This window comes from Saccoglossus kowalevskii, chromosome 10 (assembly GCF_978046115.1).
Source record: "Saccoglossus kowalevskii chromosome 10, keSacKowa6.1, whole genome shotgun sequence".
Classification (NCBI taxonomy): Eukaryota; Metazoa; Hemichordata; class Enteropneusta; family Harrimaniidae; genus Saccoglossus; species Saccoglossus kowalevskii.
Genome location: NC_140650.1, coordinates 27,509,422 through 27,581,510, shown reverse-complemented (window position 1 = coordinate 27,581,510; position 72,089 = coordinate 27,509,422). Strand labels below are relative to the sequence as shown.

General features: G+C 36.9%; 3 protein-coding genes and 1 long non-coding RNA gene across 4 annotated transcripts; 1 reads left to right on the top strand and 3 right to left on the bottom strand.

The window, feature by feature from the left end:
- Window positions 1-5,447: 5,447 nt before the first annotated feature.
- Window positions 5,448-6,503, bottom strand: LOC100373443 (somatostatin receptor type 1-like). Its single transcript, XM_002739988.3, has one exon. The coding sequence runs from the start codon at window positions 6,501-6,503 to the stop codon at window positions 5,448-5,450; it is 1,056 nt and encodes a 351-aa protein (XP_002740034.1).
- A 26,530-nt stretch (window positions 6,504-33,033) lies between these two features.
- On the bottom strand, window positions 33,034-34,242 carry LOC100373591 (somatostatin receptor type 2-like). Its single transcript, XM_002739989.2, has one exon. The coding sequence runs from the start codon at window positions 34,240-34,242 to the stop codon at window positions 33,034-33,036; it is 1,209 nt and encodes a 402-aa protein (XP_002740035.2).
- A 12,152-nt stretch (window positions 34,243-46,394) lies between these two features.
- Window positions 46,395-47,979, top strand: LOC144362318 (uncharacterized). The gene is made up of 3 exons (XR_013422561.1): window positions 46,395-46,506; window positions 46,965-47,068; window positions 47,732-47,979. It is a non-coding gene; the product is annotated as an uncharacterized LOC144362318 (long non-coding RNA).
- Window positions 47,980-50,118: 2,139 nt separating this feature from the next.
- On the bottom strand, window positions 50,119-71,861 carry LOC102800492 (uncharacterized). The gene is made up of 2 exons (XM_006823117.3): window positions 71,373-71,861; window positions 50,119-51,763 (listed from the first exon to the last, which is right to left on the bottom strand). Exons 1-2 carry the CDS (start codon window positions 71,519-71,521, stop codon window positions 51,478-51,480), a joined length of 435 nt encoding a protein of 144 aa, XP_006823180.1. The 5' UTR covers window positions 71,522-71,861; the 3' UTR covers window positions 50,119-51,477.
- Window positions 71,862-72,089: the final 228 nt, after the last annotated feature.

Below are 72,089 nucleotides of genomic sequence, written 5' to 3'. Positions count from 1 at the left end.
ATATACTGACGGACGGGCCCGGTGGTATATGTTATGTATTTACAATCACATTTCACTTGACATTTACTCACAACCTAAAAGTTCAGCGCTACACACGTCTTGTCCAAATGACTACTAGTAATTATAAGAGCTGCGTCACATTATCGTCAGTACAAATATTACGTAGCCAACCTAAAAAAGATCCATCGCTAAACATAATGTTGATTCCAATCCCTGTTCGATTCCGATAATAAGCGATGATGCTACGAAAAAATATATAACGTGATCCAAATTAACATGATTGTTGTGATTTTCACAGATAACTTAAAATTACCATAAAAGAATTTTCCCAAAATATTACATCCAAATACATGGTTCTAATATTTACAATTCTATGAGTAACGTTTGTTTAGCGCAGAAGCGTTGTCGTTCTTGTTGTATCTAAACCAATCTGATTAAAATAAGATCTTAGTTTGCGTTTTTCTTTAAATGTTTAAAGAATATTAATTAGTATTATTTTTCATATATTTAATTTTATATTTTTTTTTATTTTATTATTTTCTGTTTTTTATTTTCCAGATTTTGGTAATCGCGAAAGCCCACCGTGGGCCAGAATATAAAAACAAAAATAAATGAAATAAAGTATTTATTTGAAAAAAAACATTGGGCCAACGAGTTACAATACTCGTCGACACTTATACGTTACGGTCCGCGTGTGAATGAGGTCATTGCACTGAATACTCGATTGCATGAGTAATATGATCATAAAGAAATGAGACATTGTGTGCATGACTCGAAGTTGCCTTTTGACCCATAATGCATTCAAAGGGTCAATGAAACCCACTTAGTGACAGCTCCATTGTATGTATTGCATAACATGTGTCAACTCGAACCGCAATTCAAGAACATCACATTCATCATGTCACACTTCCAACGTAGTTCTTATTCAAAGCCGGGCGGTATACTTAACATACACGGGATCAAAAAAGCTAGTTGATCTTTAATTATCCAAGTGGATAACGAAAGCGATTAGTTCATGACAAATTACAAAAATGACGTAGCTGACACGCAGATAACGCGAAACGTGCAACGCAGCATGGGAAATACAGTTCCATGTTATTTATTCATATGTAGGGCAATGGAAGGAAGTATGGCCATGGTGGGACATTGCTCACAGCATGATACACAATAATACCATACAGTACGTAGAATAGCGACTTACATTTGCATGGCAATTTGTAATTTGCAAGCCATGTGAACGGGTGATTGTCACTCAAATGCTATCAAATAACTTCCATTCTTTCAGACTGTCAATTATTATATTGCAAACAAGATTCAGAACAATGCTCTGAAAACCGCGCTGATATTCCTGATCTTGAATGCAAGGTGTTCTCATTCATTATTTTTTTTTTATCTAGATTGTATTTGTGTCACAAAATGGAGTTCGCACATATTGTAGGATTAAAAATGAAAGGATTTTGTTGATGATGTATGTGGGCATAACAGGTCATAGTACGGCTGCGACGTGCCTTGGACACATGGCTATCAAATTCGATAGTGTCAACACTGGTATCATGGTTTTGAGCAAGTACTAACATCGGTCGTAGAACAATCTTGGGTTTATTGGCCTGCTATTTGCGATCTTATTCAGCCTCGTCCCTATAGCTTATTCAACAATTATTCACCATAATCCTCACCGGCTACATACTGTAAAAAACGTGTCGTGAGCGAAACAGCCACAGTGATCACAAATAGTTCAATACAATGTTGAAGAAATTCTCTTACTTTACCATTATGTGGATGTGAGCCCATTGTTACGAATCGGAAATGTGGAATATTACGTTTCAAAAAAAAATGTTTGTAATCAGGTTCCAGTGTATTTAATTATTAATTATCTTGGTCGAAGCAAGAAGTGTGCTCTCGCTGTGACAATATTGAAGTTCAGCATCTTTATTGGGTATTTTGGGATGAAAAATGTCCCCAAAACAAGGCCGTTGGTTTGAGTTTGGGCGACATATTCTTGTCATCTTTACTTGATTGATTAACTCCGGGTAAAATTATACATTTCAATCATATAATCCAGATGAGCTTGGGTTTATTCTGGCGCGAGGCAAGTCCCCACAATGTGAATGTACACCCGATTGGTACTGACAAATTGAACCGTTCCCTGTTATATATATAATATTTGCTCAGTTATCAGCACTAATCGATTAATAAAGACGAGCAGCGCTGACTACCGTACGGGGACGTCAACTGAGTCAACAATTGTCCTTGCAATGACAGTTTACGCTGTATTCGATAAGTTTGCCGAAATACTGAAATCGTGATTTGAATTCACACTCATATAATTATAGTACTTCATCATTGGCATCCGATTATCGTTGACGTCACCACAATGGCTGCACTGAGCGAACGTCACGTACGCACATTGAAGGAAAGCAGAGGTGTGACTTTTACTACTCAGTGCAGGGAGTTTGGAATCGTTGATGCAGAATGAATTCTGACGATAAAAACAACTTGTATGTGCTACGGAAGGACCTATATATCGGATATAAAACGGGGTGTGGAGTAGACAACAAACAATCTCCTTGCATGACATAATTTTGTCTCTAGAGGGCTAGTCGATGACGTCACCAGTGAACAGTGATATCAGAACCTATTAATTCTAGATCTAGTACGTCAATCCCATAGAAGTGCTAACATAAGTCCTTGTTACTGGCAATTTCAAAGTTAAAACATGGTGATGTGTTGTGCGGATGCCATAACGATTCACGTAATACCCCGGTTGATATTAAGTTTTTTGAAATCCCAAATGAAAAATCACGTTCAAAGTTGTGAAAATTCGGCAGAGGAACTAACCTGGTAGTGACGACGGACACGTCGTAAAACGTACGAGCTATTAGTAAACAGTGAGTAAATAAATATTGCAACGTATGAGTTAACTAAATTAGAAATACGCCAACAGTACTCATTTCGTCCATCTTCCCGTTTTTAATCGACCGCCGAATGCTTAATTTCCGACCGCGCAATCTTTTCCGTCGGAAATCACCACATTTTTATCGTTTTGTTCCGCCCCTTGCTTATTAAAAATACCAACCGCTCGCCTAAACACTGAACACTGGCACATGAGTGGTCGAAATGGTTTAATTGCAAAGTTATTATTAATTGTAGTATAATTGTATTATTATTATTACATTCTGAACGACACTTCAAATCGATGAAACTTTGTATCCTTCGCGAACGCAACTTGAACTGTGACCTCTTGTTACGTGATTTGAGTGCTTGTTCTGATTTAGCGAATTAAATATTTTATTTTATTTTTGATTTTATTTAAATGGGATGGAAATGTGACTGTGAGAGTTTCATGGTAAAATTTAGCATACATGTGTAATGTAAATTTACCATGTTCCACAACATGCTGATTGGGCGGAACTACGTTTCGTCTGTATCTAGGACCGCTCGCTCTTTCAATAATGATTATCGAGACAGAAACACGACGTATTACCATTTGTCAAGCGTTTGCTAGCCATGTAATACTGGGCCAAAATGACGTACTACTATGTGTTGGCGATTACGTCACATTATATTAATATGATAATGATTATATTATGTAAGCGCAACTAAAGAAATCGCGAAATCGCTACAAAATCACAGTTTTCTCACCAATAAGATACGGCAGTCAAATAGTGAACGCAAACCTGGCAAACTAAATATTTCATATTGACGAGTATCATTATTTGCGTAAATAGGATAAATTTGGGAGAAAGGTACCCGGATGGAGGTAGACATACGAATATGCCATCAGGTCGACACAGGATTATGTCTACCTGTAATGCGCGAATCTGATTAGCTGTCACGATCATAATATAATAATAGCGAATCTCTTTTTCCTACCATGAAAACTAGATGAACACATCATAGAAATGTACATACTTCTATATGTGTATATATGTGTAATGCATGTACTGCTAGGTAACAGAAATGCGCTCAAGCAAACCTATTTCAATGACATTCACATTTTGAAACGGAAAGATATATTCGTTGAATAGACATTTGGAGACGAACCATTAGTTCTGCGGTGCATGAATTAGATTGGAATTGAATAACACACATAGTCGAAACAATTTTAACTGTCTAGAGAAATTCTTTTCTGCCATCGCAATTGGATTTGTCAATTCGAAAACATCACATCTCTTCATTCGTCGGTGTTATTTACGTTTTTTACTGAAAAGTAATGATTTTTTAGAAAATCTGTCAGCTTTCTGTTTACCCTCTTTATTTTATATATACATTGCTGCAATGTCGCTTCACAGTGAGAGTGAGAAGTTAACGAATGGTCATTGATGGACATTCACAACAATCCAGTTTTCTCACATGATCATATTGCAATAAAAAACATTACACCCTGATTGAAATACGTAAACAAAAAATAGATCACATATGCATGGTCATTAACATAGAATGGAAATGAACAAATTACAATAAATCATAGAGAGTGGGTTCGCCCACCACACAATGCTATAAATACTTTTTCTTCAAATATATAACTAAATTATTATTTCTTTTACTTTGGCAACAACATGCATTTTGACTTGTGTGTAACGCCTTGTATACAACTAATACGTTCCAATTAGGATACGGCGATTTTTAGCTTTACATTGTTCTGGTATTCCATTACATGAAAAAAAAAATATCTTCTGTATCTTCATCATTCTAATTCTTTCCAAAAACAGTGACGTATTACATTTCCATAATAAATGTTTAAGTGTCAAGATTTCTTCTTGTATTTGTTGCTGACATAAGTTAGAAAATCATATACATGATTGAGACAACAAATTCTGATTCGATATATATTTTCATGAACTAAGTGTGGACTAGTATCCAACATAAAAATCGAGGAGTCCTGATTCAATCTTGTGCTAGGATTTAAGCCTGCCTAGGTTGCTAGAATATAAGAATGCATGACAGAATATTTAGATACGTAATCGACGACGCGTGAATTACCAGAAACATGGTTTAGTAATTGCATAAACTGTAATCGTCTTGCCACGACACATTCAGTAAAACCCAATTTATGTTGAAATGAAACAATAAGTAGCAATTTCCAAAAGCTATTCTAGATACCGTCACGCCTCCCGGTGTTTTGAAATAACGATATTACTTTCACTTATTACCCGTGCTTCATCTCGCAGTGCGAATTACTGATATATTTTGGTTCGCGTCAAATAGCTCCATCTATGGCAGCAATGCGATATATGAGTACAAGATATCTTTCAGATTAGACAACGTAATTACAAATGATTTGCCATTTTGTTGACGATAATTTGCTGATTACGATCAGAAATCTGTGATTTGAGAGATTGTGAGCGGTCAACAAGCGAAATATGAGTCGATGAGTATCGAACACGACAGAGAAGATCCAAATGGTGTTCTGTTATATTAATCCTAAATACCTGTTCGGAAAGTCATTATACTGCGATTTCATCAGAGGTCTTCAGGATTATGGACTTCTTAACGTTATTATTTTTTGCGGTGCCATTTTTTTCGTTGGATTTACTCACACTTGCGTTTTTGCTATAGACAATTTTGTACTGTTTCCTTCTTGACTGTTGTATATTGCGACGGAACGCCCCCGTAGAAAGTGTATAAATATAAGGATTGATGGCGCTGTTTGCGTAACTCAAACATATGCTGGTTAGATAGAGAACAAAGAAGCTTTGCGATGGTGGTTTTGATTGGTCAACATGGAACATGTAAGTGAATTGGATAACGTAAAACGGTAGCCAACACACAATGAAAATCGTCACGTAAAGTATAACCATCTTAATCACCTTCTGTGAGGATTTTTTTGCGTTAGTTTTAATAGCAGGCCCTCGGCTCCGCCTCAGCTCTAATGATATCAACAAATAACACGTGATTATGATCAACAACGGCAAAACAAAGGCCAAAATGAAAGTGTAGATGAGAAAGGCGGTTCTATTAAAGTACTGAGGGAATACTACTGTGCACGCGTAAGTCGATTTCGATGACTCCGCCAACTTCGAGTAAAGCAAGAGCGGAAAAATAACAATCGATGAGAATATCCAGACACATAACGCTACTAGCTTAGCCTTCGTCGCCGTCCGGAAAGCCATTGTCTTCATTGGGTGGACAAATACTATGTATCGATCCACGCTCATCACAGTGAGAAGGTAGATCCCCGTAAACTGGTTAAGTCCATCGATGGAAAGCACGATTTTGCACACGGCGGTTCCAAGATTCCATGAGGGCGATGCGAGCGCGTAGGCTAGGAACGGCAATCCGACCATGAACAGAATGTCAGCGATAGCGAGATTAAAAATAAAAATGTTTGAAACCGATTTCAGTTTTGTATATTTCACAAGCAGATATAACAAGAGTGAATTCCCGATGAGACCCACGATGAAAACGATGCTGTACACTACCGGGATGTAGATGGCAATCCCGCTACCGTGTAAATGGTCATCGCCGACAGGTGATGTTATATTCGATTGCGAGATATTCATTGTTGCACCGCCGACGAAGTGTCGTGTAGTCGTAGTTTACGCACACAGTACTAAGATGAGTCAGCCTGAATTCAAAGCGTAGTTAAGAACCAATCAGTTAATCTACTATCGCTTCTAGTACCCATACTTACAATAAAGTGAATAGAAAGAAACTATGTCATCTGCGTCATATCGCTGATTAATATATAAACATCCTCACTTGTAATTACCACCCAAGAAGGCTTGTCTGCTGATGGTCCACAAAACATGAATAAACATTGTTACTTTTATACAGAGTGGTGTTGCCATAGTCACAGAGCATGACTGATAACATAATTGATAGACCATATGATAAAAATATGAATACATTGCATGCAATTATACATCCAATTACATTTATCAGTACTTCTATTGCCAAGGTATTTTCAAAAAGGCCCTCAGATACCAGCTGTAGTTGAATGCTGGTATGGACTGTATCCGTGTTAAGGGCAAACGGATCACGTGCTCTTCTGTCTTTTACCTCCATGGTACTCGCTACGTTAAACTACGACATGACTGTGATACACTATAATACAGAATTCTATTATATTGCTCACAAATTTCACACACAAAATTATTATTAGAAGTATGATAGCTACGACAAAAAAAAAACTGCAGACATGCTATCGCCAACGGATTGTCAGTCGGTAGTTTGTGTGTAGTTATTTGGCCATATATTGTGAAGAAACAAAGATAACGAATAACGTCCGGTGAAATTCACGGGTGGTTTACGTGACTATATTAAATATTAATAATAAAGATGTTTTCAATAGTCGATACAAACGGAGTTAGTACCTTCCATGGATAGTCAAATAAGCAGAAGGGCAAAATAAGTAGACAGGTAATCCCTAAACAAACATTGGTATGCATTAAACATTACCGTTTTCACCTGTTTCTGCGTTAAATGAATTACTTCAACTGATTTAGAGCTGTTAATTCAATTATTATATTTGAACACCAACAGCAAAAAGCAAATTGCAAATAGCTGCCGAAATGACAGGAGCAATGTGAAGTTAATAAATTTTTGGGAGGTGCCTTGCTATCACTATGCCACGTTGCTTACTGTACATATCAAGGACCTTGTTCAACGTTAGAACCATTCCTCAGATATAACAGTGAGTATATCAAAGGCAACTTTGTCATATAAAAATCGTCACACGAGTTCTCTGCACTGAGATATATGAACAGCCAAACGTTATATTGAGAGGTAATGGCTGTAACATATGAATAAGTGAAGTATCTCTATGTCAATGGATGGTGACAGTGCCCATAATAGTCAGATCCTGTGTGAGTATGGCAATATATTTCTGAGTAAGACAACAGTTGATGACCGCCACCATGAGAAATAACCAACCACCCAAATAAAATTTGCCTCTGCTGTTTGAAGACATGATATTTCTCAACTGAACAATTTAATAACTAACCAAATGTTCTTTCTTTGGGATAGAGATTAACTGGTAAATGAAAATTGGAAATATATAACTATAAAGCTCGTACGTATTCTAGTAAGTGGGGGGGGGTTCTATTTTATCCACAAGGGTATACAGTGTATGAGATATACTTATATATGAGAAATATTTATATAGAAATCCTATGTTAAACGGTCGTTTATTTTGAGATATAGCAAAATAATAGTTATTTAGGAAACTTAAATAAACGAAGATTCCGTTACAGTATACAATAGGGAATATAAGCATTCATATTTGAGGTGTGTGTTCATTTATTTATTTGGTAACTCTGATCCCACAGAAGCAGGTGCCTGCGAGGATATTATTATCAACTGACTAACGATAACGCACTATTATCGTATCTCGTATCTATATATATTACGTAACCAATCATTACTAAAAATAGTTTGTGACAAAAGTCATTTTAATTTAGCAGCGAAATACATTTGCATCTGATTATGTTATATGTTGGTGGATTGTTATATATTCCAAAACATAAATATATAAATCATACTTACTATGTGACACGTTCATTTTGTCATTAACAATGTTGAACTCATGTCACGCCCAATAGAAAACTACATAACGCAAAATAAAAAGCAACATAAATTTCAAAACGCTACATGTACTCAAGGTTTTACATCACAATTAGAAGCGAGTTCATATCTAACAGTATATACTGTCTTTATAAATATTACGCATACAACTGGGAGCTATCCTCCCTAAATTCGATATAAACGACATAATAATCTTGTAATATGCCTTTTTTAAGGCATCATTAAACTCGCATTCAATTAATATGTAGTTAGTATTTCGTTTCCATAGCTACCATCATTTCTTGCAGGGGTGACATTATAGGTTGATGACCGATAAAGAGTATTTAATAAAATACCAAGGTTAGTTTAGATGGTGTGATAACGAGGTATATAACAGTAACCCGTACGTATTGAGGGTCCTTACATAACCAACATGTAGACGTAGACCTTTGTTACACATGCCACAAACCCCGAATAGACCTAGCTCGAGCCATTCCATTAGAGCTCGTCCGTTCCATTACAGAGCGTTCCTTAGAGAGCGGTCACGTAACGTGTGATCACCTGACAAGTGCTGGATACACGCTCTAACGGAAAATACCGTTAGGTTTAGCGAATTTACGAACCGTTACGAAAGAGTTTGCTCGTTCGAAGACCGTTTTTGTAAAAGCGACAGCCTTGGTCGATACACTGTTCATTTACACAATCTTTTCTGGCACCATACGCACTCACACTGTTAGCGGCGGAGTGAAACGCGCCCATGTCATGCCATTAACCGATTACTGACGTCTATGTATTTCATGTCTTTGGCATGAAAGCTATAAAATATATAAAATACAATGCCTTGCTATCGTTTGAACATTTCAAATATTCAATTAGTCTAGCGTTTTTTTTTCATTCCATTGGAGACGAGTCGCTCTTCATTTCATTACATCCAAACCACTCTCTAACGTCGCTCTATTTACTTGAATTGATATGGGAGCTATTAAATATATGTAATACAATATATTCAAACAGTTTTGAACATTTCAGTTATTTAATTGCCCAAGCGATCGTGTCATTCCATTACAGACGAGTCGCTCTTCATTCCATTACAGGACGGTATGACCCAAACCACCCTCTAACGTCGCTCTATTTACTTGAATTGATATGGGAGCTATTAAATATATTCAATACAATATATTCAAACAGTTTTGAACATTTCAATTATTTAATTGGCCAAGCGATCGTGTCATTCCATTACAGACGAGTCGCTCTTCATTCCATTACAGGACGGTATGACCCAAACCACCCTCTAACGTCGCTCTATTTACTTGAATTGATATGGGAGCTATTAAATATATTTAACACAATATATTCAAACAGTTTTGAACATTTTGATTATTTAATTGGCCAAGCGATATTGTCATTCCATTACAGACGAGTCGCTCTTCGTTCCATTACAGGACGGTATGACCCAAACCACCCTTTAACCTCGCTCTATTTACTTGAATTGATATGGGAGTGATTAAATATATTTAATACAATATATTCAAACAGTTTTGAACATTTCAATTATTTAATTGGCCAAGCGATCGTGTCATTCCATCATAGACAAGTCTCTCCTCATTATTTAGAGGCCACTATGGCAGAAACCACTCTCTACGTCACTGTATTTATTTTATTTTACATAGGAGATGAAGAATATATGTAGTAAATTTCAATTATTTATTCGCCAAACGATTTGTATTGTTTGAAGTACGCACAAAGGCTATTGCTGATTCAGTTGCTATTCAGTTGCTAACTGAATGAATGATGTCTGAACATCATATACATAAAACTATTTCCTGATTATAGCGACGTTAAATCCATCTCATTAGGCATTGAATTACGTCACCTTCGGTGGTCGTCTAATTTATTCAATGACATATATCGCCCGGCAGGCAAAGGTTTTTTTGAGCTGGACCTGTATTTGGAGTCAATACAAAATATTTTGATGCATTTTGTTTCCTGGGACGATAGACTTGATGAATCGGTATGGTGGCATGACATCATCCTTGGGTATTTTTTTCTAATTTTGCATAAATCCGTAATGGTCATCACGATACCATAACACGGCATATCAACACCTCCAATTAATATTTGTTTGTGATTTAAAAAGCGACATTCTTGTTAAAAGGTACTAGAATGTCTCTTGAGCGAATCATGTGATCATTTTAACATTCCTTATTTGCATAACTCCAAGATAACCGTCTTAGTATTATACTATTGATTTCTCCATTAGAATTGTGTTTAGTTCAAAAATTAGTCTAGTATTTGTCAGATACGGGAAGAATCTGTATCATTGGTATGTTTAATTCCTGCGTGATTTTTATATATTTGAATGGCTATAATATACGCCTATAATGCGTATTGTGAAATGCCTGCTATTTATTGGCCAAAATCTTTTATTATCAATATCAGTATTTTTTACGGTATTAGGTATAAAATAAATTTTCAAAGTGAAAAAATGGGTTTCAAATGTAGGTTTAAAATGTTATTTTAATGTATTTTAAAACGAGGCTCTTCATTAACTCCTCATTTGCATACTAGTACTCAAATATCCTTTGTGACATATGAAGGATAACTTGCTGGTCAGCGTACATTGCCGTTAATGTATGTAAGACGCATTTCTTATTCAATTTTCTTGTCTTTGACTGAATTGCTACTCAGGTATTTGTTTCTCGAGGATGAGTGGACCATATAGACCACATATTATCGTTATAAGTTTATCGTACAGGGTTGAGTTAGATACAAAATATATCCTTTCTGACGCGCCTGGTCGCCGCGATCAACCGTGTAATGTACAATCACAGTCAATTGCATTGTGGTCGATGAAGTCGGTTGAAGTGCCGACTACTATTGCCGTAGAACTCTCAACGATCGCTACGTATATGTCGACTCGAGTTATCGCGATTTTCATAATTACGACATCACATCAAAGAATACGTGGACGTAAAATATTGACAGTCCACTTATTACGCAGTGTGTGTGAATGCTGCGTGATTTACTGTAGACGCATCGGTTTTCGCGTCACGTCATTGCTACATCTTACATAACACGAACTATATTAGTCTGGAAGCTACTTCTCAAAAGCCTTCTAAAAACGGTTTTAGCTGCACCCCACGTCAAACATTGTGGAAACAGACTTTTCTTACGCAAAATTATGTGACATTTTCAAAAATGCCTGTTTCAAGGGCGGAAAATGCCCTAAAAGTGGTGAAAATTGACATGTTGTTATGGCAACCTGAAAATATTATGAAATCATTAAAAGATCTATATTTTCAATACATATGAAGATATAGAAGTAAAGTTGGTACCAAAATGTAGATCGTGGATTGGCCAAATTATTTATGACATCATATATGCTAATTAGCTAATTTGCATATTCCGAAATTACCAACAAACCTGTTTTTTCAACGAAAATTGTATATATTGCGTGTTTTGTTTTTTCAGAACATATAGTCTTCACAACACTATTTGTGCTCAATATTATTCTGAAGGTTATCATTTTATTTTCTATAATTATAACATGTTATAAATAAGACAATACAACTATAAACATGGCAATCAGATTTGAAAAAAATAAAATCTTTGTTCTGGAAACTAGCATTTTTGAAAAAGTCAGAACATCTTGCATAAGAAAAGTCTGTTTCCACAATGTTTGACGTGGGGTGCAGTTAAACTCCAAATTCTTGGCCTTAGCTTCCAGACTATATGGTCTCTTCAAAATGTTATCCAGAATCCCAAAACATTTGTCCAAGTTGTTCTTTTATAAATGGGGGCAATTGTTTCGCGTGGGGGTCTATGGTATGACGAGAATATAAAGAGAATGTCCATCCCAACTTTTTCTCATTGATTTTAGGGTTTTCGTATACTGACGTTACAACTTCGGATCGTTTGAAAACGCGTAAATTCTCACACCATTACGCCAAAAATATAACGTTTAAAAAAAACGCAGACCGAAAAATATATATCGTTAATATTATTATTAAATGACGCAGTATTATAAAAGTATAGTACAAGAGCATGGCTTCCTCTCATATTTTGGCGTTTGATGGAGCACTTTTAATTCGGCTGGAGTCGGAAAGCCGAAAACAGTCGACTGTTTCAGGATCGGTGGGCATGGCTACAGCAAGAGAAATATCTCAAATTTTCTCGGATACGAATAATCATTTTCAACCAAAAAATCAATAATTGTCTATTTCAGTGGAACACAAACACAAAACGGTAAATGTGTGGTTTGGCATTTCACAGTCACAGGCATGTTTTTTGTAGAAATCATGACTATTAGCATAAATATATAATAAGCAATCAATAACATATTATAATAACAAAATATACTGGTTCAAACAATAAAAACTAAATACATGCTAGTGCACAGCTAGCTGATCTTGTTGTAACAATCTTCTATGTGACATTCACATATAATACATGGTAGTCATTTTACTTTATACAATCATGCATTTTTGGTACAGGATACTCTCACATGAATAGCTATATGAAATGAAATACTGTATTGGAACACGCACCGCTCATCAAGTATTAGTAAGACTTAGTAATTTCATCACACATTCAACAGTGAAGTATAATATGTAGTGCCGGTGTACCATACTTAAATACATGTTTCATCACAAGAGCTTGCAAGTGAAAACGTTCTCTTTTCAGTTGTGGTGGTAGTAGCGTTTTGTGTTGACATGCTATGTTTGCGAACTTTAACTTAACCTAACCTAAAGGACCATATATGGGCATCAGTTTTTGTGAATTAAAGATAGGTAATTTATACATATTCCGCAGTAGATTCATCGAAAATTCTTCCAATATTATACACATAACCACAATTTTTTTTATTATTGGATGTAGGTACACCCATGAAGAGATAAGTCATGAAGGAGAAGTGATCCAGCATCAGCATATCTCAACTTCTCATGTAAAGAAATATTAAATCATTACGCTACAAGCAGTGATGAATGTAAAGCTAAATAGATGTACATGTATAATGTATCGGCAGTTGATACTTATCATCTGTACTATGTATATATCCATCTCATACTATTGAGAGCCACATCTTAATAAATAAACTGTAATTAACACCGGAAATACACAACATAGCACAATACCTAAGTGTTGTCCATGTATGCTCTTTGACATATTTGGCTGTTATTTTATAATTAAAGAAAGTTCGTCATAAAACACATTTAAGAATGCTATTCAATGTCATAACATAGCAATGTCCATGTGCTCGAACCTATCATAGCAACACACTAGGCTACAAAATCTTATGAACAGAAATATTACCTGCAACAGAATTGCAAGATCGTGTATGGGAACATGAAACACCAACACTAGTTTATGTTATGCAATAGCTATTTCTTTGTTGCAAATACTATACTCGATAGTGTTACCCTTTCTCCAAGTATTCAATGCGATCCTGTATGAACGAGTCATGAAAATACAAAACTACCGTGTGTTATTATTTGGATGCCACACAAGTCGCCTGTAAAAATGATATGACAGCAATATGAGATATATGATGCAGAGAACTATACTTGATATGTAAATTACAGTGCATGTATCTTCTGATTATTAGAGATGTATCAGTAACATGAACATGTACAGGTATGATAGTAAAACAATATATAGGTTTCATCAATTTATTTGTATTACATGCATTATTAGGAAGAGCATTCAATATCTTATATAATGCTGACCATTATTATAATTTAGTAACTACTGGTGCCACACAGGCACTGTAACTTCGAGTTACGGGTGACATAAATTTTTTATTTTGTTTAATGTGTTATGTTTTCCGTAACTGGAAGTTCTGTTAACAGTTAATTCGAAATTTATTAGGTGGTTGTCAAAGAAATTTTGGTCAATAAATGCCATGTGGAACTAATTAATTATTAATGTAAGTCAGTAATTTAATTACGTATATTAATAAGCAATTAGTAGTTGCTCCATATGTATTTCAAGAACCACTTAACAAGCATGAGTAAAAGTTGAAACTCTGGAACTATATATGTATGGTACAACAATTTTCCTTACTCTGTTGTATCGTATCTTTGGTAGAATTATTAACTTCATTACTGTTGATCACATTTCGAATTGTGCATCTCTGACAGTTTAGAACGGTTTAACACAAGATTGAAAACGCATGGGTTTTGGGACTCATAGTTACGCGTAGTGAAAAGATGAACGTGTAATTATATTTTATCTGGGAGTTATACACAGAGTGGTTTTCGTTTATGACAGTTGAAGTTGCTGTCATGATTTATATTTACATGTATTTAGTTACATGTATTTAGTTTATATGAGTATATAGCTTTATTACCATCAACTTTTAATAATTTAGGAAAAAACGATATATAATTCATTCCACCACATCAACACCAATGTATGCGGTCAAACATGGGGAAATATATTTTGCTTGAATAAGTTCCTGTAGGAAGATGTAGTTAAAGATGCATTCACACATTAAATCCAATAGCAAGCTAAATACACAAATAATTTGAATGTTATATATTAAAAGAAAAGTCTGACAACATAAAAACATACAATTTACAATTTTTTCATATCACTGTTCATTCTCTAGATATTTAACTTTTTAATAATTTATGTAGTACACCATCTTGATTCTTCAGCAAAGTATTATGGGTAAAGTATGACATCATATTCTCTGTTGTCAGAAATTGACAAATGATTTCATCTATAACTTCGAACTTCAAATTGGCTGAAAGTGTAGAACGTGGTAGCATGCATGTACCGGCGCCAAACAAGCATATAAAAATAGTTGTCAGGACGGAAATGTAAATACTAGTATTCATTTGTGTGTTTTTCTACCAAATGCTCAAATGTCCTTATATTGTATACAATTTATCAATGTGAATAGGTTATACGGGTGATATATAACCTGTTGGCAACAAAAAGGAACAAAACAATGTCATTCTACTTTTAATGATTAAAATAATGATTGTTTTCACGTTTTTGGCAATATCTTCATTTTATGTTTATTTGTAACATTCTAATTTCCATTACTACAATTATACACGCGAGTAATATGCACACTGACAATTTGAACAAATTCGCTTCAGTATTTTTCACGTTATAAATTATTACAATTTCTCAATTTTTTTACAACAGTGGATATGATGTCACACTTTACCCACAGTTTTTTGCTGGAGAATCAATATGACGGACTACATAATAGTGATGAAAAGTTGAATATATAGAGAATGAAAAGTGATATAAAAAACTGTAACTTGCTTGCTACAGTTGAAGAGGTCTTTCTTTAGGGAGCATTATATTGTTTGGCTTGACTTCAAAGTACATATTATGCACAAATCATTTCTACTATATAACTGGCCCTCTAAGTAAATAAAGCCAACTAAGAGTAATGTAAGAGTGCTGCGTTAAGTCACATTTGAAGTAAATGTCTCGCTATCTAACCACTATATAATAACATGCTACATAGTTATCTACTAAATGTATATAAAGAGCCGCCATCTTATAACATTCCAACATTGTAAACTAATCTAACAAAAAAACAAAAAAAAACCTATTCTAACATGCATTTTTCGTCAATATTTGGGCCCTTTCTTAGAAAAAGTCGGTGACCCTATATTTTTATTTCAGAATCTTTAACATTACAGTAACCCAATCCCTCTAGCTGGATTTCTGAGTATTTTTAGTGGTAGCAAACTACCCTAAGTAGGCATTCACTTTTTACACCCTCCGGAAATCAGTTAGCTAGCGTGTTTAGAGTGTGTTATGATCCTCGCTTTGGACTCAATTCCCGCGCGTGCGCAGGTGACGACCCCCGCTTTAACTAACTTTGAATTAAAGGAAATATCACTATGACGTTGTGTGTTTCATGACTTCATTAAATAACATGTTTTTTATCTGATAAATAGGCATGTTTACTTCAAGCATTAACAATGTGTTTACCATATTCTGTTTATACTTATCAATTTAAATCGATGGTTTGTGGAATAATATAGGTAACGGGATGAGCACATAATACGTGAATATGGCTAATCAAATTATTGAAATGTTGGAAACTGTTTGAATACATTATATTAAATATATATTATAGCTCACATTTCAAATCAATAGGATGACGTTATGGGTGGTTTGGGTAATAATTGAAATGTTCAAAACTGTTTGAATATATTTTAATAATTATATTTAATAGCTCCCATATCAATTCAAGTAAATAGAGCGACGTTAGAGGGTGGTTTTGGTCATACCGTCCTGTAATGGAATGAAGAGCGACTCGTCTGTAATGGAATGACACGATCGCTTGGCAAATTAAATAATTGAAATGTTCAAAACTGTTTGAATATATTGTATTAAATATATTTAATTGCTCCCATATCAAATCGAGTAAATAGAGCGAGGTTAAAGGGTGGTTTGGGTCAAACCGTCCTGTAATGGAATGAAGAGCGACTCGTCTGTAATGGAATGACAATATCGCTTGGCCAATTAAATAATTGAAACATTCAAAACTGTTTGAATATATTGTATTAAATATATTTAATCGCTCCCATATCAATTCAAGTAAATAGAGCGAGGTTAGAGGGTGGTTTGGGTCATACCGTCCTGTAATGGAACGAAGAGCGACTCGTCTGTAATGGAATGACACGATCGCTTGGCCAATTAAATAATTGAAATGTTCAAAACTGTTTGAATATATTTTATTAATTATATTTAATAGCTCCCATATCAATGCAAGTAAATAGAGCGAGGTTAAAGGGTGGTTTGGGTCATACCGTCCTGTAATGGAATGAAGAGCGACTTGTCTCTAATGGAATGACAAGATAGCTTGGCCAATTAAATAATTGAAATGTTCAAAACTGTTTGAATATATTGTATTAAATATATTTAATAGCTCCCATGTCAATTCAAGTAAATAGAGCGAGGTTAAAGGGTAGCTTGGGTCAAACCGTCCTGTAATGGAATGAAGAGCGACTCGTCTGTAATGGAATGACACGATCGCTTGGCCAATTAAATAATTGAAATGTTCAAAACTGTTTGAATATATTTTAATAATTATATTTAATAGCTCCAATGTCAATTCAAGTAAATAGAGCGACATTAGAGGGTGGTTTTGGTCATACCGTCCTGTAATGGAACGAAGAGCGACTCTACTGTAATGGAATGACACGATCGCTTGGCCAATTAAATAATTGAAATGTTCAAAACTGTTTGAATATATTGTATTAAATATATTTAATAGCTCCCATGTCAATTCAAGTAAATAGAGCGAGGTTAAAGGGTAGTTTGGGTCAAACCGTCCTGTAATGGAATGAAGAGCGACTCGTCTGTAATGGAATGACACGATCGCTTGGCCAATTAAATAATTGAAATGTTCAAAACTGTTTGAATATATTTTAATAATTATATTTAATAGCTCCCATGTCAATTCATGTAAATAGAGCGACGTTAGATGGTGGTTTGGGTCAAACCGTCCTGTAATGTAATGAAGAGCGACTCGTCTGTAATGGAATGACACGATCGCTTGGCCAATTAAATAATTGAAATGTTCAAAACTGTTTGAATATATTTAATAATTATATTTAATAGCTCCCATGTCAATTCAAGTAAATAGAGCGACGTTAGAGGGTGGTTTTGGTCATACCGTCCTGTAATGGAATGAAGAGCGACTCGTCTGTAATTGAATGACAATATCGCTTGGCCAATTAAATAATTGAAACATTCAAAACTGTTTGAATATATTGTATTAAATATATTTAATCGCTCCCATATCAATTCAAGTAAATAGAGCGAGGTTAGAGGGTGGTTTGGGTCATACCGTCCTGTAATGGAACGAAGAGCGACTCGTCTGTAATGGAATGACACGATCGCTTGGCCAATTAAATAATTGAAATGTTCAAAACTGTTTGAATATATTTTATTAATTATATTTAATAGCTCCCATATCAATGCAAGTAAATAGAGCGAGGTTAAAGGGTGGTTTGGGTCATACCGTCCTGTAATGGAATGAAGAGCGACTTGTCTCTAATGGAATGACAAGATAGCTTGGCCAATTAAATAATTGAAATGTTCAAAACTGTTTGAATATATTGTATTAAATATATTTAATAGCTCCCATATCAATTCAAGTAAATAGAGCGAGATTAAAGGGTGGTTTGGGTCAAACCGTCCTGTAATGGAATGAAGAGCGACTCGTCTGTAATGGAATGACAATATCGCTTGGCCAATTAAATAATTGAAACATTCAAAACTGTTAGAATATATTGTATTAAATATATTTAATAGTTCCCATATCAATTCAAGTAAATAAAGCGACGTTAGAGAGTGGTTTGGGTCATACCGTCCTGTAATGGAACGAAGAGCGACTCGTCTGTAATGGAATGACACGATCGCTTGGCCAATTAAATAATTGAAATGTTCAAAACTGTTTGAATATATTGTATTACATATATTTAATAGCTCCCATATCAATTCAAGTAAATAGAGCGACGTTAGAGAGTGGTTTGGATGTAATGAAATGAAGAGCGACTCGTCTCCAATGGAATGAAAAAAAAACGCTAGACTAATTGAATATTTGAAATGTTCAAACGATAGCAAGGCATTGTATTTTATATATTTTATAGCTTTCATGCCAAAGACATGAAATACATAGACGTCAGTAATCGGTTAATGGCATGACATGGGCGCGTTTCACTCCGCCGCTAACAGTGTGAGTGCGTATGGTGCCAGGAAAGATTGTGTAAATGAACAGTGTATCGACCAAGGTTGTCGCTTTTACAAAAACGGTCTTCGAACGAGCAAACTCTTTCGTAACGGTTCGTAAATTCGCTAAACCTAACGGTATTTTCCGTTAGAGCGTGTATCCAGCACTTGTCAGGTGATCACACGTTACGTGACCGCTCTCTAATGGAACGCTCTGTAATGGAACGGACGCGCTCTAATGGAATGGCTCGAGCTAGGTCTCTCTCACAAACCCTGTTGTTTAAGGGGATTTTTTTTTTATGACGACCCATTTCAATTTTGAGACTATGGTCACTAAGACGAAATTTGGTAAGCATGCTACACAGTTCAGAGTTTTTTTAGCTTGACAAAATATGGCTCAGGGTCAGATTTGATTAGCCGATATGTTCTCAGTTTGTTTTTCTCATTTGCGGTTATCATTATGAATCTCACCTTTCCATCTTGTTAAGAATAAATCCTTGATGCCCAAATCAATTTGTTTCATTTGTGCCGAGGTTAATTTATCACAGTTGTTAACTGAATGGTATTGTTGAATATTGTTTAATAACAATGTTACTTCTAGATACCATTTACTTTTAATATTTCGGTTAACCACAAAAGCTTCCTTGAGTAACACATCTTTAGAATTCATGGCCCGACTGTAATATTTGATTTTTTTATATACATCTAGGGGGTATCTGCCTAACTCGCTCACATGACCATAATTGGTGTGTGTTGTGACACCACTAGCAGATATCGATAACTTAATTGAACATCCTCGATATGTGATTTAGTAGAGAACTCATCGCCCCCAAACATCGCAACCATAAACGAGGATGCGTCTGATAAGTTTTTCAAAAAGGGAAATTGATACTGTTATACTTACTAGTATGTTTTGAATTGAGCCAAGCTTTGCTTTCATTGAAAACAGAGCTTTTTGAGCCTTACGCTTAAAGCGCGGTAGTCGTCGCGCTGCGCATGTTCGACATTTGTGTTGATAAACATTGATTTTCCCACAATCCCATGCGCTCTTCAAATGGAAATCACAAGTATGAGGTTTAACCTGGGCGCGACTTGCACTGATTACCGCCGGTGACTCCTTCGATACCTTCCAATCACACAAAAATTACCTGATTAAAGCTTGGAAACGTGTCAGTTCGTACTCGTTGATCTGCGCAACAGTCAAAGTCGCCATCTTTGTGTATGTGAGACCCATATATCTCGCACATGCGCAGCGCGACGACTACCGCGCTTTAAGGTTATTTAGGCAATCCTTAAATATACCATTGGCAATAATGACTAGTCCCAAGTATCAAGTTCGTTACCCCCAAGAAAAAATGTATCATTATTCAAACGTCTGTTTGATTTATTGACAATTAAAATTTTGGTTTTGTCAGTGTTGACAGAGAACTTTCATGTTTTAGCATACAACATACAAACTATCAAGACATGTTTGTAATCTCTGTTTAGTTTTAGAAAGTATAACAATGTCATCGGCATAGAGTATAATACTACTACTACAGGCAGGCCCGTAGTTTGGGGGGGGGGGGTTCGGGGGGGGGGGGTCGAACCCCCTAAATTTTGGAAGTGAACAGATTTATGATCGTAGATTAGAAAATAATAAAACAAAGAGTATTAATTAAAATAATTATCATCGTTTAAATCACTTGACTCGGTTGAAATTGCATAGTAATGAGCATTTAGGTGGCAACAAGCTTTAAATGTCAATCGTGAAGTTACGTCGTGTCAGTTCAACAGCAGCCAATCAAAACAGGTTGTTATAAATGGGCAAGCTTTTATTCGGTGATTCCGCGATGGTGTAATGAAGATCGCGTTCAAGCAGCTGATTAAAGCAACATTGAAACAATAATGTAATGGTGGTCACTCTCTGAAGGATGTGGTGGTCCTGAATAGGTCCGTTCGTCTTGTGCTAGTGTTCGCTTAGTTAGTAAAGTGTGGGGTTCGAACGGGATTGAGACGGCAACACCACACTGTACTTTCATATTGGTTCATTAGTTTTGTATTCTTCAAGTTAATGATGGCATATATACTGTTTTGTTCTAAGTGTATCAGCCAAATGTAGTCAACTTATTGTATTAGTACGTGTAGCCTGTGTCATTGTACATAGTGTACAGCTAAGGGTTGAAAACATCATTAAAAAAAGGACGAAGATTTATCATCACGAGTTGTATAGGTCGAAGAGCTTCTTGCAGCCAAAAAATTATCCCACAGTGTTGCTTTAGCACTGAAACTAAGCGATAAATTATATTTTTCAAACATATTTTTTACACGTTTTTTTTTGATGTCTTAGAAAATTTTTAGTGGGTTCATAAAAAGGAGATGTAGTCATTGAAGTTTATTGAGACCGCTGCTAAACTGCTACTACCGGTATATGCATATTATTTTACCGCCCTCTAAAAACAGATTTACAGTGAACCAACAAATTTACGTACTGCAAGAAACTTGGTAGTATGCCATTGGTTAGTGCATTTAATTTGTTTGATGCAATCATTGTGCCAGTTATTTCTTATGGTAGCGATATGGGGGTACCAAAATTCGGAAATCGAGAGGGTACAGACAACATTTTGCATATATATCTACTTAGCATTAATAGTTGTACAAACAATGTAGCGATGTTGGACGAATGTGGAAGGTTGCCATTATGCTGTGGTTATTTCAAGTGTTGTCTCTTATATTGGTTAAAATTAAATAATAAATAGCTGGAACCCCAAACCATGTTATATCATGCTTAAACGATTAGACAAGACCCACAGACTTACTTGGGAAACCCACATAAAAGTTGCCTGTTCAAATATGATTTCGGCATTGTCTGGTTTGAAAAACAAGTTGCAGATACTGCAAATTTCTTAGGGAAGAATTTCAAAGAATAAAAAAATTGTTGTCAGCAAGAATGGCATGCCCCAATTTCACATTCATCCAGGCTGTGTACTTTCGGAAAAATCAAAGTAGTATTATAACCTGGAAGATTTATTGGCAAGCAATTATAGATTAAAATATATATATAACTGTAACATAATGTTGAATTAGGCAGACACACAACAATACAGTTAGATCAATACATTTTTAGTTTTTGCAGTGATACTTTTGAATTTAGCATGGTAGACAATTGAAATTCACTTTGTTTTTATATGTCCATTTTATAATGATCTAAGGGCTGATCTTTTGTCAATAATTTTATGCAATTATGCAAATACTGACAGTCTGGGCTTACTTCGTCGCTACACAAACTGCCACACCATATATCATATAGCTCTGTATCTGTAACTTTTCAAGCGACGAGATAAATATGAATTCAGCTTAACTTAGTACCATATGTTTACATGGATATTGTATTGTTTTTAAAACGTGATATGCACTTTTCTACCCATTTCATTTTGTACGATGTGGTGAGGCCCTGTACAGAAATAAAATTACATAATTAACTAATACTAAAATGAATAATTGTAGACAGATTTCGACATGAAATTGTGTCACTTTTATGTGCGCTAACATCTGTGAAGAGCAAAAAAGCTCGTGAGTAGCATTCTACCTTAAAATTCTTGGACAATAATGCTAAGATACGTACAGTCTTGTCTTTTTTGTGTACATTTTGCCGTAATGGATCAAGGGTGTGGGTGTGTTTGTCTGTTGGTGGGGAATGGCCTAGGACTCCTTCTCTAAAATGGTAAAATAGTTCAAAAATGTTATGTGGAATAACTTACCAACGTAACACAAAGTAAACCAATTGAATTTAAAACCGAGAATATAACAAGCAGCATATCGGCTGCGATAGCTTTGCTGTTATCAATGCACATTTCAATTAAAGAACTGAAGACATCATTAGAAAATGAACAATATGTATAGTATCAAAGCAATCGGACTTACAGTTTTTAACAAGAAGTCGAAAATATCACTTTCTACCAAAAATGATAAAAATATTCACCAAAATTAGAGAATTGAAGATATCATCACGAAATGAACAAATCTGAGAAAGGTCTACATGTAGTATCTATATATGTAATATCAAAGCAATTGAACTTTTAGTTTTTAACAAGAAGTTGAAAATATCACTTTTTACCAAAAATTACAAAAATATTCACCAAAATTAGAGAATTAAAGATATCATTACAAAAAGAACAAATCTGAGAGAGGTCCACATGTAGTACCTATATATGTAATATCAAAGCAATTGCACTTGCGGTTTTTAACAAGAAGTCGAAAATATCACTTTTTACCAAAAATGACAAAATTTTTCACCAAAATCAGAGAATTGAAGATATCAACATGAAATGAACAAACCTAAGAGAGGTCTACCCAAGGTACATATACACCAAGTATTAAAGCATTCAGACTTGTAGTTTTCAAGAAGAAGTCGAAAAAGTAAAACATTGACACGGACGACGGACAATCACTCATATGATAAGCTCCGCTCGACAAAGTCGACAGCGGAGCTAAAAATGTATGTAACAGAGCTCAAACAAACTTTTTGAATATTATAAAATTCACACGTTTCACATCAAATATATCATTTATTGTTGTTTTCGAACCCCCTATTCAAAAGTGCTGGCTACGGGCCTGACAGGTGTGTACACGTGTTTTTGCGGAGCTCCTGGTTTTTGGTGGTGGTGAGCTAATTCTGGCCTTTGTAGGCGCTTTATTTTGTAAATTATTTGATATATCGGTTTGTAAATATTCAGTGTCATTCATTGTAAATAATTTAGTTGATTCTGCCCGCGTGTTGCGGGTTTTTTGGTGTTGTTCTGGTCCTTGGTGAGTGGTGTCGAGCGCAGGGGCAAGATGGCCGCTGCACAAACAAAGCAATTCCATACACCATCTGGCAGACTCACTCGCAATCACGCGATTAGATGTGAGAATATTGAAGGCGTGCCTGTCAACACATATGTGGAAGCCGTGGCTGAAATGATCGAGGGAAACAATATTGTAGCAGCATCTCGCATGAACAGGTCTGTCATTGTTTTCTTGTCTGATATCACCTCCATTGAATTCTTGTCGGCATGTGGTCTTGACATTGGCGATTAACACATTGCTGTTGAACCGCTAGTACGTCCTTCAACAAAATTGATACTCTCCAATGTCCCTCCGTTTTTACCAAATGAAGCCATTACACACGCACTGGCACCTTATGGCCGTGTTATTAGCTCTGTTCGAGCGATCCCGCTTGGTTGTAGGAAACCAGAACTAAAGCACGTAAAATCTTTTAGGCGGCAAGTGTACGTGCACTTGAAAGAGGTTGATATAAACGGTTTATTGCCAATAATCTATGAAGGAATAAAATACAACGTTTATGTTTCAACCGATGAATTGGTGTGTTTTGGTTGCCATGAAAAGGGTCACACGCGACGAAACTGTCCTGGCACGCGCCCCATTGTTATGCGAAAACCGTCAAACAATGAAAGCAATCATGATAAAATTACTGAATTGAATGAGACACATAGCAACACGTGCGAGCAAAACGAACAACAGCAAACAGGTGAACAAAGCAGTGTAAATAATGCTGATGTTGAACTGACAAACGATGATGGTATACCAGGTGAGAATCTAGAGGATATGAATTTAACTCAACAAAATATCCCTAAAAAGCGTAGTAGATCAAAATCACCGGATAACAGAAATAACACTGGTAAATCTAAAAAAGTGCAAACTGAAAATGATGTAAATAATGGTTCTAAAATAATTGAATTAACTGATAAACATGTTGATATTATACCAATAGATGAAGAGAGGGTACTATCCCCTCCTTCACATACTTTACTGCCGGAAGATAAAAACATACCGGCAGTAGAGCCCCTTTCTTCATCAGAGGACATTCAAGTTTTTCCGCCCCATATTTATGCTAATGTGAATATAACTAAGGAGCCCATCATTGCCCCTGACGCCGTAGATAATGTGTCTTCGTCGCCAGGTAAGGTGTTGTGGACGGATAAAGTCCAGCACAGGTCCTTTCCCTTATTAACACACAGCAAGACAATTTCAGTATGCGAAGTCAGTCAAAATGAAGGACTACTCCGTTTATTTAAGAAACTGGATGAACGTTGTGTACAAGACAAAACTAACAAGACTAACAAGTGAAACGTGCTTTTGTCGGACGCGTGTTTTTGCGTGTATAGCGCGTGATCGTTGAGATTACTTCTCCTACGTTCGCAATGGGTCCGACTTTTAAAATGGTCAATCTGGTAAGATTGTGTTTTGTGCTTATAACTCAGCGACTAAAGGCCGGATCGTAATCAGAGAAACATGTATAAGTAACTATAAACACGAACTAGAACATAAAAACATTTGTATAAACATCGATCAATAATTGCACAATAAATGGGAATTTTCGATCTCCGCGCGACATAAGGCTTGTTCTGAGACTGCTATGGATAGTAGTCCTCCTCTGACAACGTCTCCCTCTTTTTCACCCTTGTCGACTGTTTCGCTCTCATTATCAGGTCAGTCCAGATTTGATGATTCGTCACAAGACATGTTTGCTGTCCCTTTAACGCCAGTTGACGAAATACGAGCAAATGAAGACACCTGTGACAATGATGATACAACCTCTGTTGCATCCGAGATGTCAGATATGTCGGATGTCTCGGTCACCGCTGATTCTGAGACAGTATTTTCAAATGAGTCTATCAAGGAATTTCTAACATCAACTATGCACTCAAAAAAGTTTATTGAAAACTGTATCGATTTTCACCCTAATCTCAAAAGTTTGGCCAATAAACTCATGAATTATCGACCAACGCAGGCACTAAACACGTCGCAAAAAGCACGCATACAAAAACTTGTCAATAAAATAAAAGCATATATTAAAGCAACTGGTCGTACTGTAGTCAGTTTGTAAATGTTTTATTATTCATAATTTTACAATGGAGTCATCAATCACATGCAGTACATTGAATGTTAATGGTTGTCGAGATTCGTTTAAGAGATATAAAACGTTTGAATTTTTGAAACGTAATCATCCTTGTGATTTTTACCTGCTCCAAGAGACACATTCACTCCCCCAAGACGAGAATACTTGGAGGCTCATTTGGCGAGGTGATGGCGTTTTTTCTCATGGCACGTCTAACAGTGCAGGAGTTGCTATTCTTTTCAAACCTAAAACGAAAGTAGACATTATTGCTAAACATGATGTGCAACCAGGTCGTCTAATACATGTTCATGCTCGGGTTAATAATACACCTATCCATATCATTAATGTGTATGCGCCTACTAACGGTCCCGAGAGGCTTGATTCGTTCCAGATGTTAAAACGCCATCTAAACACATTAAGTGATGATCCTATTATTATTGGAGGTGACTTCAATTGTACCACTGCGTCCGACGTTGATCGCAATGGAGGTTCAGAGCCAGATGTGCGGACTTCAAACTTACTGAGCACTATCATGCGACGGTTTAAACTTGTTGACAGTTGGCGCCATTACCATGGTGATACAAAACAGTATTCCTGGGGCCGTGGTAATACACTGGTTCGCTTAGATAGATTTTATATCAATAAACATCTATGTAATAAAGTTAAAACCGTTGAAATTCATAATTCATCTCTTGCACTCTCTGACCATTCTTTGGTTTTTATTAATATATCACATAATAACTCTGATCGCCGCAATCCACTTTGGTGCTTGAATACCAGTGTTTTAGAAGACGAAGATTATGTTGGTTTAATTTCCGATTTTTGGTTGAGTTGGCAAAAGGAACGTGAGAGATTTGATAAAATCCAGATTTGGTGGGATGTTGGGAAACATAAAGTTAAACTTTTGACACAACAGTAATGTTATCATAAACATAACAACTACAAACTATGCACTAATGATCTGGAATCTGAAATACGATCACTCGAGAAAAAATTAAAACACAACACACCACTTCCTAGGCAGTATACTGAGAAAAAGGAATTACTTGCGCGCTTAGTAAATCACGCAGCCAAAGGTGCCGCAACTCGCGCGCGCCATAAGTTTCTTAATGAAACTGATATTTGTAATTCCTTCTTTTCAAGTTTAGAAAAACAAAATGGGAAACAGAAAGCCATTGTTCATCTTTCACGACACGATGGCACCATTACTGAAAACTCGAGTGAAATTCAAAGGCTTACTCGATCTTTTTACCAAAATCTGTAGTGCCCGGATCCAATTGACACCAATGCACAAAATATCATTCTTGCAGGGTTACCCCAAGTCGCTGCAGAAGACCGCGAGGACCTCGATAGTGAAATTACTTTCCATGAATTGAATAAAACACTTAAGCTGCTACCACGGGGTCGCACGCCGGGGTTGGATGGCCTGCCAAACGAATTCTATCAAACGTTTTGGCATGTTATAGGCAGAGATCTGCATGCGGTCATTATAACATCTATTGATGACGGCGTGTTACCACTCTCGTTCTCGCGTGCAGTCGTAACTCTCCTCCCCAAAAAGGGTGATAACACCAAGCTCAAAAATTGGCGCCCTGTTAGTCTGCTCGGTAGCGACTATAAACTATTCACTAAAACGCTTTCACTGCGTCTCCGCCCGGTTATGGGCACCATTGTTCATCCCGACCAAAGTTGTAGTATACCTAATCGACGTATTCACGATAACATAAATCTCCTACGGGATTCCATTGACTACGCTAATACATCTAATATCCCACTTGGCATCGTAGCTCTGGACCAGGAAAAGGCTTTCGATAGAGTACATCACTCGTACCTCTCGTGTGCTCTGTCAGCCTTTGGCTTTGGTTCACGGTTTATTTCGTATATCAAACGTATGTATGGTAATGCTCAGTCACTTGTTCGTGTAAATGGTGCGCTCACGTCTCCTGTTATGTTTTCCAGAGGGATTAGACAAGGCTGTTCATTGCCATCTCAACTTTATGTCTTAGCGATTGAACCCCTTCTAGACAAAATTCGAAATGATGATGGTATTCTTGGCCTTCAAATACCTGAAAGTAACGGCTACCGATGCAAATTAACCGCCTACGCTGATGATGTTGAATTCCTTATGACACGTGATCAAGATTTCAATAAGCTTGCATATTGGCTTCGTGTCTATGAACAAGCATCTAATGCAAGAATAAATTACGAAAAATCCAAAGGGCTTTGGGCTGGCGGGTGGCGCAATCGTAACGAGTCGCCACTAGGTATTAAATGGAATAATGTGGGACTAAAATTGCTTGGCGTATATCTGGGTAATACGAAATCATACGAGGACAAAAACTGGCCAGAACTAGTACAAAAAGTTGAAGGCAAAATCGCCTTCTGGTCTAAATTCACCGCAGGAATGTCCTATAGAGGGCGTGTTCTCGTCGTAAATCAACTTGTTTCATCACAACTTTTACACCGGCTCATCAGTCTTGCTCCTCCCTCTGAAACGATAAGTTATATCCAGTCAATATTTATTGAGTTCTTGTGGCAAGGTCGTCACTGGATAACTGCTGAAACGCTCTATCTGCCACTTGAGAACGGAGGACACAATTTGATTCACCTACAATCACGTATTAATGCTAATCGTGTTCAATATATTCAAAGATATTTGTATAGTGATTATGATCATCCCAGTTTCAAATTCACAGATTACTATTTCAGTAAAGTAGGCAATTTGATGCTCACCAAGCGTCTGCTTGCAACTAATATAACATTACCACTTCCAAACTTACCTGGAGTTTACGCTGGGCTGTTACACTGCTGGAATTCGCTTGCAAAAAGGCGTAAAATCAATGATACTAATCCGGTCAGTCTCCTCAATGAACCACTTTTTAATAATCCTTTACTTTGTCTTCCTACCTTTAATGAGACTTTTTGATGAAATTTCTCCCGGCGGCCAGGATCACCAAGATACATGACCTAGTCGATAAACAGAGTAAAGCATGGTCTTCGAGTACGGAGATATACAACAAACTTAATATCCGATCGGAACGCACACTACATCTCCATTTAAAATCATTACATCAAAGTATTCCTGAAAAATGGAAAGTAACAATCAACACTTACCTGAATAGTAACGAGATTAAATCACCCCAACCCTGGAATGACTACTACCAACTTCATCATTCTAATGAAATAAACTTGCCCCTATATAAACTAGAAAAAGGGACAGTGTATAAATACATGATTACATTGCTTCATATTAAACGGCATCCGGATAAATGTGACACAGTGTGGCGGGAAATCTTGAATCTCTCGGACGAAGATAAACCAAACTTCAAAGCTTGCTATGCTTCCCCGGTTACTAAGTTAGAAGGGGACTTACAGTGGCGCATTATACATGGAGCATACATTACTGGCAGATTTCTGGTTCATGCCAATTTTTCGCAGTCGAACACGTGCCCACTTTGCGGGGACAACGACTCCTTACGTCACATATTTCTTGATTGTCCTGTTATTGTTCCTCTGTACAACTGTATCAAAACAATAATAAAAAATCTTGTTGTATCCGATGCTGACATACCTGTGTGGTGGTTTATTTTATTGCCTCCTGGTAGATCTGGTTTATTCGTATCTCGTCAAGCACGTAACTTATTTAATTATATTGCCTGTACTGCTAAGATTTCGATCCACATCAGTAGGCGCAACAAACGCCAAGAAAATGGCGTGATCGAACCACTTGAAATCTTTAAGCAGCGCTTCATTTCAAGGTTAAAAGCCGAATTTGACTTTTTCAAAATAAGTAATAAATTACAGGTTTTTATCAATAAGTGGGTTATATGCGATGCGCTATGTACTGTGCACATTGACGAGCTTGCTGTTTGCTTAGACATACGCTTGTAGTCTGCTACAAGTTAATATCCCATTTTTATTCATATTCCTGGACCAGTCTGTTGTATTGGTATTGTTTTCACGGGTAAGGTCGTCACAGTTGAGAAGACCCATAGGTGCTGGTGTACCCGGTTTCAAGTCGGCTTCGTGGGGTGACATACTTTATGTATATCACGTTGATTTTCACTTCAAGTTTTGGTCGGTTTCTATAAACACCAAGCTTCCAGTTAGCTACGTTGGGTGGCCTGAGTACGCTCCGCCACGTCGTGTCACGGGTGACTGTCAAATCTCAAATAAAGTATTGTTTTTTCACACACTGAACCCGCCTACTGTCATTTTAAATCATGTCCACTTTTCATCACGAATAAATCAACTGGTAGTATTATCACGTAGTTTTTAAACTTTGTTGTGTGTTTTATTTCTGTTTTGGGACTGGTAGGGGGGATCGTAACCCCTTGTGGTGAGAAACAGTGAGACTGGCCTACTTGCAGGGTTCCAAAGCTTAACGTTGTACGTTTTATTGCTTTCATTTACGTTACTTGTCCTTGTCAAACTGCTTATTAAAAATCACTACTGAACCTCCGTTCAGAGCACAGTTCCTCCACATTCTCATCAATTGAAAACCCAAAGTGTTATACACGTACAGGCAAGGTGATATGTTCATGGATATGTAGCAGGCGAAAATATCAAATTAAATAGCGAGTTACTACAGAAATATAGCAAAATGTGAAATCCTTTGTGTTTATGCTTGTACTCGATCATGGCGTTAAGCTCAAATATATTATAAGTACTCATTTTGATAGTGACAGAAAACTGAAATTTAAATACACTCGAATTATAAAATTTTGCATTGATATACCTAATCAATGCGAATGAATAAATGTACATTTACATTATATGTGTTATAAACTTGTTACAGTAGAAGTTTATTTTAAATGGTCATTTTTAATTAGAGCTTGTGCATAGTTAACAAGAGAATACCCATGATGCTCTGCTTCATTTTATATTCTGCTATTTTTTTCTTTTATGAACGCTATAATGCGAATATTTTTTAATGTAAGAATATCTGTGAAATATTCTTCCACTACTGCATGTGTATAGAACGGTGTTGGTTGGTTCAATAACGGTGTTGGTTGGTTCAGTAGCGGTGTTGGTTGTGTCCAGCATGGAGCTCTATGCGTGTAGCTAGCTGACTTGGCAGTGAAATGGTGTCTTGTTTGTTTGCTCATGACATTTTTTTTTATTTATTGACACAACATTGAATTTATAAAGTACAGCAGTAAGGCCACTAAAAACTACAAGACAATAAAAAAAGTGTTCAACACTAAAAGATAAAAAGTGGAAACAAAATTACATTTACAAATTACAAGATTCACTGCCCATTAACATACGAAAATACATTACATTACATCTGTTATTATACTATAGGTGCTGTGGCCTTATTTTAATGCAATGTTCGGAAAAAAAATGTGGTTATGCTGAGTCGACAAGAGATGTTGCTGCCTTATGAATAATGCAATATACACTGCAATGTTTTTATTTCACATTTTCATTAAAAAATGTTAAAAAATCATTTATTTGCTTTCTGGCTTCCCCATATAATTTCGTTCTTAGATCGCTGTTATAAAATGGTATTCTTTGATTCTGTTTGTAATTTCGGTTTACTGTGCATCCCTGTTTTGATTTTAAGGTCGTGGTCACTTAAACGAAACCGAGAGATTGACTCTCGTAGATAAATATTTGTTAGCATTGTTAAAAAAATCCATTTCAAATATTTTCTTGAATTCTCTGTATGTCCTTAGTTTATTTTTGATATTACCTGAATTTATCTCTATGTTCCTAATTGCAACAAATGTGTAAGAAAAAATGGAATTCCAATGCTGTAGTTGATAAATGACAATGTTGTGTCTTTATTACATACTCCTTTTTTCAAAATAAATACAATACAATACAATACAAAGGTACTAATATTTCGATGGAATAATAACAAGAAACGGACACATCACAATGTTAAATATCACAATTTGTGTAGTTTTACTAAAGTGGTGATATAAATAGTAGATATAGAGATTTGATCAAATATCACTGTATTCCACGGGAATAAAACATTCATATAAAGTCATGCTTTCAATAACAGCCGCTACCCCTTATTTCAACGGAAAACCACCCGCGATTTTGTCGCCACATGTTGTCTGTTAACTGTCAATCAGTAAGTGATCACTTGGCCATAGTATTAGGTTATTGGAACGTGTTTTCTGAATGAATGAATGACCTTAAACTCGTCCCAATTTAAAGTTGTTATTTTATATAATAGTTCTAGCCCTTCACCGGAAATTATGTAGCGACCTTCAAGTTTGCGATCGCTATACGTTATAAAAAAGTAGTTATGTTACTCATGAGTTTTAGCATGGGCGTACGTTCTAACGCCTATAACGATGACAATAATTAAATAATTAAAATATTTAGCCTTTTTGCGTGAAAAACTGTAATTACATGTAAACAAAGACACATTACGATAATATGAAATGAACATGTTTGCTATTAAAAATCTTTTATTATTACTAAAAATTATTTCCATTTTTTTTAAACTTTTTATTTAAGATGGAACAGACTGTGGTACATATCATCGCCCAATATCACAGAAATTTGTGGGTGCGGATGTTTTATGAATTTCAAATTAAAAATATGATCCGTCCTTTCAACATACACTGGCTTATACAAATGTGTGTTGTTGTCATTGCCGTTACTGCTGCTGTTGTTGTTATTGTTTCATGATAGCCAGTGACCTTACTTTAATCTGAATATATAGGCGATGTTTTTCCATCCGTGTGTTTTGATCAAGCTGCGTGTTTGCACGTGACATTAATGACGTCATTGTCAAAGATGTTAGCTTATGGGGCTTCAGTTGGTCATTTAAATATAATTTAACTATATTTGTATGGCTGCTAGAAAATTAAAGCCATTGAAGGTGTCACACCACCAAACAAATTACGTTCGAGTAAAAATCTGTGTTGCTAAATGGGTGTTAAAGCGGCACATGCTGTAGGTTACCAGTCTTATAGGGATGTGTCGCATGTGCATAGAGTATCCTTATTTCTGTATTTGTTTTCACCGTGTCTGGCTCCTCGAGATGTGCCCAATGCAGACGAATAAGTGCCACGACCAGTGTAACCAGTCGCACACGGCTCTCTGACATCCCTCAACATTCGTTTGAAATGCGTTCTGAAAGACTCCCCTATTATGGTATGTATGAAGGGATTCATGGCGCAGTTAGCATAGCTAAGACAAACACTCAGAAAATGCAGTACTGCAAACGATTTGGGCGGTTGGTCTCTCTTTACCATGAAAAACCCGTTGACAAACTGGATGACGTAGAAAGGTAGCCAGCAGATGACAAACAGAGACACGTACAATATCACCATTTTGATGACTTTCTTAGAAGCGTTCTGCATGGTTGATAGGATGTTTTTGTTGCTAAGCGACAAATCAGACATTATTAATGCATACGAGATTACGATGACCGTTAACGGGACTACAAAACCCAAAATAAACGTATAGAATATGAAATGCTGTTTGTTAAAATTACCAGGAAGGATAACAGTGCACACGTTTTGGTTTTCACTAATCTCAACAACATCTGAGTAAATGAATAAGGGGAGGACGATTAATAGCGAGAAGAGCCACACCAATAACGTTATCCACTTTGCTTTGGTCGGGGTGCGAATATTAGTTGTAGTCATTGGGTGAACTATGGCGAGATATCGGTCAAGGGTCATGGTAGTCAGTATGTATATTCCTGTGAATTGGTTCAGTCCGTCTACGGAGAGAAGAATCTTACAAACAGCGCCCCCTAGTTGCCAGTTTGGTGATACTAGAGCATACGCCATCAACGGAATACCCATCATACTCAAAAGATCTGCCAAAGCGAGACTGAAAATGAAGACGTTTGGAACTGTTTTCAATTTGATGTACTTCATCATAACACATGCAACAAGCACGTTACCACATAATCCCACAGTAAATACAGTGCTATAAATAGGAATGACGGCGTGCGCCATAAGTCCATCATAATCGTATCCAGCGTTTGCATCGGTCGAACTGTTATAAGCCGTTGAAGACGTGGGCAATATTTGCGAATGATTCATTTTGGAAATTCCGTCTTCCGTCTGGCGATGCTGAACAACTGGGACAATTTTGTGTTCTCTGCTATATGTTGGTCCCTGGATCAATTGAACAGCTACTATATGAATTGCAGATGTCGGCATTTCTTTCCGGCATTCCCTAGAAGCGACATGGGTAATTCTAAAGATTCACCTTCAAAGTTGAATTATCTGAAGAATAAAATTTACAAAAGGGCGAATTAGAAGAGCACGCTTAATTAATAGACGGAATGTCCTTGGACAGAGGACGAACAAACTTGAGGGACCCCCTAGTTTAGTTCGCTCATAGCTCCTTAGCCGGGACTAGGAGGTCAAATACCTTGGCCCGTGCTAAGAAAACGTGTGCGAACGCTTAGCACGGGCTAAGAAGCGCCAAGTACGGGTAAAATCAAATCTTTAGCATGGGATAACAAAGTGTGCGCGAAGGCTGTGCTCGGGTTAAGCGCCCCCGAAACACCGTTGTTCGTTCGTTCGTTAGGATGATTTACTGTCACATTTAACTATTCATTTCGGTATGCCATTTCCGATATGACAACCAACGCGAGCACAACATAGAAAACAATGAACTGACGATGAGACTCTGAATTTGCTTTGTCATTGTTTTATAACCATAAAACTAACACATATACATTCCTGGTTACTGTACTGAGTACTCACAGTTAAAAAGGACTGAAGATTTGTATATTCCAAACACGTATGTGTGCTCCTTGGCCCGAGCTAACCACTGTTGCCTCCCGTGCCTGAACGCAATTGGGTCTATTCGATATGCAAACATGCGAGATTAGCTTAAATCTTAGCCCGTAATTGGTGTAATCTGAACACGACTTGAACAGGATTTGAGTTTTGGCAAAAAAACAGCGGATTGTCTTTAGAAACAACACTTTTCTGGATGTGCGCTTTCCAAAAACAAATGTTATATAACCGTCAGTTGCTGGAGAAAAAAATGCACCGAAAATAAAATAGCATTCCTGGAGAAAAAGAGTGACACTTTGTCAGCTAATGCATGGCTGCTACTATGGTGACCGTGACGACGAGCTGAACGTTTATGTTCTTGTAAACAGACCCTGGCAATGTTAGTCGATGGATTGTGGATTGTTATACAAATGGATAGTCAAACTTTCCATCAAAGCATAATAACCTTGAACGCTGTGCTACGAATGAAATTGAATGTATTGTGTGAGTTGAAAATAGTGGTCTAGTTTGGCAACAGCGCTGCAATGATTGCAAGGTCTGTGACATAAGACATCTATAGGTATAGATATATATATATACTTATATTCGCAAAATCAGATTTAACGCGCACAAGACAGATAATAAAGATACGTTGAAAAATAATAATCTCGTGGCACAGGCAAGCACAAAAACACTTTCAATCATGTATATTAAGCACATATTAAAAGTAGTTTACGCATTATGTCTAGATATATATTAAAACAAATGTACAACGAATGTCATAATGATAGTACTCATCTACACAAGACGGACTCGGAAACACTCAATAGGGAGTGGACTCCACAGAACCTGCACAGCATTACACACTAACAATTGAACCCAGGGATCCCCCTTTATGGACCTTGTGTTTTTTTTAAAGTAAGAATGTTAAATAACACGTGTATGTACGCCCTAGAGGAGTTTTCATTTTGTGTATCGTCCGTAAGTCACAGTCGTGTTCATCCCATTAATAAATGATTATGGGATTTTAACAAAGTAGCTTTGCAATTAGCTCAGCTGGTGGGTGTAATGTTACTACTCCTTGACACTGGACGAATTAATGTGGCTATATAATCTACTCTTGAAAATAAGATGCAACTCAAGGTTATGCCTCAAATTAGAACCCTTTTCCCGTCACACTATTTGAACCAACTTTGATTACCGACCTCATAAAAACTCACATTATCGCATGTTCTCATTCATTTGTCTACCGCGCTTAATTGGAGTGAAATAATTAGAAGCGTTCACGCACAACTCCTTGGAACGGGCTGAGAGGTCAAATACCTTAGCCCGTGCTAAGAAAACGTGCGTGAACGCTTAGCACGGGCCACTAAATGCTAAGTACGGATTAAATCTGGCCCGTTTTTAAGACGCGGTGCCAAGCCTTAGGCCACACCGACATAATTCTATGGATGACATCCGCGCGCGCATTAGTTTTCGCCTGTTCTCAAAAAAAAAAAAATCGCCGACGACGAGTCTCCACAGATCGGTTTTCTGTCCGGAACTTGCCCACTCATATTGTCGCAAAGCGCCGACTTGTCGTAAAACTCGTTTTGGACTACCTCAAAACCAATCTCCGCACAGTTAGATGCGCGTTACGTAAAGCGCAAAGACCTATGAGAAGGAGATTGTCTCAAAACATGCCAATTTTTCATAAATGATCCAACATGGCGACCACACCACCAAAATACGTGAGCATAAAAGTTCAGAGGTTAAACGGAGGGATTGTTGTAGACTGGTACGCAATTGACGTTAGCCTGGGAGATGTGACGTTTACACAGCTATACGATGAGAGAAATGGGAGAGGAATGGAGGAGTATGGTGGCCTAAAAGTCGGTCAGACGACAAGTCAGTTCGGTTGCTTTGTCCGCATTGAAGTCGACAAAACTGCAACGAAAGCCGCATAAGCTCCTCGCCGAAGTCCCCTTTCGGGGTGATTAAAAGTTTCTTCTTATTTTTTTTTCATTTTCTGATTCGGATAATTTGCTTGCACACACAGTCAGTAATATTTTGGTCATATGAAACATTTTCATCAAGATACATGTACATAATTTTCTGCATCCAAATTTTTGTTGACTCTCTGTTGGTGTTTTTTTTTTACAATATCGAGCCTCTTATAATTTGTTACATAGTTGAAGTAGTTCTAGAGCATTTGTGTCTACACTTAGTCTATCTGAAGTGTCACTTTAAAAGCTGTAGATTTGAATGTCAAAGAAGTTAATTTCCAGGTTGCTGTTGACAAACTTATTGATCATTTTTAATTAATTTTTTTCGATACAACACAGTAAGTTTTTCTTTATTATTGAGTTGATGTGTATGCCATTGGCAAAGCTAACATCTGCCTTATTCTCTTGCCTTTTCAAAATCAAAGGTGATGATACCTGTGACAGTAATACAGTACGAGATGTGTACACAACATGTGCCTCCTACAAATAAAGACATTTTTGTTGATACACTGTGGTTCAATTCGTAATACAGTTCCGTAGTCCTGTGGATTTTTTTTTTCGGCCTCATTAGTTTTGGGGTCTTCAGAGTATGTCATCCATTGAATTAAATCAGGGTGGCCTTAGGACGGGCTAACGAAGCGTGCGTGAACGCATAGCTTGGACTAATCGCTCAAAACGCCACTGTATTCAATGTTCATTTGAAGATTTACTATTATATTCATTTCGGCATGCCATTACCGACATGACAATCAACGCGAACGCACATAGAGAGTTTGTTCTCGAGCACCAATTAACTGACTCTGGGCTACTTTCTGTTATTCTGCAATCTGCACTTTCTGAATGTGTTTTGCGATTGTTTTGTAACCGTATAAATATTGTTAACCGCGTTTCGCAGTATAACGGTTAACTATTGTCTGTTCGGGATGGCAAACAGACGGGTATGGTATGTGGGGTCATGTGACAAGGGATATTTAAGTAGAGGATGGAAGGTTGAATGTCAATCTAGGCCAGTCTCGCTACAGTGCAGTTTTCAACTTGTTGTTTTGAAAGTTTGTTGTATAATACAGGGAGACACCCGCCACCTTCCCCTGGGCACGATCGACAGTGCGACGGGTACAGGTTTCCAGGTATTTTTTCCTCAAAGGGTTTTTTTATTCCTGGTTTTTCCTGGGCGGTTGGCGTGCCAGTAACGGGGGTTACTATTTTGTCGATGTTTTTGTCAGTTATTTTAAATGTTTCTTTAACCGAGTAATGTTAATGCCATTTGCCGAGCATTAATAGTCGATCATTTTGCAGTTCATGTAAGTTATTTTTTTCTCTCATTTAGTTTATTTCAATTTGTACACTACCTGAAATGTAATGGCAGCCGTTTTAGTCGGCTTTATTAGTATGTTTTGTTAAATGAATGGTTCGCCGGACCGACTGCACATACATGGCCGCATCTGGCATGAACCTTACCTTATGTAAGTGTGTGTTGTACATTGTCGGATGTGACGAGTCTAGTAAAGACCGAGCAATCTACTGACAGAACAATCACAGTTAAAGCGCGGTAGTCGTCGCGCTGCGCATGTGCGAGATATATGGGTCTCATATAAACAAAGATGGCGACTTTGACTGTTGCGCAGATCAACGAGTACGAACTGACACGTTTCCAAGCTGTAATTAGATAATTTTCATGTGATTAGAAGGTATCGAAGGAGTCACCGGCGGTAATCAGTGCAAGTTGCGCCCAGGTCAAACCTCATACTTGTGATTTCCATTTGAATAGCGCATTGGATTGTGGAAAAATCAATGTTTATCAACACAAATGTCGAACATGCGCAGCGCGACGACTACCGTGCTTTAAAATGACTGAAAATGTTGTATATTCTTAATAAGTTTGGGCGTTGCTTAGCCCGTGCCAACCACTGGGTCTATCCGGTATGCAAACATATGAGATGAGCTTAAATCTCAGCCCGGCTTACTTCGTGTAGCGTGAACTAGTATTATGTCCCCTCGTAAAGCGGAATTGTAAGCATCGCATTTTTTAAAGATGTAATATGCACGAAAGCAATTATTTTTAGTATTGCTGTTTGATACCCCATACTGTATGCTAAATCGGATTATGATTCATCATTAACCTAGCAAAAATACACGCAAATGTGAAATCAAGCATGCGCAGTGATTGTTACTTTACATGGCAAACACAACCAGTGCACATGCATATTTAAGAATGTCTTTGTTTCATTGAATACTCATATGTGCGCTACAAAAACAGTATTTTAAATTTGTGATAAATCATATTCCAATGTCAATACACGTTATCAAACAATACCATATTGCTTCTTTAAAGCGTAAGATGGTCATAGCACGTCATTGTTTACAAACAAGAGTCTACCCATGAGCCTTTGCGTTTTTAGCTTGTGTTGTTATCATCGCTTGGCATCATTCAATTCCCGTGCGTGCGCAGGTGACGACCCCCCCCCCCCGCTTTAAGAGAAATACAATGTGTTATAGTAAGCTGCTCCATGAAAGAATATTATATGTGACTACCGTATTTGCTAGATAACAATTTCCACTCAACCATTAACAGTTGGTGATTCATTTAGTTTGTGTCAGGATCATTAGGATATATATATTTGAAAGGAGGTCTATTTCTTGTTCTAAACAGTCCTTGGTATTATTCCCGACAGCATGTTTTCGTGTTACATGTTGTTTATTTTTATGAAGGACGGTGAAATTCGTTATATAACGTCATCCATTGACTCAGAGATGCACTCGGAAAGCGCAATTAGATATAATTAAAGCCAATCACAGTGCAACGTTCATGGAACTGATTTATGGTCTATCTACCACTAATCCTAAGCTCAGCAACATTTAAGGTAGCGAGACTATTATTTGTGTTGAAAATTACGATTTTCACATTTATTTATTAATTGATGAAATGCACCATAAACTTTCATATGATAAAGTCAATATAACATAGAATGTCATGTAAGTTGGTTAAAATATAGATTTTCTGAAGGGAAGCAAGGCAGCCTCAGTAGTGTTTTCCAAAATCAACAACACAGGTTTAATCTGTGTGCCTATAAGTTTCAAAGATAAACTCAAGACAAAGCAATGTTAGGATGTGTTATCAGTAGCTATCTGACACACAATGAGTGTTTCCAAACATTTGAGTGGTTTGTCTCCGCCCCTGTTTGTTTCACAGATTAGTCATTTGCATATGAATGTGTCAGACACGAGGTCACTCAGCCACTGGAAAAAAATCATTGATTTTGGTGTTTTCATATGCCGAATTTATCCAATTATAGCTATCCCATTCCTTTATTTTTTTGGTTTCCAATGGCCTTACACATTTGGATGTCCCTACACATGGTAAAACAGACCTTGATGGGAAAACAAATTGATTGTGCCGATAAACAAGCTTGAAAATCTTTGCTGTTACTTCATGGACGTTTTCTAGGAGTTTATGTTTTTTTAAATACAAGGTCTTTAACAAAAAATAACGTATACTTATTGTCGTCGGATTAACACCAAATTTTCACAGCTTTAAGGTGACAATGAGAGGAACTTGAATGTGTCCAGACAAACTATTTCATCGATTATTTACCAACGAGTTGTGGTTTGAGTTGGGGGCAATGCGACTAAAACAATAATTGAAATTAAGGACACTATTTTTTAAAACGCTTTGCTTGAATCAAACTAACCAGACACATTCAATTTACCAGACTATTGAACAACTAGGAAAAGTGAAAAAAATACTTCTTATCGCCAGCATAAATGCGTAATTATTTTTTTTACAGAAAAAGTAATTTTTCACCTTTGATTGAGTAACGCGTCGTAAATTGCAGATACGGGCATGCAAAATACACTTGTGAAAAGCTTGAAGTCTGGCGATTCTAAAAATATATACTTTCCCGGGTCTATTTGTAGTCATTTAGCTACAATTAGAAGATGAAAACAAGTAGGCAAATAATAGTCCCGCTACCTTAACAGTCATAACTAATGGCTAGCCAGAACTAATACTTCAATACTTCAACATGGAAATGCAAACAATAACTACTACTCAAACATAGGACGGCCATCTATCATGATAAACCAAACCATTGACGGTCAACCATAACTATTCAAATATGGGTTAGCCAAACATAACTACTACTGAAACATTGGTTAGCCAACCACGACTACTACTGAAACATTGGTTAGCCAACCACGACTACTACTGAAACATTGGTTAGCCAACCACGACTACTGCTGAAACATTGGCTACCCAACCATTACTACTACTGAAACATTGGTTAGCCAACCACGACTACTACTGAAACATTGGTTAGCCAACCACGACTACTACTGAAACATTGGTTAGCCAACCACGACTACTACTGAAACATTGGTTAGCCAACCACGACTACTGCTGAAACATTGGCTACCCAACCATTACTACTACTGAAACATTGGTTAGCCAACCACGACTACTACTGAAACATTGGTTAGCCAACCATTACTACTACTGAAACATTGGTTAGCCAACCATTACTACTACTGAAACATTGGTTAGCCAACTATGACTACTACTCTAACATAGCAAGACTAGCTATTATTCAAACATGAGACAGACATAATTCCTACCAAAACATAGGATGACCAATCATAACTATCACTCAAAACACGACTACTACTCAAACATAAGACCATTGCTACTTAAACATGACATCACCGCCATAACTACCAAAACATGGGTCAGTCAACCACGACTACGTCTCAAACATTGGATGGCAAACCATCACTATCATTATTACCCAAACATGGGACGACTGGCCATCACCTCTGCTGAACCACGTAGCAGCTAACCACAACTGCCACCGGACATCGGGGTAGCCTACTAACACAACCACATGAGAGCCAGACGTTAATACAACTAACTCATGGGACAACTCACCAGCACATCTATTCAAGCCTAAGATAAACACTGCGATAAAGAATTTCCGTTTTTCGATATTCTTTCGTGTTTATGCAGAAAATTATACTTATCAAAGTTATTGTTTATACATGAGCTGTTGATAACTACATAGTTTCAAGACAAATATAATGAGGAAATATAGAGAATAAACCACCCATTTATGTGCATAATTATTCTACCACTGACATAAATCATAACCCTAAGGTCTATGTTTTCTAAGGTCTATACATAAATTAGCAAATAATCACTTGCCTTGGAATAAGTAGAGCGCCACCAATATGTTGAGCAGATCCTGTGATTATATTGATGCTGGTAAACGACATGCACCCCGATGACCATATTAGGCAAAATGTGTGGTAACCTTGCAACTAATTTCTCTACATTTCCCGTATCTTAATATACTCCTCTGTTTAATCGTCTAATTAGGGACATTGTAATTACCCTTGTATCAGAGAAATAAAACAACATATCCAGAGTGAATCTATCGTAGTTTTCTGTTTACAATGTTACCGAAATAACTTACCGCTGCACCAATACTGCTGAGCGTTTAAGAAGTATGCTTAGAGAAAAATATTTACCAGCAAATAAATAAATAAACCAAAATGAAAAAAAAAAATCTGCGAATTAACTCGGTTCGTTCCGCTACAATAAAATGAGTTATATGTAGAAGCTACACTTCCATTTTACCACCACCATTTGCTGGTATAAGTAAAGTATGTTCTCCATTTTGATAAATTGATATTCATGAACTGGATATTTAAACCGCATTGCGATATGTAAATTACGTTTTAGATATAGAACAACGGCAAATAATATCATACTATATCCTACCATAGTAGTGATTGGAAACTTGTCCCCAAAGAGGGCAGTATATAGAAAGTATGTCATTTTTCTCACAATTGGTATCAAATCAGCAAAAGATTAAATGGACTTGGCTCATGGACTAAGTGAAATATAGAAGGTGGTAGCGAGGTCACGTGGTGGAACAGAAATAAAGTATAGTATTGATTGTTGGGTGCACCAGTTGTACAGAGAGTAAATTAGCGAAGATGGTATAAACCAGCTTATTCGGGACAAACCATTCAATTTCGTGCGCTAAAATCGATAACCGCGAGAAACCCGAGTGATTTATTTTTGAACAAATAGTCAAGAAACACAGTTATGGTGTGATTACAATCAAGATGAGTAAGATGAGATTCGATATTTTATGATTGTGTTATCTTGGCGTTTGATTGAATTTCAGGGGTTTGCATCATCGTTTGATTCGCGTGGATTTGGTGAGGCCGGCCATAAATGGGCGTTTCTTATGAACCTATCATCGTTGAGGCGTCGACCAAATAAATGGACCTTGACTGGCGAAAACTGGGCAGTATCGACCTCTGATATAGAAATAATTATACTCATTGACGTCAAACAAGAGAGATGTGCAGAAATTTTCAGAATTCTTTTTCTAACAAAGCAGCCTGCCATCCAATATATGGAGGGATTCATACTTAAATTAAAGAATCTTCTCTGTTTTTCCTAATTCCGAATAACTAAAGCTGGGCTATGTATTCCCCCCTTTCCCTTACTGTTATAGAAAAAAGACCAACATAAACACGCTATGAGTATGATTTAATTTCATTTTAGATTTAATACCAATACATACATACATTACCACATAGTCCAACTTTTGTAGACCATGAATCAAATGAAGAACCTGCTTCAATACGTGGGTGAACGTGCGTGCGTTCCAATAGTTTTCACACGAAAACTCGTTGTATCGACTACGTGTTAAAATGGGGAACGCGTATTTATTATTATATATTCCGTTTAAAAAAAACGGAAAATATTTTCTTTAAATAGATTGAGTATGTCATGTTTTACCTTTTCTCTATATAGTACATCGTTAACTCTAAAATGAGCGTGAAGTATTAACACGTATATCTCACACATTTCGTCCGTGGTCCGTCACAATGTTTTGTTCGCATATATTCAATGTTTTATTCGTGATTCTGGTGGATTGAACTGTACTTCCGTCTTGCTTTGTACTAAACAATAACATTAGCTTATGTTTAATGTGCTATTTGTGATATTAGTTGTGTGAAGTATTATTTCTGTTCTTGTTTTACAACCATAAAATTACTCTCTGTAGTAGATTTTCGTGTTGAATAAAATTATTATTATTATTATTATTATATAGCCTTGATGTATGGCAATAAACAATCTATTCGCAAAGTGTTAGAAATTTCTAAAATCGTTCTTGAAACTGTATTGGTCATACTGGGGGGGGGGGGCTAGGGCTAAGCCAATCCGTGTGAGTTCATCACCCAATCAACATACTCGTTCAAATGAGTTGTGAACCCGTTCAACCACGGTCACTGAAAAAGGACAATTTTAGTTTTACTTTACTCACATCTGAATTGTGTATGTAACTGTCGTACTAGGATATGTTTCGAGAAAACATATTTTTTATCCATCGTCTGACACCATATAACAGAAGGAATGACTCTGAAAAGTGAGTAATGTGGTTAGTGAAAAATAACAGCGAATATATTACATATCATGTTAACAATGCAAGGTCTGATCATCCTCATTTACATATAAATAAACCGACGGTGGTGGTGAACACGATTATACACCTACATCTGAAGGGCTGCTGAACAACATCCTTTAAATCGTACTAAGGCTGTCCAGGAATTTCAAGGTAAACCTCACATTGATGCAAAATTTTGTACATTGAAGGTGTAGCACCAGATTGTAACACTGCAATTCAGATTGTTATTTTCTTTAAATCTTTTTTTAGCTCCATGATTTATTTAAACCGATCCGCCATTCTAAACAATCTGTACCACAACTACAATACCATCATATAAATAGTACTTCGTTCTAAATAATTCCGGTCAGTGTACTGATATTAATAGCAAAAAAAAAAGGTGTTTTTTATGATTCTATTTAAACATAGGCCTTATGGATTTCCAAGGTACCTGATTGAAAACGCCTGGCGTGGGAATTACAGTTACCTTTTATAAATGTTTTCTATAATTTAGTTAATACACGGACAATTTTAAAATTATGCTTACTAAAATATATCTGCCTTTTTAGAGTAACTTGTAACTAAAATGTTTACTGTATTCCGTGTCAAGTACTAATGCGGCGTGGGAAAGTGTTCCTTTCGCACCCCACCCCTAACACTAACCCTATACCGCTACCCTCCAGCGCCCCCAAATGTAATTGTATATGCCCCTCCTAAAGACACGTCTGATTATAATAGGGGAGGCATTTACAACTGTATTGGGGCTTGGAGTGAGTGTCAGTGCTTGGGTTAAGGGTATGGTGCAAAAAAAGAACTCTTTCCGTGTCGTGTATCACACTTACGCACGGCTCACCGTTCATTGATTGAAGCATATGGTAGGTAAAGCTAGTTGCACTTTGTTTTGGTTTATCAACTTGTAGTCTTATTATCCGATTATCAATACGCAACCAACCCTGAATTTCAACGCTCATGATCAATGGCCACATATATTAAACGTATATTAGGGTTACCCTTCACGTTGTCATCGTGTTACATCGCGGCCATTGCCAAGTGTAATTGTTTACGTTGATGTAGCTTCTTTACCAGCATTTGTTCGGCATCTACTAAAGCTTCTCTTGAAATAGTACCATGCGCTTCTCCGTGCCTGCCGTTATTTCTGGAGCCGACAAATTGCATTTCGCTCTAGTCATATGGTACTTTCAGATATTCATCTTTTTCAAGGTTTTCCAGAGTTTTCGCTTTGCCGTCGTCAATAAACAATGTGTTTCTCTCCCTATTCTCATTAGCGTAAAAGTAATTTGGCTTCTCCATGTGTTACGGGCAGATGGTGGGTAGATTGACAGGATACGCTTAAACTTACACTATAGCGATACTAGTTAAAGATAGTTTAGCTTTTATTAAATAATCAATTTTCCGTTCCTGTTTTATACATATACATTTCTGTACAGTATACCATATATATATATATATATAGCAGCAAAGTATGGCACGAAAAAGTCTTGATCAGTCGTGAGACATAACACGATTCCCGTTCTCACAAGCGAACTCGATCCGGATCGAAATTGATTTAAATCTCGGCACGTGCCGAAACCTGTGTGGTTGCGATAGAAAGCCCAGATCCAACTGGGCACGTGTCGAATTTAGTTTGTGTCGGAATGCATTTAGTAGTATCAAAACTGGCACGTTGCTAATGCATGGTGATTGACTTACTGGTACTTAAGAATGGTAAAAAATATATTAGAACCAGAGAGATATTTGTTTACCAATAATGTTCATGTCCATGTGCAGGCATTGGCCCACCTACTCTGTGACATCCATCCATCCATATTATCATATTATTCCTAATTCGATTCACACTGTAAACACGAATGTGTATTCTCACGTGACCCCGTGCTGTGTGTATAACCCCCAGGACAAGGAATGAAGTAATTTTAACAAATACGTTAGCTAATTGGTAATAAATGTTTATGATAGCATATACGGGCAGGACAATATATCAGATTCCACAAAAGCTGATGTAATTTTGTATCGAGACAACACAGTGAAGTAATGGCTGACAGTGACGCATCATTATGTATGAGTCGCAGGGTGCACATGTGTCATAACCATATGTCTAGCGCTATGCGATCATCATTTTAAACAGCAGTAGTGCTTTTGTATTCATCAAAACGCGACAGAAGCAAGCAGCGTTGAACAATCACGCATTCCCGCGTTTCTCCTTCTCGTCTGCTCGTGTGCTGAAATTTAAAGATTCAGTAAGTACATAAGCATCAATTTGATGGTTCCCTACTCTGTAAGAAAATGTCTTGACGTATTCCATTTAATCCTTAACTGGATGCTAACTTGACAAACGAGATGCTGAAATGGACAGTAATGCTACCTCTAACAGTTCAAAATGGCCTATTTGCAACAACGTAGATATGTTTTGAAAAAATATGTTGCGTAACTTGTTAGATAATACCCTCTAATTCAAAAAATGTAATGAACATTATTTCCAGTATTAATAATTGTATAAACATATGCACAACGTTTTGTGCAAGCGGGCGACACCGCTCGACTGCCCAACCAGAACACCTGTATTGAACACTAACCGACGGAAAAGTATGAAGTGACGAGATCATTAGAATACGGCGCGGACAACGTCACGAGATGGCTAGAAAGTCGATATCGGGTTGATTCTGCGACAACTCAATTAATTTTATGTATGTTTTAGGGCTTCATGTCTCATTATCACCAGCATGCACATGGAGAAACGCCTCGTCGTAGTAATATTACAGATGACATGAAGAATAATTTGAAAAAAGAGGAGGAGAACAGGTAAAGAGTTTTGATATTATTTATTTATTTATTTATTTATTTATTTATTTATTTATTTATTTATTTATTTATTTATTTATTTATTTATTTATTTATTTATTTATTTATTTATTTATATATTTATTTATATATTTATATATATATTTATATATATATTTATATATATATTTATATATTTATAATTATATTTATATATTTATATATTTATAATTATATTTATAATTATAATTATAATTATAATTATTTAATTATAATTATTTAATTATTTATTTATTTATATGTGTGTTCGATTGCTTGTTTACTTTTTTTTATTCGAGTCCTCTAAGAAACTAGTAAAAGATTTATATTAATACTAATAACAGATTAATATTAGGTACGACCGACTGTCGACAGTCTAAACTCACACAAAAGACCGCATGTTAGCCTCTCCTTGACCCAGGTGACTCGCGCCCTCAAACAGGGCGCACCAGAGAAAAACATATGTAAAAAATGTCTTTGGTTCTTGCAAGGTTATTGGTTGATTAGTAGAACGAGACCATAACAGCCGGCTGCTAAATAGCACGGTTCTGCTCATCGTCTGTGTATATTCTCATGTGGATCGATTATACGTATTTCATTGTATCAACATTCTCCCTATCTTATATCTTTCGTTTGTCTTGCCAGAAGTTCTAATCCAGAACACAACGAATCGAATGTAACCTTCTACGATGATTCAACCAGGAGTGACCCCGTCGATGAGGGCGATGTTGAAGATATATGGGGACAGTTCAGAAATCGACAAAATCTGGTTGATTTGCATCACCGATGATATATATACAAAATACAATGCATGACGTAAGGTTCTTTTCTTCAGTAATGTCAATGTTTCTGTTGTGGCCAGGGTGCTGAGGAAATATAAAATTTCAACGTTATCATGTGTTGGTGCCTGTACAAATGTATTTAAAAAAAAAACGTACATACTTCCTGTATGAATTCATATACATTTGCGGGTGATTCTCGAAATGCGGGTATAGTAGAATAAGACGTATAAGCCTTCAACCAGAAATGGCATGCCAGAGGAGGCGGCACAATTTTTTGCATGGGTGTTGGCAGATTTGCTCACCAACCTTGCGCCGAAGGCGTGACCTAACTAGCCTGGGGAGTCCGGGGGCCCAATTTGAAATCTAGACCCTCTGAAATGCTATTTCCTGCATTTTGAACCGCAAATTTTGATGACCCAAAGGTTTTCAGCTTGACTTCCCCCACCAACATTTTTTTCGAGGGGAGACCGTCCCTCCCCCCGCGCCGCCGCTACTGCATGCACTGAAACATTCACCAGGGAGTCGTATCCATTCAACAATTTAGCCCTATATATCTAAGGTACAATCGGTACCCAGTCCTGTGTTTTTCATTCAGGTGAGATTGTTACTATTGTTAATTAACTATTGTTAATATTGCTGGGCTCGGACGGTAACCCGATATTTCTGAAATACGGATGGTTCCCAATAACATGTTGCTTAGATGGGACGGTACCTAATTCCTTATTGCTGCCTGAAGTGTTGCCCCATACACCTGAGGTGATAGGTAAAGCCCAATATTTCTGAGTGGGGATGGTGACCCTATATTGCTAAGATGGGACGTTAAATTCAATATTGTTGAGGTGAGAAGCTAACCCCGATGTTGCTGTGGTGGGACGGTAACCCAAGGTTTCATTCTATGTCCTAATTCTCTTATTGGCTATGACGTAATTAAATCTAGTGGCGCTTTCAACTTTTGTTTATTTGCTGATTATACAAATCTTCAGCAGAAGGGCATAGTATTATGCATAATCTGTCGATAGAGGGCGTTTTAAAAACTACGTGAATCGCATATAGGAAACTAGTACAGTTTATTAATCCCAAGATTGGAAAATTACCACGAATTCGTCATTACGTCTCTATCACTAATGTTACTCTTTTTACACATTGAAATGAAATCTATGGATATACCTATCATACTCTACTACAGCTACTTAAAAGAGTAGCATGTCATTTTAGTTAATTTAGCTAACCTGTAATTTCGCTAAATTAAGATGTCGCTAATTTAGAATAAAGTATATTCTCACCATGAGATTGTTGGCATTTTAGCAAAATTATTTTTTGTTAATTCATGTATTGAGTCAAATTCCCTAAAATGTGATTTACAGTAATTTTGCGGCTCTGTAAATACCAAACCTGTCTGTTTATCTTCATCCTTAAAAACTATCCAACAGCCAGCCAACTTATTTGCTCACAATGTTATCCATTACGCGGACCATTTTATAGGTATGCATCTAAATCAATACCAAGTAAAAATTTGTCAATCCCCAAAATAATATTTAATTTAAATTTGCAGTAAACGGAATTATACTTAATTAGTCGTACACTCCACAATTGAATTCAAGTCTGACATCACATTTCCTCTACCATGGCATCCTAATTTACACATTTCAGTTTCCATTCAATTGTACACACTTTTGCATATCACTTGGTGTTGTGCTTTATTTCCTTTAACAGTGTTTATCTTTTATCCCCCCACCCTACCCATTCAAATTAGTATCATAGTGCTAATTGCGGGATTTGTATTTCAAAACCTGAGGGCGCCCTTTGACGACTTATTATTCCACATTCAGTGCACTGGTGGTACTTTCCTTAAATGATGATTGGTTACCCAAACCAAAATTTAGTTCCAATAAACTGCGCGGATACACTGTAAAATATTTTTCAACGTTGTTTATGTCTCTGTCAATTATTGTGCAACGTTTTTCTCGTCAAGGACACTTCACAACTCCCCCTGAACATATTGCCTGGCATTTTATGACCTTGGCAGTCCCTGGATTTATTTCTAATGACAACGACCAGTGACGTTGTTATACGAGTCTCGGTAGCTCCAGCCGGAAAGGGGCGGTAGCGTCTTGTCAATTAAGTTATTACCAAACATTCAAGTTACAAAAAAGGCGCATCAACAAACACTCCTTACCAACAACACACAGACAGACACAGCCCGAAAACTAGGTTTGTGTTTGTCCATCAAATCACCATGAAAAGGCCGCATAAAGTAATACAATGTAAATTTTAATAACTGCAAAATAAAAATAAAAATTTCATGTTTATAACTGTTTTAAAATATAGACATATTTTTCAATATTTATGACTATGTTTTACATAGAGTCATATTTATAAAAGTAATTTATAACATTCTAACTTTATGTATATTTGACACAGATGATTAAAGCGGGGGAGTCGTCACCTGCGCATGCGTCAGATGGCCATAGCGTGTCATTGTTTACAAACAAGTGTCTACACATGAGCCTTTGCGTTTTTAGCGTGTGTTGTTATCGTCAATTCCCGCGCGTGCGCAGATGACGACCCTCCCGCTTCAAAATTGCGATTACAATATAATCTCCGCGAAAGCATATTTTTAAATTTGTAAAATATTCACAATGTAAACGTACAATAAATACAAAACAAAACAAAACAGATTTTTGTGGATCACACAAATCTGATTTGTGGTCAATTATTTGTCCCAAGATTTGTCCGGTAACCCGGGAATTTAGATTATTGCGTGAGCTAATGAAAAATACAAAACGAAAACATAGGAGCAATCTTATATTCGTAGTTATAAAGGTGAAATAAACACTTCAGGTCAATTCCATTTTGAGGCATTCAAATTATGGTTGTACTGCGCATGTCTCGTCAATGCTCCACTGTCCATCGTTCATCACAGGAGGGCGTTTAAATTTCGGACCAATGAGACAACACTTCGTGACCAAACTCAACATTTCTGTGGACCTCTAAACACATTTGAAAGTTTTACATTTCAAAATAAAACGAAAGTGTACTACACTATCGCTGGTCAAAATATCAGACATTTTTTAGTTGTCTGACACAAGCTGGACAAAGCTATCCTAAGACACAAACTGTGATGTAATATTTGTACTTATAGCACCATGAATACACCGCATAACGCCTTGTGCGATGTGACGTTGAATGTAGGTCGGATTAGATCCTTTCTATGGCATTTACAGTATGTATTGAGTTGTATCAATCTGTATGAACAACTACGTCTTTCGGCAAAATATACTACTAATGAAGAACCGTTGTGTCACATGAATAATCGACCTACCCATAGCAACAACGTCGATTAAAATGGCCTATCAAACTATGGAGTTATCTGTATTACGTGTACTACCTACGTATAGGTGAGTATAGATGGAAGACACTCTGCAGTTCAGTACAGATCGTGTTCATTGGTCGACTCAGTACTTCCATGACTCAATTTCATTTGGCGTGTCAAATTTTAATAATGCGCAATTATGGACCTGGTTTATCAGCCCCATTACCGCGAATGTCGTTAAATTCACTCACGTGCGGTGGTTCAGTTGAAATCTTGCAACCATCAACTCAGTACTCTTACTTCGTCTTAGTTCGTCGCAGTACTTTATAGCTTTCACTTTCGTTATTGTTGTTGCAGAATATCTTATCCAGTTCTAACGCCAGATTCTGTAGCTCTGGGTTGTTCTGTATATGGGGCTTGAGTTCAGTGAGTGTCGGCGGGGGTGGTGGATAACTTGAGCGACGTTTAGCGGACGATGTTCTACAGTCCTTTAAAGTACGCTCGTCAATGGATAACACCCTGCACATATTCTTTAAGGGGTCCAGACTACGTGCATGACTTCTACGCGATTCAGTCGATTCTCTGCAATTGATTATAAATGATTGATTGGTTACGATTGCATAGGTAATCGATTGCAATGGTTAGATATGCCTGACACACAAATATAAAGAGACTACATTCTGTGTTCAATCTTACTTATCATGCTATGTGTTCACATTACAATCATCACTACATTCTGTGTTAAATCTTACTTAGGCTACACCGATTTAATTTTATGGATGACATCCGCGCGCGCATTAGTTTTCGCGTGTTCTCAAAAAAAAAAAAAAAAAAAAATCTCCGATGACGAGTCTCCACAGATCGGTTTTCTGTTCGGAACTTGCCGACTCATATTGTCGCAAAGCGCCGACTTGTCGTAAAACTCGTTTTGGACTACCTCAAAACCAAACTCCGCACAGTTAGATGCGCGTTACGTAAAGCGCAAAGACGTATGGAAAGAGATTGCCTCAAAACATGCAAATTTTGCCATAAATGATCCAACATGGCGACCACACCACCAAAATACGTGAGCATAAAAGTTCAGAGGTGAAACGGAGGGATTGTTGTAGACTGGTACGCAATTGAAGTTGGCCAGGGAGACGTTTACACAGCTATACGAGAGGTCGGTAGCGGCAAGCGAGTTTCGCCCAGACAACTTTGAGAACATATTGTCCAGAGTGGCTGTCCCGCGTTTCTTCTGCAATGATGAGAGAAATGGGAGAAGAGTGGAGGTGTATGGTGGCCTAAAAGTCGGTCAGGCGACAAATCAGTTCGGTTGCTTTGTCCGCATTGAAGTCGACAAAACTGCAACGAAAGCAGCAGAAGCTCCTTGGTCGAAGTCCCCTTATTATTTTTTTTTCATTTTCTGATTCAGATAATTTGCTTGCACACACATTCAGTAATATTTTGATCATATGACGCATTTTCATCAAGATACATGCACATAATTTTCTGCATCCACATTTTTGTTGACTCTCTGTTGGTGTTTCTTTTTTCAATATCGAGCCTCTTATAATTTGTTACATAGTTGAAGTAGTTCTAGAGCATTTGTGTCTACACTTAGTCTATCTGAAGTGTCACTTTAAAAGCTGTAGTTTGAATGTCAAAGAAGTTAATTTCCAGGTTGCTGTTGACAAACTTATTGTTCATTTTTAATTATTTTTTTTTCAATACAACACAGTAAGTTTTTCTTTATTATTGAGTTGATGTGTATGCCTTTGGCAAAGCTAACATCTGCCTTATCCTCTTGCCTTTTCAAAATCAAAAGTGATGATATCTGTGACAGTAATACAGTACGAGATGTGTACATCAACATGTGCCTCCTACAAATTAAGACTTGTTGTTTTTTGATACACTGTGGTTAAATTCGTAATAATAGCTCAGTAGTCCTGTTGTTTTAGCAGCATTTTTTTTTTGGCCGAATTTGTTTTTTCGCCCTCTCGCATTAGTTTTGGGGTCTTCAGAGGATGTCATCCATAAAATTAAATCAGTGTGGCCTTATCATGCTATGTGTTCACGTGTTACAACCATCACTACATTCTGTGTTAAATCTTACTTATCATGCTATGTGTTCACGTGTTACAACCATCACTACATTCTGTGTTAAATCTTACTTATCATGCTATGTGTTCACGTGTTACAACCATCACTACATTCTGTGTTAAATCTTACTTATCATGCTATGTGTTCACGTGTTACAACCATCACTACATTCTGTGTTAAATCTTATTTATCATGCTATGTGTTCGCGTGTTACAGCCATCACTACATTCTGTGTTAAATCTTACTTATCATGCTATGTGTTCACGTGTTACAACCATCACTACATTCTGTGTTAAATCTTACTTATCATGTTATGTGTTCACGTGTTACAACCATCACTACATTCTGTGTTAAATCTTACTTATCATGCTATGTGTTCACGTGTTACAACCATCACTACATTCTGTGTTAAATCTTACTTATCATGCTATGTTTTCACGTGTTACAACCATCACTACATTATGTGTTCAATCTTACTTATCATGCTATGTGTTCACGTGTGACAACCATCACTACATTCTGTGTTCAATCTTACTTATTATACTATGTGTTCATGTGTTAAAACCATCACTACATTCTGTGTTCAATCTTACTTATCATGCTATGTGTTCATGTGTTACAACCATCACTACATTCTCATGCTATGTGATCACGTGTTACAACCATCACTACATTATTTGTTCAATCTAACTTATCTTGCTATGTGTTCACGTGTTACAACCATCACTACATTCTGTGTTCAATCTTACTTATCATGCTATGTGTTCATGTGTTACAACCATCACTACATTCTCATGCTATGTGATCACGTGTTACAACCATCACTACATTATTTGTTCAATCTAACTTATCTTGCTATGTGTTCACGTGTTACAACCATCACTACATTCTGTGTTGAATCTTACTTATCATGCTATTTGTTCGCGTATTACAACCATCACGACATTATGTGTTAAATCTTCCTAATCATGCTATGTGTTCATGTGTTACAACCATCACTACATTGTGTGTTAAATCTTACTCATCGTGCTGTGTTCACGTGTTACAACCATCACTACATTCTGTGTTAAATCTTACTTATCATGTTATGTGTTCACGTGATACAACCATGACTACATTCTGTGTTAAATCTTTAGAGAAGCAGTCATGTAACGTTACGCCTCGGATTCTGAGATAAATCTCTCAGCCAATCAGATTGTTTTAATTTTAGCCTATCACAGGCGAGATGTTATTGACCTATCGTACACATTCCCGCCAATTTATATTTGCGTTACGATTACTACTTTATAGAGTTGTGTTTTCTATCACGCTCGTTCAGAGAGTATATATACTCAGAATTTGTGTATTTCACCAGTGTTCATCTGTTGTTACTACTTACTATATCAGTCTATCTGGCAATAAACCACCACTGTGTTTTTTGTATACAACTGATCTGTCTGGTTCTGTTCCGGTATAGTCTTCCCGAATCCTACCCCGGGGAGTTAACTGCTACACCCTACATTTACTCCCCAACATTTTGGTGCCGAGACCAGGATCTACAAGCAAGATGCCGGAGTCAGAACAACCCGCCGGGCAAGGAGAAAACGCCAATGGTGATCAACAAGCTGCAGCGTTACAGAAACTAAAAAGATCGCGTCGAGGTCAACGCTCACAGATGACCAGACTATTCAACAAAGCCGATGCACTCACGGCCAAGTACGAAGAAGACAGCACCGATAAACAGGCCACGCTCGACACGCTGGAAGGGCTTAATGATCAACTTACAAGTAAGTTCCATCTACTTGCCGACCTAGAAGTTAACATTTTGGATCTCACCTCAGACGAAGACTTTGATGCGGAAAACGAAACGTCCGGTGACTATCAAGCTGATATATATGAACGCAATCACAATATCGCCATGTTTGTGAGAAAGAACAGACTGAAGACGACGCCTGAGACAACAAACAGCAGTAACACTCAACCACATCCAACGCGGAAAACAGTCGCGCTACCAAAGATCGAATTACAAACCTTTTCCGGTAATGTTTTAGAATGGGCAAGTTTCTTTGATATCTTCAAGTCATCCATTCACTCTGACACTACCTTAGATAACATTCAAAAGTTTGTTTATTTACGAAGTATGTTGAAAGATGAAGCTGCAAGAACTGTCGGCGGTTTGACGCTGACGGATGCTAACTACTCACACGCAATCGAGCTACTAGAGGAAAGATACGGACAAAAGCATCAAATTATTGACGCCCATATGACTGCGTTATGGAATCTAAGTAAACCCGTGGATGACGCGAACAGTTTGAGACACTTCTATGACTCACTCGAGAGTCACGTCCGAGGACTACAATCGTTGGGGAAGGATGAGCTTACCTATGGCGAACTTTTAGTTCCTATGATAAGAGAGAAACTACCTCCAAGCATACGCAAACAGATTGCCAGAGATCATGGTAGTTCAGCCTGGACCTTACCTGACCTACGCAAAGCAATTCTACGTGAAATAGACACACTGCAAGCCGGTAAGCCAATAGACGGTTTATTCACCATGAATGATACATTGCAGCCGGAATTAACCGCTGCGTTTCACACAACAGCACAGTCAACGAAAAAGAGACCGCAAACTTGTCCCTTTTGCAAGGGTACGCACTTCGCATCGAACTGTACGATAATTACTGATACACGTAAGAGACTGGACATTGTTAAGAAAGATCGACTTTGCTTCAATTGTTTCGGTAAGCACAGAGTTTCTGAGTGCAAATCGAAATACTCGTGTCGCGTCTGCAAGAAACGCCATCATACCGCTCTACACTACGACGCGAACAAGCCTGAACGGTCATCTACATCGTCAACTACTACTTCTGAAATCACCGTGACCCTGACCAAAGCTAACCCTTTGCTAAATAAGAAAACCGCCATCGGACCCGTGCTGTTGAAAACCGCGCTTGTGCCGATATCAGCCGGGAACGGAAATCCTATACGCGCTGTTGTTCTTTTCGATGAAGGGGCAAATATGACATTCACAACAGAGAAATTTGCCCGAGAGTTGTCCGCGAAAACGACACGCCGCGAGCACATCAAACTATCAACATTTGGCGACAAAACGTCCAATGTACGCGCCATGGCATTCACTGAGTTAACCGCACATGAATTGAATGGAAATACCTCGACGATCGACGCAATGATTATACCTGAAATATCTTCGGACTTGACTAATCACATTTCCCAGGAAATTCATAACATGAGCCATTTGAAGGGATTACATTTCGCTCATCCAGTTTCTGATGATGAGAAACTTCCTATTGATATATTAATAGGGGCTGATCAATATTGGAATTACGTTGGATCTCAAGTAATTTCTGGTATGGTCGGTCCAACCGCCGTATCCTCCAAATTTGGATATTTGCTCTCCGGGCCCTCTGGAACTACTAATACAGTGGATTCTAATGTACGTATGCTTCACGTGATTTCTACTCCGGACAATTATGTTACCAAGAATACTATTGTAACGGAAAATGGCCGCGAAATGGTTGATAACGTGGATATTCAATATACTCGCCGAGGCGACGACGCAAAAGTCCAAAATGTGTGGGACTTGGAACTAATTGGAATTAAAGAAAGTCCGGAAACTGACAAACGTATGAGCTACGAATCGTATAAAGACACGCATCTGAGGGTCGACCAAGGAAAATACGTCGCACGACTACCATGGAAAGAGGATCACCCACCACTGCCGACGAACTATAGTGTTACTGTGAACCGTACACGTAACATGATTCGCCGACTAACACCCGATGTAATCAAAAAGTATGATGACATCATCGCCGAACAACGACGTCGTGATTTCATCGAAGAAGTTAACGAAGACGATACAAGAATCGGACACTATTTACCGCATAGAGCGATAAAGAAGGACTCGGCAACTACACCCATTAGAATTGTGTATGACTGCAGTTGTAGTCAGGGTGCTAGCTTTCCGAGCTTGAATGACTGTCTACAAACCGGCCCATCGTTGATAAATGACCTACCAGCCATTCTACTACGATTTCGCTCAAATAACATTGCATTAACGAGTGACATTGAAAAGGCCTTTCTGAATGTTAGATTGGAAGAAGACGAGAGGAAATTCACGAAATTTCTGTGGCTGTTAGACGCGTCTGACCCAGAAGGTAAATTCATAACATTACAATTTAAAACAGTATTGTTTGGCGCTGTTTGTTCGCCGTTTATCTTAAATGCGGTTATAAAAACGCATTTAGACGCCAACAACACACTTTCTACAGCCAAAACATTAAAGAACAATATTTATGTTGATAATGTGATCGATGGTGTTGATACTACGGAAAATGCCATAAAATACTATAAAGAAGCCAACAAGCTAATGACGACGAGCGGATTTAAACTCAGGGCGTGGTCTTCTAATTGTGAACAATTGAACGAACTTTCCAAACGCGACAACCTCAATGAGCCCGCCGAAACTGTGTCTGTTTTGGGAATGCGATGGTCGACAAAATCGGATAAGTTGACCTACCCCAAAGTTAATAATGTACCGCTATTAACTGATCTAATTACGAAACGCGACGTTGTCAGTTTCACTTCCGCGTTATACGACCCGATTAGTTACCTAACTCCAGTCCACGTTAAAGCCCGGTTATTCATACAGTTGTTATGGAAACTCGAACTAGGCTGGGACGAACCTCTTAACTCGGACCTATGTTCGATGTGGATGCATATTGCTGAGGATCTAAACGATGCAAGAAATATTCAGGTGAAACGTCAATATTTCCCTGAAGTCAATCCTGATGCCGAGTTCGAATTACACGCTTTCGCCGACGCCAGTCCCAAAGCATATGGTGCGGTGATCTACCTAAGATGTGCACAACAAACTTCCTTTGTGATGGCGAAAACCAGAATCGCGCCAATGACCGAAACTACGCTACCAAGATTGGAACTTATGGCAACATTAATTGCTACACGTCTCAGTAAATATGTCAAAGATGCGCTATCTGACACGTATAACATTACTAATTTCTATTTGTGGTCAGACAGCCAAATCACGCTTCACTGGTTAAATAGTGACAAGAAACTGCCGATCTTCGTGAAAAATCGTGTGGATGAAATTTGTGAATTTCAGTCTACTAGGAAATATTGTCCCACCGAAGAAAATCCCGCTGACTTACTAACCAGAGGGATTACCTACGAAAACCTGGAAAATTCTGATTTGTGGTGGAAAGGCCCAAAATGGCTACCAACAACAAGCGATTGGCCGAGTTGTCCTGCCTTTGATGCAAATGTATTGCATTCTGCGATTGAGCCAAATGAAACTGATCTAATTAACCCACGCACGAGAGGTGGGGTCAATGAACTATCTGCCCACGATGTTGGAATTATCACTACTCCAGCACGGGAAAATACTAGTAATAATCAATCAGATGTTAGATTACCTGCAGAGACAATACAAAATATTGGACTAACCGCTGACAAAGATGTCACCACCACCCAGATGACTGGTGAGACTATTCCTAAGCGACCAACCAGGGATTCTGCCGTGGCAGCCCGAATAAGAATTGCTGATTTAATGTGACTTTCGAAATTTCAATTTCATTTTCATTATTATGTTTTTATTCGTAATATTCAACCAAATAAATATGGACAGTCGGCTGAAATGCCTTCCGTGGACACTTTATTTACTTGAATCTTTTATCCAATACCGTTATTATTGTTCGAGGTACATGATTTCATTGATAATGTAGTAGACATACATTTTCATATGTTTTTATTTTTGAGGCGCGGAGAATTTAGAGAAGCAGTCATGTAACGTTACGCCTCGGATTCTGAGATAAATCTCTCAGCCAATCAGATTGTTTTAATTTTAGCCTATCACAGGCGAGATGTTATTGACCTATCGTACACATTCCCGCCAATTTATATTTGCGTTACGATTACTACTTTATAGAGTTGTGTTTTCTATCACGCTCGTTCAGAGAGTATATATACTCAGAATTTGTGTATTTCACCAGTGTTCATCTGTTGTTACTACTTACTATATCAGTCTATCTGGCAATAAACCACCACTGTGTTTTTTGTATACAACTGATCTGTCTGGTTCTGTTCCGGTATAGTCTTCCCGAATCCTACCCCGGGGAGTTAACTGCTACACCCTACATTTACTCCCCAACAAAATCTTACTTATTATATTATGTGTTCACGTGTTACAACCATCACTACATTCTGTGTTAAATCTTACTTATCATGCTATGTGTTCACGTGTTACAACCATCACTACATTCTGTGTTAAATCTTATTTATCATGCTATGTGTTCACGTGTTACAGCCATCACTACATTCTGTGTTAAATCTTACTTATCATGCTATGTGTTCACGTGTTACAACCATCACTACATTCTGTGTTAAATCTTACTTATCATGCTATGTTTTCACGTGTTACAACCATCACTACATTATGTGTTCAATCTTACTTATCATGCTATGTGTTCACGTGTGACAACCATCACTACATTCTGTGTTCAATCTTACTTATTATACTATGTGTTCATGTGTTAAAACCATCACTACATTCTGTGTTCAATCTTACTTATCATGCTATGTGTTCATGTGTTACAACCATCACTACATTCTCATGCTATGTGATCACGTGTTACAACCATCACTACATTATTTGTTCAATCTAACTTATCTTGCTATGTGTTCACGTGTTACAACCATCACTACATTCTGTGTTCAATCTTACTTATCATGCTATGTGTTCATGTGTTACAACCATCACTACATTATCATGCTATGTGATCACGTGTTACAACCATCACTACATTATTTGTTCAATCTAACTTATCTTGCTATGTGTTCACGTGTTACAACCATCACTACATTCTGTGTTGAATCTTACTTATCATGCTATTTGTTCACGTATTACAACCATCACGACATTATGTGTTAAATCTTCCTAATCATGCTATGTGTTCATGTGTTACAACCATCACTACATTGTGTGTTAAATCTTACTCATCGTGCTGTGTTCACGTGTTACAACCATCACTACATTCTGTGTTAAATCTTACTTATCATGTTATGTGTTCACGTGTTACAACCATCACTACATTCTGTGTTAAATCTTACTTATCATGCTATGTGTTCATGTGTGACGACCATCACTACATTCTGTGTTAAATCTTACTTATCAAACTATGTGCTCACGTGTTACAATTATCACTACATTCTGTGTGAAATCTTATTTACCATGCTATGTGTTCACGTGTTACAACTATCACTACATTCTGTGTTAAATCTTATTTATCATGCTATGTGTTCACGTGTTACAACCGTCACTACATTCTGTGTTAAATCTTACTTATCATGCTATGTGTTCACGTGTTACAATTATCACTACATTCTGTGTGAAATCTTATTTACCATGCTATGTGTTCACGTGTTACAACCATCACTACATTCTGTGTTAAATCTTACTTATCATGTTATGTGTTCACGTGTTACAACCGTCACTACATTCTGTGTTAAATCTTACTTGTCATGCTATGTGTTCACGTGTTACAACTATCACTACATTCTGTGTTAAATCTTACTTATCTTGCTATGTGTTCACGTGTTACAACCATCACTACATTCTGTGTTCAATCTTACTTATCATGCTATGTGTTCACGTGTTACAGCCATCACTACATTCTGTGTTAAATCTTACTTTTCATGCTATGTTCACGTGTTACAACCATCACTACATTCTGTGTTAAATCTTACTTACCATGCTATGTGTTCACGTGTTACAACCATCACTACATTCTGTGTTAAATCTTACTTATCATGCTATGTGTTCATGTGTTACAACCATCACTATATTCTGTGTTCAATCTTACTTATCATGCTATGTGTTCACGTGTTACAACCATCACTACATTCTCTGTTCAATCTTACTTATCATGCTATGTGTTCGCGTGTTACAACCATCACTACATTCTGTGTTAAATCTTACTTATCATGCTATGTGTTCGCGTGTTACAACCATCACTACATTCTGTGTTAAATCTTACTTATCGTGCTATGTGTTCACGTGTTACAACCATCACTACATTCTGTGTTAAATCTTACTTATCATGCTATGTGTTCACGTGTTACAACCATCACTACATTCTGTGTTAAATCTTACTTATCATGCTATGTGTTCACGTGTTACAACCATCACTACATTCTGTGTTAAATCTTACTTATCATGCTATGTGTTCACGTGTTACAACCATCACTACATTCTGTGTTAAATCTTACTTATCATGCTATGTGTTCACGTGTTACAACCGTCACTACATTCTGTGTTCAATCTTACTTATCATGCCATGTGTTCACGTGTTACAACTATCACTACATTCTGTGTTAAATCTTACTTATCATGCTATGTGTTCACGTGTTACAACCATCACTAAATTATGTGTTCAATCTTACTTATCATGCTATGTGTTCACGTGTTACAATTATCACTACATTCTGTGTGAAATCTTATTTACCATGCTATGTGTTCACGTGTTACAACCATCACTACATTCTGTGTTAAATCTTGCTTATCATGTTATGTGTTCACGTGTTACAACCATCACTACATTCTGTGTTCAATCTTACTTATCATGCTATGTGTTCACGTGTTACAACCATCACTACATTCTGTGTTAAATCTTACTTATCATGCTATGTTTTCACGTGTTACAACCATCACTACATTATGTGTTCAATCTTACTTATCATGCTATGTGTTCACGTGTGACAACCATCACTACATTCTGTGTTCAATCTTACTTATTATACTATGTGTTCATGTGTTAAAACCATCACTACATTCTGTGTTCAATCTTACTTATCATGCTATGTGTTCATGTGTTACAACCATCACTACATTCTCATGCTATGTGATCACGTGTTACAACCATCACTACATTATTTGTTCAATCTAACTTATCTTGCTATGTGTTCACGTGTTACAACCATCACTACATTCTGTGTTCAATCTTACTTATCATGCTATGTGTTCATGTGTTACAACCATCACTACATTATCATGCTATGTGATCACGTGTTACAACCATCACTACATTATTTGTTCAATCTAACTTATCTTGCTATGTGTTCACGTGTTACAACCATCACTACATTCTGTGTTGAATCTTACTTATCATGCTATTTGTTCACGTATTACAACCATCACGACATTATGTGTTAAATCTTCCTAATCATGCTATGTGTTCATGTGTTACAACCATCACTACATTGTGTGTTAAATCTTACTCATCGTGCTGTGTTCACGTGTTACAACCATCACTACATTCTGTGTTAAATCTTACTTATCATGTTATGTGTTCACGTGTTACAACCATCACTACATTCTGTGTTAAATCTTACTTATCATGCTATGTGTTCATGTGTGACGACCATCACTACATTCTGTGTTAAATCTTACTTATCAAACTATGTGCTCACGTGTTACAATTATCACTACATTCTGTGTGAAATCTTATTTACCATGCTATGTGTTCACGTGTTACAACTATCACTACATTCTGTGTTAAATCTTATTTATCATGCTATGTGTTCACGTGTTACAACCGTCACTACATTCTGTGTTAAATCTTACTTATCATGCTATGTGTTCACGTGTTACAATTATCACTACATTCTGTGTGAAATCTTATTTACCATGCTATGTGTTCACGTGTTACAACCATCACTACATTCTGTGTTAAATCTTACTTATCATGTTATGTGTTCACGTGTTACAACCGTCACTACATTCTGTGTTAAATCTTACTTTTCATGCTATGTGTTCACGTGTTACAACTATCACTACATTCTGTGTTAAATCTTACTTATCTTGCTATGTGTTCACGTGTTACAACCATCACTACATTCTGTGTTCAATCTTACTTATCATGCTATGTGTTCACGTGTTACAGCCATCACTACATTCTGTGTTAAATCTTACTTTTCATGCTATGTTCACGTGTTACAACCATCACTACATTCTGTGTTAAATCTTACTTACCATGCTATGTGTTCACGTGTTACAACCATCACTACATTCTGTGTTAAATCTTACTTATCATGCTATGTGTTCATGTGTTACAACCATCACTATATTCTGTGTTCAATCTTACTTATCATGCTATGTGTTCACGTGTTACAACCATCACTACATTCTCTGTTCAATCTTACTTATCATGCTATGTGTTCACGTGTTACAACTATCACTACATTCTGTGTTAAATCTTACTTATCTTGCTATGTGTTCACGTGTTACAACCATCACTACATTCTGTGTTCAATCTTACTTATCATGCTATGTGTTCACGTGTTACAGCCATCACTACATTCTGTGTTAAATCTTACTTTTCATGCTATGTTCACGTGTTACAACCATCACTACATTCTGTGTTAAATCTTACTTACCATGCTATGTGTTCACGTGTTACAACCATCACTACATTCTGTGTTAAATCTTACTTATCATGCTATGTGTTCATGTGTTACAACCATCACTACATTCTGTGTTAAATCTTACTTATCATGCTATGTGTTCATGTGTTACAACCATCACTATATTCTGTGTTCAATCTTACTTATCATGCTATGTGTTCACGTGTTACAACCATCACTACATTCTCTGTTCAATCTTACTTATCATGCTATGTGTTCGCGTGTTACAACCATCACTACATTCTGTGTTAAATCTTACTTATCATGCTATGTGTTCGCGTGTTACAACCATCACTACATTCTGTGTTAAATCTTACTTATCGTGCTATGTGTTCACGTGTTACAACCATCACTACATTCTGTGTTAAATCTTACTTATCATGCTATGTGTTCACGTGTTACAACCATCACTACATTCTGTGTTAAATCTTACTTATCATGCTATGTGTTCACGTGTTACAACCATCACTACATTCTGTGTTAAATCTTACTTATCATGCTATGTGTTCACGTGTTACAACCGTCACTACATTCTGTGTTCAATCTTACTTATCATGCTATGTGTTCACGTGTTACAATTATCACTACATTCTGTGTGAAATCTTATTTACCATGCTATGTGTTCACGTGTTACAACCATCACTACATTCTGTGTTAAATCTTGCTTATTATGTTATGTGTTCACGTGTTACAACCATCACTACATTCTGTGTTCAATCTTACTTATCATGCTATGTGTTCACGTGTTACAGCCATCACTACATTCTGTGTTAAATCTTACTTTTCATGCTATGTTCACGTGTTACAACCATCACTACATTCTGTGTTAAATCTTACTTACCATGCTATGTGTTCACGTGTTACAACCATCACTACATTCTGTGTTAAATCTTACTTATCATGCTATGTGTTCACGTGTTACAACCATCACTACATTCTGTGTTAAATCTTACTTATCATGCTATGTGTTCATGTGTTACAACCATCACTATATTCTGTGTTCAATCTTACTTATCATGCTATGTGTTCACGTGTTACAACCATCACTACATTCCGTGTTAAATCTTACTTATCATGCTATGTGTTCACGTGTTACAACCATCACTACATTCCGTGTTAAATCTTACTTATCATGCTATGTGTTCACGTGTTACAACCATCACTACATTCTGTGTTAAATCTTACTTATCATGCTATGTGTTCACGTGTTACAACCATCACTACATTCTGTGTTAAATCTTACTTATCATGCTATGTGTTCACGTGTTACAACCATCACTACATTCTGTGTTAAATCTTACTTATCATGCTATGTGTTCACGTGTTACAACCGTCACTACATTCTGTGTTCAATCTTACTTATCATGCTATGTGTTCACGTGTTACAACTATCACTACATTCTGTGTTAAATCTTACTTATCATGCTATGTGTTCACGTGTTACAACCATCACTAAATTCTGTGTTCAATCTTACTTAGCATGCTATGTGTTCACGTGTTACAATAATCACTACATTCTGTGTGAAATCTTATTTACCATGCTATGTGTTCACGTGTTACAACCATCACTACATTCTGTGTTAAATCTTGCTTTTCATGTTATGTGTTCACGTGTTACAACCGTCACTACATTCTGTGTTCAATCTTACTTATCATGCTATGTGTTCACGTGTTACAACTATCACTACATTCTGTGTTAAATCTTACTTATCATGCTATGTGTTCACGTGTTACAACCATCACTAAATTCTGTGTTCAATCTTACTTATCATGCTATGTGTTCACGTGTTACAGCCATCACTACATTCTGTGTTAAATCTTACTTATCATGCTATGTTCACGTGTTACAACCATCACTACATTCTGTGTTAAATCTTACTTATCATGCTATGTGTTCACGTGTTACAACCATCACTACATTCTGTGTTAAATCTTACTTATCATGTTATGTGTTCATGTGTTACAACCATCATTACATTCTGTGTTAAATCTTACTTACATGCTATGTGTTCATGTGTTACAACCATCACTACATTCTCATGCTATGTGTTCACGTGTTACAACCATCACTACATTCTGTGTTAAATCTTACTTATCATGCTATGTGTTCACGTGTTACAACCATCACTACATTCTGTGTTAAATCTTACTTATCATGTTATGTGTCCATGTGTTACAACCATCACTACATTCTGTGTTAAATCTTACTTACATGCTATGTGTTCATGTGTTACAACCATCACTACATTCTCATGCTATGTGTTCACGTGTTACAACCATCACTACATTCTGTGTTAAATCTTACTTATCATACTATGTGTTCACGTGTTACAACCATCACTACATTCTGTGTTAAATCTTACTTATCATGTTATGTGTTCACGTGTTACAACCATCACTACATTCTGTGTTAAATCTTACTTATCATGTTATGTGTTCACGTGTTACAACCGTCACTACATTCTGTGTTAAATCTTACTTTTCATGCTATGTGTTCACGTGTTACAACTATCACTACATTCTGTGTTAAATCTTACTTATCTTGCTATGTGTTCACGTGTTACAACCATCACTACATTCTGTGTTCAATCTTACTTATCATGCTATGTGTTCACGTGTTACAGCCATCACTACATTCTGTGTTAAATCTTACTTTTCATGCTATGTTCACGTGTTACAACCATCACTACATTCTGTGTTAAATCTTACTTACCATGCTATGTGTTCACGTGTTACAACCATCACTACATTCTGTGTTAAATCTTACTTATCATGCTATGTGTTCATGTGTTACAACCATCACTATATTCTGTGTTCAATCTTACTTATCATGCTATGTGTTCACGTGTTACAACCATCACTACATTCTGTGTTCAATCTTACTTATCATGCTATGTGTTCGCGTGTTACAACCATCACTACATTCTGTGTTAAATCTTACTTATCATGCTATGTGTTCGCGTGTTACAACCATCACTACATTCTGTGTTAAATCTTACTTATCATGCTATGTGTTCACGTGTTACAACCATCACTACATTCTGTGTTAAATCTTACTTATCATGCTATGTGTTCACGTGTTACAACCATCACTACATTCCGTGTTAAATCTTACTTATCATGCTATGTGTTCACGTGTTACAACCATCACTACATTCTGTGTTAAATCTTACTTATCATGCTATGTGTTCACGTGTTACAACCATCACTACATTCTGTGTTAAATCTTACTTATCATGCTATGTGTTCACGTGTTACAACCATCACTACATTCTGTGTTAAATCTTACTTATCATGCTATGTGTTCACGTGTTACAACCGTCACTACATTCTGTGTTCAATCTTACTTATCATGCTATGTGTTCACGTGTTACAACTATCACTACATTCTGTGTTAAATCTTACTTATCATGCTATGTGTTCACGTGTTACAACCATCACTAAATTCTGTGTTCAATCTTACTTATCATGCTATGTGTTCACGTGTTACAATTATCACTACATTCTGTGTGAAATCTTATTTACCATGCTATGTGTTCACGTGTTACAACCATCACTACATTCTGTGTTAAATCTTGCTTATCATGTTATGTGTTCACGTGTTACAACCGTCACTACATTCTGTGTTCAATCTTACTTATCATGCTATGTGTTCACGTGTTACAACTATCACTACATTCTGTGTTAAATCTTACTTATCATGCTATGTGTTCACGTGTTACAACCATCACTAAATTCTGTGTTCAATCTTACTTATCATGCTATGTGTTCACGTGTTACAGCCATCACTACATTCTGTGTTAAATCTTACTTATCATGCTATGTTCACGTGTTACAACCATCACTACATTCTGTGTTAAATCTTACTTATCATGCTATGTGTTCACGTGTTACAACCATCACTACATTCTGTGTTAAATCTTACTTATCATGTTATGTGTTCATGTGTTACAACCATCACTACATTCTGTGTTAAATCTTACTTACATGCTATGTGTTCATGTGTTACAACCATCACTACATTCTCATGCTATGTGTTCACGTGTTACAACCATCACTACATTCTGTGTTAAATCTTACTTATCATACTATGTGTTCACGTGTTACAACCATCACTACATTCTGTGTTAAATCTTACTTATCATGTTATGTGTTCACGTGTTACAACCATCACTACATTCTGTGTTAAATCTTACTTATCATGCTATGTGTTCATGTGTGACGACCATCACTACATTCTGTGTTAAATCTTACTTATCAAATTATGTGCTCACGTGTTACAATTATCACTACATTCTGTGTGAAATCTTATTTACCATGCTATGTGTTCACATGTTACAAATATCACTACATTCTGTGTTAAATCTTACTTATCATACTATGTGTTCACGTGTTACAACCATCACTACATTCTGTGTTAAATCTTACTTATCATGTTATGTGTTCACGTGTTACAACCATCACTACATTCTGTGTTAAATCTTACTTATCATGCTATGTGTTCATGTGTGACGACCATCACTACATTCTGTGTTAAATCTTACTTATCAAATTATGTGCTCACGTGTTACAATTATCACTACATTCTGTGTGAAATCTTATTTACCATGCTATGTGTTCACATGTTACAACTATCACTACATTCTGTGTTAAATCTTACTTATCATGCTATGTGTTCACGTGTTACAATTATCACTTCATTCTGTGTTAAATCTTATTTATCATGCTATGTGTTCACGTGTTACAACCGTCACTACATTCTGTGTTAAATCTTACTTATCATGCTATGTGTTCACGTGTTACAATTATCACTACATTCTGTGTGAAATCTTATTTACCATGCTATGTGTTCACGTGTTACAACCATCACTACATTCTGTGTTAAATCTTACTTATCATGTTATGTGTTCACGTGTTACAACCGTCACTACATTCTGTGTTAAATCTTACTTATCATGCTATGTGTTCACGTGTTACAACCATCACTACATTCTGTGTTCAATCTTACTTATCATGCTATGTGTTCACGTGTTACAGCCATCACTACATTCTGTGTTAAATCTTACTTATCATGCTATGTTCACGTGTTACAACCATCACTACATTCTGTGTTAAATCTTACTTATCATGCCATGTGTTCACGTGTTACAACCGTCACTACATTCTGTGTTAAATCTTACTCATCATGCTATGTGTTCATGTGTTACAATTATCACTTCATTCTGTGTTAAATCTTATTTATCATGCTATGTGTTCACGTGTTACAACCATCACTACATTCTGTGTTAAATCTTACTTATCATGCTATTTGTTCATGTGTTACAACCATCACTGCATTCTGTATCCAATCTTACTTATCATGCTATGTGTTCACGTGTTACAACCATCTCTACATTCTGTGTTAAATCTTACTTATCATGCTATGTGTTCATGTGTTACAACCATCACTATATTCTGTGTTCAATCTTACTTATCATGCTATGTGTTCACGTGTTACAACCATCACTACATTCTGTGTTCAATCTTACTTATCATGCTATGTGTTCGCGTGTTACAACCATCACTACATTCTGTGTTAAATCTTACTTATCATGCTATGTGTTCGCGTGTTACAACCATCACTACATTCTGTGTTAAATCTTACTTATCATGCTATGTGTTCACGTGTTACAACCATCACTACATTCTGTGTTAAATCTTACTTATCATGCTATGTGTTCACGTGTTACAACCATCACTACATTCTGTGTTAAATCTTACTTATCATGCTATGTGTTCACGTGTTACAACCATCACTACATTCTGTGTTAAATCTTACTTATCATGCTATGTGTTCACGTGTTACAAACATCACTACATTCTGTGTTAAATCTTACTTATCATGCTATGTGTTCACGTGTTACAACCATCACTACATTCTGTGTTAAATCTTACTTATCATGCTATGTGTTCACGTGTTACAACCATCACTGCATTCTGTGTTAAATCTTACTTATCATGCTATGTGTTCACGTGTTACAACCATCACTACATTCTGTGTTAAATCTTACTTATCATGCTATGTGTTCACGTGTTACAACCATCACTACATTCTGTGTTAAATCTTACTTATCATGCTATGTGTTCACGTGTTACAACCATCACTACATTCTGTGTTAAATCTTACTTATCATGCTATGTGTTCACGTGTTACAACCATCACTACATTCTGTGTTAAATCTTACTTATCATGCTATGTGTTCACGTGTTACAAACATCACTACATTCTGTGTTAAATCTTACTTATCATGCTATGTGTTCACGTGTTACAACCATCACTACATTCTGTGTTAAATCTTACTTATCATGCTATGTGTTCACGTGTTACAACCATCACTGCATTCTGTGTTAAATCTTACTTATCATGCTATGTGTTCACGTGTTACAACCATCACTACATTCTGTGTTAAATCTTACTGATCATGCTATGTGTTCGCGTGTTACAAACATCTCTTGTCATGTTGTCTTCATGTGTTACAAGCAATGTTTTATTCGGTGTCAAATCGTATTTTTCATTCAGTTTGTAACTCTTTAACTCCGATTTGATGATGCGTAGATTGTAGGTCCATGGATGATCTTAGCAACATGGCATAACAAATTTTCATGGCTTCAGTGGAATCACGTGTTCACACCGTGTAAATCAAAATGTCTGATTTCTTCCTGATAATGGTAATTTAATGGAGTATGACTTCTCATCTGCCATGGACCTACAACCACTTCATGGGCAAGTTCTGTTGCAATGTCATCACAACTAGTAAGGTTGACGGTGAATTAATCGATTATTTATCTGCAAGTATTCACAAGGTAATCGAATGACTTCGTAATGGTATAAATATATCCCTGCATAACGAGCAATTAACCATGTCCTAGCGTCGACTGCCAGGGCTTTTATTAAATCAGGGCATACATTCTTATTAAATAAGATTAAATGTATAACAATGTTTATAATTATTGAATTATTTGAGTATTTTGTATTATCTAGGATAGCAACTGACATACCTAGTTCTTTCTGAACAATTAAATACTTCTATCCCATGCAAGTTTCATCATTATTATGCCCTTTCGAATTGCAACAGAAATATATTAAATACATTGTAAACATTTCCCATGTTATGCTCATGTACGCGTTAATAACTATATAGTTATTAAATGAAATAATTTGTTGATGAATTAACGCTCCGTGCAGTCAGAACACAAATATGGCTGTGATATGTGATTATACACCATAGGACTTGAATAAATAACCCACATTTCAACAGTGCGACGATACGCAACGTTATAGAAATAGAATGCCTGTTTTTATAAAGAGAGTGGAACTCGATACTGCAAGTTTTGCAAAATGTAAGTATACTTAGACTGACTCGAACTACCCGAACCGAGACTCGAATTCACATATTTTCTTGGGTAGCAGTGTGAAAGGCAGCGACGTCTGATGACAAGAAATTCCATGTATTGTAGGAACGTGGCATGCATTTTTAATAAGTACTGAATGAGCAAATGGAGTTTCTTAAAAATGGGGAGCGATCTGAAAACGTGTATAGCGGACGTATACGTATTGCTGCTGTTGGTGGGTATCGATGGGCACAGCTCTACCTACCGTCGCGTGCCCTTGTCCTGTTTACCATCTGCCGTGAAAGCAGGCTTAAGCTTTGCTCGGCTCGTGCTAGACGTGCTGCTTGCCGTCCATGTCGGTGTCGTTGTTGGGTTGGTTCCTATCCCATCGTCAGATTTCCTTTTGCAGGCCATTGTGACTATAAGTTCATTTTGAAATCACTAATATGAATAATTACTGGTTCTAACGCCTGTGTTGACCGTCCTTCGGCCAACCAAGGTCTGAATTCATGTTGATTAACGCAGCAATGGCCCGTTCAACTGATATCCTATAGGTCGGGGCAGAGCTCATTAAATATGGTATGCCCTTTGCACAAATATGGAGTGCCTCGTCACGCAGTAAACATGAAGTACATTCCAATGTTAGTTTGACGGGATTGGCTCTACGAGACTCTCAGAACGCTAGTGACGCTGTACATCTATCCCATTCCACCCGTATAATATTACGCAACAACAATAAACTGCCCGGCTTCGGGGATCGTAACTCGAATACGCAAGTTCATTTTCACCTTGGCGTGGGTAGTGAGCAATACGAAAGCTATGCCGTAAACAACTATTGTCCACCCGTCATGATTGTCAGGTCCCATTTGTCTTGCCTGGCATATACTTGTAATTTAATACTACACATCACCGATCCCCCGGGTACCAATGCACATCCACATCTTATAAACACATTGTTTTGTTATTATTATTTAAATACCAT

Coding starts and splice junctions, on each gene's coding strand:
- LOC100373443 (XM_002739988.3), bottom strand. CDS start 6,503: ATGAATATCTCGCAATCGAATATAACATCACCTGTCGGCGATGACCAT.
- LOC102800492 (XM_006823117.3), bottom strand. CDS start 71,521: ATGGCCTGCAAAAGGAAATCTGACGATGGGATAGGAACCAACCCAACA. Junction 51,764..71,372: donor CAGGACAAGGGCACGCGACG/GTAGGTAGAGCT, acceptor AATCAATTGCAG/AGAATCGACTGAATCGCGTA.
- LOC100373591 (XM_002739989.2), bottom strand. CDS start 34,242: ATGCCGACATCTGCAATTCATATAGTAGCTGTTCAATTGATCCAGGGA.